This window comes from Scatophagus argus, chromosome 8 (genome assembly GCF_020382885.2).
Source record: "Scatophagus argus isolate fScaArg1 chromosome 8, fScaArg1.pri, whole genome shotgun sequence".
NCBI classification, from domain to species: Eukaryota; Metazoa; Chordata; class Actinopteri; family Scatophagidae; genus Scatophagus; species Scatophagus argus.
This window is the reverse complement of record NC_058500.1, coordinates 18,843,408-18,915,496: the sequence shown is the minus strand read 5'-3', so window position 1 is coordinate 18,915,496 and position 72,089 is coordinate 18,843,408. Positions and strand designations below refer to the sequence as shown.

The following is a 72,089-nucleotide window of genomic DNA, read 5'->3' as shown; positions in this document are numbered from 1 at the left end:
GTTGGAGCACATTTGCAAGTCGGATTTTCATCAGCCACAAGGACTTACAATTGTGTTATATATTTACTTCTTAAATATTTACTTCTTTCATAACAAAAAAAAAAAAAGGAAAAAGAAAGAAAAATTGCATTGCATTTTGGGAAGGAAGCTAACTAGCAGCTCTGAAGGTGCATTTCTGCAAGAAACATTCAGTTACTCAGCTTGGAATTCTGGTCTGGGATTTAAGTTTATGGTGCTGAAAAAAACGATTTCACAGTCTAGACAGACTGAACGCGTTACTCTTTACGCTTTACTGATTTATAGGTCAGTTTTTGAATGAATTCACTGACTATGGCACCATGCTTTTTTTTTTTTACAACTATTACAATGAAGTGTTTGATGCAACTCTGATTTGTACCTCTGACTGACCTCTCCTCCGTGGCAACAGAGGTTCACTGGTATTGTAGTATTTTGAGCCTCCAACCATACATAAATGACATATTTCTCAAAAACCAAGTTAATATAGTTTAACTGGTGATCATTATGAGATTACCTGTGTGTCTCTGGTAGCATTGAGGACATCATTTCAAGAAAAATTTGAAATGGGAATACAGAATGAAGAAATAAATGTCAATGATCCATTTCACTTCAAAACACCATACCTTTCAAAAAACCCAAAGGATTAAAGAAGCAATATTTACTTTTATTATTTAGAATAATACTACTAAAGATGTTCTTCAGATTTGTTCATTAGTACATCAGTTAAGTAAATTTACTTAATGATCCACAGACAATTGCAGTTAAACTAACTAAAGACTACAAGTGAAATCCCCACAGAATGAAGCAAAAGCACCAAGACAAACTTTTAACTTTCTTTTCCCTAAAAGAGAGAGTTTTTATAAAACAAACAGTTTATTCTACTTTTGCATACTGATAAAAAACATAGAATAAAATCTAGCAAAATCCCTGTCTGAAGTCTTTGCCTCTCTGTATTACTGTGTCAACTGATCTCGGTAGTTTAGATTATTTGAACAGAGAAGACAATCTCCCTAATTAACAAGGCAGGAATGTGGACTTCACAGTGCTGGTACTGTCTCTGTTGGATCACTCTCCCTTCCCTTAGAGGCAGGTAGCACTACGACAGTGAATACACTTGCTGTGGATTTTTATTGGCTAATTAAATGTTAGTCCTTTCCCAAACCACAAGGATATTAGTTAGTACACGTACACAGTGTCCTCTCACTCCTGTGTAAATTCTCCCAGCATATTATTGCTGATTCAAATTTTTGATATAACAGAAACAGAAATCATATAAACAACAGTAAACAAACAGTAAAAACAAAAGAAAAACAAGTAGTAAACTTGACAAAGGTCATTTTCAGGGCCTGTCAATATGGCGACTTGCTTGAGATGTTGCTGCAAACTACAGTGGGTGTCAAGTCAGCAGTAAACGAGGGATAAGACTTAGGGGTATATTATCACAACCTTCTGTTTGTTCTGTCTTTAGCACTAAACTGGCGGAGGAAGCAAAGTGTACACAGATATTTGTCGTCTGAGTGTTTATGGGGACTATTGACAAAGCTGCGGATGAAGAAGGTGTCCGTTAAAACACCCCAGGCCCTGCTTGTGCCATTATCGAAATAGTCAAATAATTTATTTCTCTGATGTGAAAAGAGGACAAAATCAATGGGGACAGAATAGCCAACACCTATAAGCCTGGGAAATGTGATATGCAGTGAGGGCAGAATAAAAATGTGTTTTCAACAAGGACTGAAGAAAGTCTTGCATGAACAAAACTTCTGACCAGCAGGCAGAAAGCGGGAGCACTACTTCAGGGACTCACTCAAAAAAAATGTATATGTATGTTCGCATTGCACATTGGAAGGACTTCAGTGTAAGTTGCTTAGGTGCATTTGGGTGGAGTACAGAATTGTATATCTCTTCTGCAGGAAAGTGAAGCCACCTCCTCAGTGATATAGTGGCTACTTGAGAGGCTGGCTAGCTTCATTCCAAAGATATATTTGATGATGATGATGATCCATGTCATATCTCCATTTATGCAGTTTTTCATCCAGCAGCATTGCAGAAATTTGGATGGAGCCAGTAAGCTGAATTGATTCTGTTGTTAAATGCTAGTCTAAGCCTTAACAGTTTTAAAACTGAGCTTAAATGTAGAGAAAAGAATTTTTAAAATTTCTGCAAAAAAAGAAAAAGTTTTAAAATGCTAGGTAGATTCACTGAAAGAATCTTATTTCACCAATACCCTCTGTGCCAAAACGCCAGTGTTACCATGCTGTTTTTTTCTTTTCACATTTGGCCTAAGTGTTAGTTGGGCAAATATGGCTGGTAGAGAAGCCAAAACCATTTTTATTTACTTTTAAAAGTGAACTTCATGACTTTGCAGCTGCTGGTTCACTTAAAGGCATCTTGTGGAGTTTCAACCATAGTAGGTATGATGCCATGTTTTTATAAACAGATCCCTGTTTTGTGTGTAACTTGTACATGTACCCATCTACATGTGCAAAGAAATGCAGTAATTCACCATCAAAAACAAGATGTAAACAATGCTGAATTTAAAAATGAAATTAAAACATTAAAATTGTGATTTTGAGAGGAAAGCAAACATAACTTTGTTGATGTGAAATCTCCACAGGGTGTCAGGGACTGATAGCACTGAAGAAATAAGTCTCGCTTACAGCAGTCCCAAAAGGCTGAGATGGAACCAACAACATGCTGATTATTTTGCAGTTTTTAGAGCTTTTACACATGGTGGAGCTTAAAATATCACCAAAAGTGTTTGGAATCTTTGTCTGGGGACAATGAACATCCACTGCCAAAGCTAATAATCTGAGAAATCGTAATCTCTGACAGATGGATGGACAGACACACAATTCTTCATCCTCACTGTTTGCAGGCCTGACATTCACTAAGAGGGAAAATACACAAGCTGCTCTACAGAGATGTCATAATCAATTCACCCTCATAGACATTTGTAAGTTTTCATTGCGCCCATGTTGGCTATTAAGAGGTATTTGATGCTGCTGCTATCATTATTTTTATTTTAACAGCTGATCAAAATACTACATGCAGGTCAAAGGGCCCAACTGGTGGGTTAGGGTCAGCAACTTGTCATCTTGATCATTAAGGTGACACTACTCTCTAGAGTATATAAAGCACAATATAGTATCGTGCCGAGTATTGATTTATTTACATTGTGTAGTTTTGAGAACATTACAGATCCAAGATGAAACTGACAGAAGAGTGGGAGTGAAAGGAAAAGAATTACACACATGATGTCAATTCAAAAGATAATTTGGCAAGTAAAGAAAGACACAGTTTGTCGTAAAAATAGTAACGTAACATTTAGTTTTGTGAGCCACATCTTGTGTCTCTCACAATATGTATGCCACCAACATCAACATGGCCGTTGGCCTGGCACAGAAAAAAAATTCAAAGAGGTAAAAATCACTACAAGTCTGGCTATGCTGACAGCTGGTTGTGTGAATAGAAAGTTAGTCCATCAGACAGATTAGACCAGGATATTCAACTACACTAACCACTGACAACACCGTGATAGAGCACAAGGTTTTAGCTAATTGCTATTTTTTCCAGTGTTCAAATTTACCATCTGGTTAATTCTCACCACTCTCAAGCATCGATTCAACTACAATTACTATCATGACTTACAGATACACAGAAGGTACGCTGCTTTTGTCTCTTTATGGCCTAACAGATAAGCACAATAAGATATTGCTTGTTCAATCCCTGCCAGTTGAGCCTGACATTACCACCCCTGAGTGAGTGAAGAAATTTTGTAAGTAATTTTAGCGAGGAGTTAAGGCTGTATTTTCCCCTCCAGCCCACAAAGCTGAGAGGCCTGGATGATAAAAATCTGATCATTATTGATGCTTAGCTCATGTAGATTTGGGCAATTTTGGGAGTTCTTGTTTAATGATCCTGTGGAAAGTGCTGTTGGTTGAACACTCAACAGTTTCTCAATATCCAACTACTCTGACCTGAGACCTTTCTTCTAAGTTGCCGAGCTCTATACCTGCACCAGTTGCTCTTACCAGAGACAAACAGAGTGCAATTCTTTCTCTGATAACATGGGAGATTTGCTATTGAATCAAGCTCATGTCACATACTTTGCTCTACTTGTGTTAAACATTTCCAGCTGATGGCTTTAACCTTAGAGTCAATGGAGAGTCGAGTGAGAAAACCAGATAGAGTTAAGTAGTAGGGACTGAAGGGTGGAGGAGGCAGGTAATTATTCTACGTTATATGGATGAGACTTGAGTTAAGCGTGCAATAGCAGTGGCAGTGAAAGTAAGGTTTCCCTTTTATAGTTAGACGAGGTTTGAATCATACTCTCAGAGATAAATCTAATGACCTTTTGTCATCATGAAATATCTGGTGTCACCCCCACAACCTCCACCCACATGATTTGCGGCACCACAAGGTCATAGTAGTGATATATCTGTCAGCCAGCTTGACTGCCAACAGCTTTTACTGCCAACAGGTTCTTGTCCACAGCATCATTCAGAGGTTGAACCACAAAGCAGCTGCAAGACAGATATGGTCATAAACCTGATCTTCCCCGTCTTTGTGGTAAAAATGAGAGTGATGTCCACTTTGATAAAGCTGACATCTGAAGATGGACAGAAATGTATGGATAAGAGACAAACTATGGCAGCTTCCCTCTGGAGAGGAAAATCTGATATACACATTACATGTTGATATTTCATGGTTTTGATTTGATTTAAAAGGTCAGGGGAACACCAAAATCATTTGTAATCATCCCCTAGACACCATAACTGCATTTCATGTCCAACTTGGCAGCGGTCGTTGAGATTGTTCTCTTTGGCTGAACGCTGGAAAAAAGTTGATTGCCATCTTAAAAAAAAAACAAAACAAAACATTTTATGACAACTTGGGTGTCATTTTGTCATTTTTTTTAACCTTCATCTAATTGGTGTTCAGATAATGTGGCTAAAGAGGGTTCCAGGTTCGAATCCCAGTCTGGGCCCTTCTGTGTGGAGTTTGCATGTTCTCCCTGTGCCTGTGTGGGTTTTCTCCGGGTACTCCGGCTTTCTCCCACAATACCAAAAACATGCACATTAGGTTAATTGGCTACTCTAAATTGCCCCTAGGTGTGAGTGTGAGAGTGTGTGGTTGTCTGTCTTTGTGTGTCGGTCCTGCGATTGACTGGCGACCAGTCCAGGGTGAACCCCGCCTCTCGCCCGTAGTCAGCTGGGATAGGCTCCAGCTCCCCCACAACCCTGATGGATAAGCGGTATAGAAAATGGATGGATAATGTGGCTACCTGGTTTCCTGTGTTTATAATGACATTGCATCTCCTCCCTCTTTGTGACGGCTGGCTTTTCACTGCGTGTGGCTGTTTAGATCAGGTTTTATACACTTTCTGATAAATTCAGACAACCTGCAAAATGATCAAGTTCTCTTCAAACATAACCCAATCTTTACTGCTTTGGTTTACATGATGTATAAGATTAATGTCCTCATATATTTTAGTTCAGGTAATTGAGACTCCAAAGACAGTTTTATCTCAGTTTTATAATTAAAGCAGGTTGAAGCTATAGATGATGGTCGCTTTCCTCTTTCATTTAGAATTTTATCCACACCCAAAGCTGACATAGTGGAAAATTCACTTCTGCATTCTACGTTCATCTCATAATGAAGTGAAGATAGCATATCCAATTAAAGCCAAACATAGATGACAAGTATCAGTGTGCCCCAGTGAAACTAAATCAACTAACATCCATGAAAAGCAGCTGGTACACCTAACTGCAGTCCAGTAACATTCTTGTTGAGTTTGGCAGGTGGCTGCCTTAAAAATCCACCATTACTTAAAAGGTTGGCACTGGCAGTGTGTTCTTTTTAATAAGCTTTTGATCCGGCGCCCCTCAAGAAAGTCTTTACAATTCTAAAAGTGGGCAAATGGTGATGTCTGTCCTCCTCTTAATGAGTGCGCCCAGACATTATTCTCTTATGAATATTGCTCTCAGGCTGCCTGACCTGTGCAAAATAAAGCTATGGTACTCAGTCACAGAGTGATGGTAATGAGCGAATTTAATCACAGCTTTCGGCCTTTCACAAAACACGTGATGTAAATTTTAAAATGAGCTGTTGCCATTGCCTTGGAGGAGGCATGAGGACTATAAGTGCAGTGCCACAGCAGCAAAATAAGCAGAAATGATATTCTATTGGCCTCTGGATATCAAATTATTATTTGTAAGTATGACTCCAATAACGCTCCCAAAATCTGGAAATATGGAAACAAATCTCTGAGATGTCATGTTAATGTACCGTCTGCCCAGCTAATTGAAATTATAAAAATAGGTGTTGGTAACCTTTTTTCTTCTTGCTATCTAAACATATTTGAAAGAGAAAACAAAGGCAGAGTATAAAACTATTATCTGGACTACTGGTTTTAAGCATCCATCACAGTTTACAGACAGACCAGATTCAAATTTGACCTATAGTAATTTCCATAGTTGTGCATACACACATTTTCTTCTATACAATTAATAACCTACTGCGGGCATCTGGCCAGTCTCCTGTCCACATAAAGTGGTTTAACTAATTTTATGAAGCTTTTGGTTTGTTTAACATGATCATCATGTTTCTTCCTGACTGCATTGTGAAGATAATGCTGTCTTCATAGTCAGTGATCACCCAGTGAGGCAGTGTTATTACAATGATGTCCAAGTTTACTGTACTCATTTATGTTGACTAATTATGTAATCACAATGACCAAAAAACTGTGGACCTTAGAATTACAAGATTGTCATTGTGGATAGGCTACAGATAATAATTACGAAACCTGTAGCCTATCTATTTAATTGCAAGATTAGGATCTTGTATTTTTTTTTTTTCATAATTGTGAAATCTTTTCTAATTCATTTCATATTGCTACATTTATTTATGAGATTACAAGATACAGAAACCATAATTATGATATAAGGGCTCTATTTTGATCTCTGTCAAGTTTTCTGTGCTATTTACATTATGAATTAACAGTAAAAATCCTATGCAGCCTAAAGTCAACGCACTGACGCACAGTGCAGTTAAAAACAAGCAAATGTGTTGCCCTCCTGGTAATTGGGCCTTAAATCAAAGGCCTTACAGTGAATAAAGCTACATATCTAGAGGGTAAAAAAGTAGAACGATTCAACAGCCAACAATAAATAGACACCATAAAAATGACAGAAAACCACAAGGCTTTAGCCAGTTTGAATGATGTGAATAACATGAGAACAGGGACTCTTGGAGTGAGCTGTGACAGTTCGCACTTATTTTTCTTCACAGTGTTGTATTTTCAAGATCATTTTCACCTCACTCCCTTCAGCTCATCAGTAGATTTGCATATCTTATTGCAAAAGTTTGGCAGCTACTGACAGCCTTCTAATTCTGTTGTGAAACATCTCTGTCTGAATCAAATGTGTGTTTTCTGCATGCTGAGTTCTGGCATAACACACAGTAAGTGGGAGACTAACTCTTATATCACCAAACAACACTGCCATTGACTCATATGCAGAATGATCAATATCAGTCAGGCTTTCTGAAGATTAAAACAGAATGACAGTACATCATAATGCAAGGAGTGTGCAAGTGCAAATGATCGAAAGATGAGTTTGTCCTAATTCAGGCAGCAGATTAAAATAAAGAGGCTGGATTTTCAGTTCAGGCACTCAAATGGCCGACTTAATAAATTTAGCACAATTATTAAAGGTACAATTAGGGGACTAATATTTTACTGGTTCTTTGCACAAAATGGACATAATTTATCAGTGGCTGACTCTGCGAGAGCTGCTAATAAATTGTTTATGATTATCTCAATTGCTGTTAAGATTTAGAACTTTTTAAACAGGCAGCGTCAGCCTGGTCTGCCTTGGCTCTGCATTTTTTCTGGAAATAGCCCACACGCTTTAGACTCCCTTAACTAGCTGGTGTGTTCCATGCACCTGTTTTAGTATCTCCAAAGACAAGAGTGAACAAACTCAAAAACAGGGAAACAGGGAGCTTCAGACTCTTGTGATGTGGAGCAGATATTATAGTATATCTGCTGTACAGGTAACCATCCAGTGTAGCAATGTAACGTCTGTAACACGATTGTGTCACACATTTGTATAGCTCTTACAGATATCCAGTTTACTCTCAGTATTTTGTCTTGCTAGTTCTGTCCTGTAAGACATTAAATGCAACGATTAACATTTCTATACTGGTATGCTAATTTTCACTGTGTGAGAACTTACAGCTAAGGTGTCAAAGAAAAACTAAAATGAGTATCGAGACATTAAAAAAAAACACACTAAAACTTCTGATTTGAATGTATGTTGTGATTTAAAGCGGGCCATTTTATTGTCCCTGAGAGTTGTTGAAGTTTATAGAATTCAACTGAACTAATTGATGGTTGGCAATGCTTTAAAATTAAATGTCAATGCTTCATCCAAATTATCAGAGTCTACTGTAAATGTAGCGCATTTGAATATGAATAAACAATGAAAAATGTTTTTGTGGTGTGTATTAAAATATTTTTGCACCTGATTTGAACTGTGTGGACTTGCACAGGATGTGCCTATCTGCTGTGCTGAGTAATTATGTTAATTTAATTTTAAGTTCATCAGAAGTTCAGGGAGAAGCTAGCAGGGGAGGATGAGATAATTTGAGAGATCATTCATTTTATTTGCATTTCCTGTCATTGGGATAAAAGGTGATTGATTCCAAGATAAATCCCCCTGTGGTCAGGTTTTTTGTATTACACACATTTTGAGATAAAAAGCCCTACCTCTGTCAAAGATAATATGTATCTATTTTTATTTAAATTTGTGTAAAATGTGTGTACTTTGTATAAAATTCTTCATTTTCACACTTATAAAAAACTCTATACATGTAGAGAAAATAAGCAGATTTAACATACAAACATTTCCCACCTGTGATTGTTACATACGATATATTATCATCAAGGGAGCTGCTGCTCTTTGACCGTAATTGTGATTGATTGTCCCACAGAGCAACAGTATCATTCACGGCAGGCGACAAGTTTAATATTGCTTTGTTTCAAGGTCCACACTTTCACAATTCATTCATAAAATACATGTCAGTGCCATGTCACTTGACTCTAAATTTAGGTTCATCGTAGCTGTGTAATTTAAACAAATGGTACAAGGCACCATCAACTGAGCATCATGGGGGCTTGAAAAGTCACGTATTTACTGTAATATTTCACTTTTCTTCTGTACTCAGCCAACCCTCTCACTGCACTGTGGGAGAAACTGAGTGAAGAAACTGAAGGCAAAGGCTCTTATATGTAAGAATCCCCACACCACACTTCCTGATTTATTTTGTTTGCTCTCCCTCGACTCTTTTCCCTCGCTTACCTCTTCTTTCTCACTCACTCATTCTCCCTCTCTCAATGTCTTCCTTGCTCTCCCTTCACAATTATCTCTTATAGCCTGTGAGGTGATTAATGGGTTTCATTTGACATCCTCTCCTACCCTTTGCCGAGCACCAACAAATAAAACCAGGGCCCAACACACAAATTGTACCTCAGAAGAGCCGTAAAACTGGGGGAAATACGGGGGCTGCAAAGACAATGAAGCAGAGAGATCTGGCCTTTGGAAAGAAAAACATTTGCAGAGGAGCGGCCTGGAACAATTTCCTCTGTAGCCTCTCTCCCCAGAGAAATCCCCCTACTGCTAATCTACAGTTATTGCTACTGCCTACGGCTGTCTCCAAATTAAAGAGGAGAGGGGGATAAAAACACTTAGACCTTATCGTCTTTCCACTACTCGTTGTTATAAACACTTTCCTTTTTCTGTGTTTCAGAGAGACTGTGCAGGTGGTGTTACTTGGCTCATCATTGGCTTAAAAGTTCTGAATGAGAAACGGTTGAGTCGGAAAAGATCTTCGTATGATTTTTTTTTTCTTATGATTTTCGTCAATGAAGTTTCTTGCACAGTTTATTCATACATACTGTAATGTTTCTGAAGTCTGCAAAGGAACACTGGGCCTTGAGGGGATGAATGTGTTAGAAGGACTGCAGACCTGAACTGTTGCCAAGGGTATAACTGAGATTTTGACCTGTAATAGATATCAGAGTATTTTCTTGAACCGGTCAGAATGGAAACTGGCACAGTGGAATGTACCCCATTAAGTGTGACACATAAAAAAAAAAATAGTGTCAATGAATACAGTCACAGGTTATCACATGAGCAATATTCCATATTTGCAGGACATCCATCGGCTGATTAAGATCAAGTCATTTTTCAAAGACTCTCCAAAAGCTAATCAATAGATAATGGAATAGATTTTTGGCTATACTAACAGACAGCATAGATGGCAGTATCAGGTTGTTGGTTTATTGGTTGGTCCACCGCTTTTATGCAGACTTTAATATCTATATATACTAGATAAATCTTAGTATAAACATTCATGTTGCCAAGAGGATGAATCCCCTTGAAACTTTGACTAATCATGTCAGTATCTACCAGAGGCACAGGCATAAAACTTGGACATTCATAGTTCCCAGAGGATGAAGCTTAATGGCTTGAATATTTTGAAAATTAATCCAAACATTCATGTCGCACTGAGGATGAATAGTATTGAATTTTTATTTTGCACCATAATAGCTACATTTTTAGCTTGCCCAATTACTTGACAAATAATGAATTTCCCAACAGCCTCAGCTGTGTTTAGTGCTTAACTAACTAAAGCATCATTCTCACAGAGCCTGCTGCAGAAGACAACAGGTTGAGTGAACACTGGCGTGATTTGCTGCCTCTGATCTCAGGTTTTTCAACTGCTTTTTTGACTGTTTTTTAACTGTTGCTGTAACCGATTTTCAACATAAATGATTTTGATACATTCCTCCCTCATTTTCCTGTTTCTTCATCCTTCAAGTCAGCTGTAATAACTCCTATACTTAAGAAATCTGGTGCAGACACCAATAACTTCATTAACTTTTATCCTATTTCTACTAGTCATAAAATACATATATTTTTTCGTCCAACACTTCCCAAAACTTTATTCAGTTCACTTAGTTCAGTGGAAATGTATGGTCAGCGTCCAATGTAATTGATATAACTTTCAAGCATCTGATCACAATCGCATTTCTTTCCCTGTACATTGTTAGACAGAGTGGGCCTTTCCTTCTTGCTCTAGGCCATTTTCAGCAGTCTTATCCATGAGGCATGGTGGGAAATGCCAGCCAATGACATTCAGCTCGTAAAGGGTACATCAGTCCATCTGCTTTGCAGTTCTCAGCTGTCTGACCACTTACCAAACCCTGTCTGGGCATCATTACCGTATGTTCGCCATCCTTCCGACAAGTGGACCCTATGTGAGACAAATACAAAGGAAGCCCTGAGGTCATTCAGTACTAGAGAGAAAAAGGACAAAACAAATGTTACTGTGTGTGCTCCACTCACTGCTACTCTAGGGTCGCCTAATTGTCAGAGCATGCCATAACATTATCAGTACATATGAGTACATATGACATTTAAGTCATAACCAAAGCCTTTTCATGATTCCATGTCTTTTTTTTTCTCTATATGGATGCTCAAATGCCATAATCATACAAACAGGAATCCAGCAGAGTCCTACAGCCTCCTTAAACTTTGCAGATATTCAATTGCCAATTATCAAATGGTAAAATATAACCCACTCCCTCAGCCACAGCAAAGATATTCAGTAGAAGTGGATCTCCAATCAACAAAGTGCCAGGGTACACCACACTGCTTTACATTAACAAGGAAACTAAAGTAATGTACAGGGACATATAAATCATTCAAATCACCTGTCTTGAAACCTTGAAGAAATTTATAGCCAAGTGTGGAATTGGAAGGTGGAGGTGGGGTGTGGCTGTGACAGCAGCAGTGTCTGCGTGAGGTTTACAAGCCTCTCAATAAACATATGAATAATTTTGAGAGAGTCGTTAGGCATGTCCTGCACTCTTGATCTTAAATCGATGCATTGAGGGTAAATTAAATGTCACAGAGAGGTAAAGGAGAGGGTGGAGAAAGAAAGAACTGAACTGAGGCAATATTACAAGGTGATTAAAACAGTGTTTCTGTGAATTGCTATACTGGCAGGCGTACAATGAGGAACAGTGGTGTAAAAGAAAAAGGCAGGAGGATATCTTTTACCCCTGATTTGTTGAGGAGGTTCTTCTTTTTCAGGATTTGCAGATTTCAGTTTAGCATTTTGTAAAGCATCTGCTAAAAAGTGTTTGGCATGCTTGTGGACTCATGCGTCAGCACAATCGTGACTGGAACTGGTTCCTTTGAGCATAATACTCTAATACTTTTTAAGCATTTATCCACATTTTCCCATCCCTTTGACACATAGCTTAGTGATTAGTGAAGTGAGTATTAATGCTAAACGGTGCCTCAGAACAGAGCGTATATTGCTTCTACTCATGCATACCATATGTACTGGGGCCAAGGTTAAACAGACTGAAGTGCTGTCATTATTCTGTCAGGATTCTGATGCTCCATATTGGGGGAGAAGTACATTCGACTCCTGCTTTACACTGGATTAAACTAATCTGATTTGAGCCTATGATGAATCTTATTGGATTTGTGACCCTCATTGCACTGCCACAGAGGCAGGGGAGTACTAAAGAGGAAAAAAGGTGTGGAGATGAGGGGCCAGATGAAATCAAACAAATAATTCAACCTTTAATGCTGCCACCTCAAAATCCAGAATGACTGAATGTGAGCTAAATCTGCATTTACCCACGAGACAGAACAGGGGCATTAGGACAGAAAAAGCAAATTATTATGTTCATACAGGAAAATCCTTTGAATTGCAGATGAAAGCAAGTAAAACCTATTAACTGCCTCATAATACACTGGTGGCACACAAGCGCTTATCAAGACATATTATTATTCAGCCCCTGGCAGACAATGGTAGTGGTATGGTATGGCCAGATATGTTACAAGGATGATTGCTGCTTTTGCTTCAAGGGTCCTGTTCTTTCCAAAATGTCATATTTGCGTAGCATGAGAAGAGAAAAGTTCATAACCAGAGTGTCTTTAATCCATTGACTGACATCTTTATATTGCTCAGCAGCAAAGTGATTTACACCATCCCAGCAGTGCAGCTTGAGGAGTAATACCATCAATTTGCCCTAATTCAGTTTCAGTGACAAGGCACTCGCACTGGGTAAACCCATTTCCTCTGATCACTTCGCTGGTTAACCAGTTAAAGTGTGTGTTTGTAGCACAAAGCCAAGTGTCCCAAAGTGACTTCATGACAACAGATTTTTAAGTCAGATTACAGTATAAACCTGGACAATCCCAACAACAAACAAGTCAAACGACTGTGTTCCTGTGCCAAGTTCTTGCCAACTTGTCAGGAGCAATAGAAAACGTCCTGACTGGAAACACCCCAAACTGGCATGGTTCATACATGGAACAGGACAGGAAATCTCTGCAGCTGATGATTACAATCACCCAGAACATCAGTGGTACCCATCTACCAAGCATCAGTGAGGAACAGAAGTTACAGAATACTAAAGACAGCACCCACACAAACCACAGTCTGTTCAATGTGCTGCCATAGCACCAAACTAGAAAGCAGCTACTTCCCTGAGGCAGTGAGACTCCTGGATTCATTCTCTCATTGTTCTGCAACACTGTGTTTTAGAATAACAAACAAATGAGCCTTGAACCCAAGGTGGCTCCAGTAAGCAGCCAGAACTACAAAATTTTGTAATTTGATTCCAGTAAAAATTAATTTTACCCACACTGACTTAAAAACTGAGGTGACACTTTAAAAGAAATTAGAACACCTCAATTCCCCACTGGCCATCTGATGCTGAAGCTCTGGAACAGATATTAATGGATCTGGATGAGGTTGTTCTTTCAACTTAATGCTGTTTGAGAGGTCAGGAATGAACTTTGAACCTTAATTTATAAAACTATATTAAAAAAATTCTTTTATAAAAAGAATTTAAACTACATGACTTTGTAGTTCCAGCTATCTATTGAAGTCACAGTGTTACCCAGTACTGACTTGTCTGCTCGTTTTTTTGGGACTGTTCAGGTTTGACGGTAATTTAATTTCATGGTTTGCCCTCCAGCAATTATTGTTCAAATTTAACCTCATTTTAAATGTGTATTGACCGATCAAAAGGTCAATGCTGGGTTAGTCAGTGGACATGACAGTAACAGAATATGAGCAAAAGTGAAACTGCAACATGTAAGTTGTTAGTATAGTGACAACACTGCTAGAAATAGCACAATTACATACAATTACAATGTGACTGCTTGTCTTATTGTCTAAGAGGATGCCCAAATAACTTTTTACATTCATATTGTTCCCAGTGCAGTTTTAAGATCCATTTATAAGATATGCAACGACTTCCTTCAGTAACTTCTTAAAGCCTCAGTAGCTGCAAATGTAATTTTTGATGTTGGTAATATCTCTCTACAATCTGGACGGTTTTCTGTAAGTTAAAGTCAGCCCTTTTTCGGCTTCCTCCTAGACTGCCAACAACTGTACTCTGAGGTCTGTCCACTTTTGTTACCTTCCTCTCTCGCCATAGATATTTCATCCTACTTAATACCAAAGCCAGCCATGTGTGATATTGGCTGTGCTGGCTTTCCAATGGCCACGATCCACCCACCGCACTCCAGTAATATTTTGTTTAACCAATAGTCATGAAAACGTAGTTATACTGGCTCAAATTTCTTACAAGAAGACAGCATTTTTCTAGGTGACAGGGGCACAGAAGTGACTTGAAATAAATCAAATTACACTTGGTACACATGGCCGCACCAGTCATCATGCTCTTTTTCTCAACATGGAGAAAGAGCTTGTCTTCTGAACCCATGCTTTGCCTCACCAAATTCTTTAGAAAAAAATCATGTCTGTACCTGCTATACTTTATTAAGGAAGAAATACTTCCGATTATTTTGTTTAGTCTGCAAAGAGCAATCAGGAATTCAAGCTCCAGTTCCCAATAGAGCCTGACATCATATGCTTAGAAGTGTTTATTCCTTGAGGAAATGTAACAGGATCAATCAAATAAGAGAACTTTCTAGTTGGGCAGAATTTTCTCTGAGCAAGAAGACTCTAGTTTGAAGCTACTGTGCAGACAATGCTCCTCTGCCCAGGCTTTTATCCACTGTCTCTGTGCAGCAATGCTGCCATTTGTTAGAATAACTTTTTTCCACTTAGACATGAGGAAAATGTGCTGCACATGTGTGACCTGGGAAAATGGAACAAGGTATTTTTCTGCACCTCCGTCAGTGCTATCGACCAGTCAATTAGAGCATTCTTTCCTCCGCGGCATAGTTTCTGCTTTAAGTTATGCCCCACATATGCCTCTTTTCTGTCAGTGTTGTACTTGTTTCCATAGCAATGACTCCTATGCTCCCACACTCTCTACTTCCAGGTAGGCACTGGCGGGGTGACAGTGTTTTACTGAAGAACTTCTCATCATTACAGCTCCTCTGCTAGACTAAAGAGAGATATTCTAGCAGTACGTCAATTGTCCTTGAGAGTGTTCCAATAAATTTTCATTGATATCACGTTGTAAGGCTCAGGCATTAATATTCGACATACTAGAGCAGCTTTATACTTATGTCTCTCTGTGTTGAGCTGAATAAAAGGGGTCAAAGTGGAGGAAGCAGAGAGATATGGCTTTTTTACTCTCCTCATAAACGACAGGGGAGAAACAAGAAATTGAACACAGAATTATATTTCCATATATAGTAATGGATGTTGCATGATTATGTCACAAATTTAAACGTTAACCACTGGATATGTTGGCATCCTCTGGGCTTGGAGACTACACTGTTTAGCCTGAATTTGGGACCCACTGGTGACACAAATTGAACATTTCTTCAAGGTCAGCTCCCACATTTCACATCATTGCATTCCCTTCCAGTGGCTATGCTGATGTTGCTGAAATTTGAACTGATTTATCTAGCTGCCTTTGTATGATTCAACAAAATGACAAAATATGAGAGGCAGCACGGGGCTGAAGAAGGAGAGATGTGCAGTCTCTAGAGCCATGCATTACAACAATAAGCTCCCGATAGAGTTTATATGATGAAGGGTGTTTTATTTTTTGGTTTTTTTTTTTTGGCAATGTGCCTCATTTTTTTAGACAATCATTTTCGTTTATGCAAGGCAAATGCATGCAGCCAGAATGCACAGGGATGAGGGTCTCGCAGCTAGTCAATTAGCAAATCGCGCTTGATTTAATGTTCCCTCCATCATCTAATCATGCAAAACACTTGAGTGCTGTGGTGATTTATCACATGCCAATCTTCCCCACTTCCAGCAACGACTGCAGTGTGTGAAATGGATCGAGTCACTTTGTTGTTTCATTCTTTCGCTTATTGAAGGCATATATATGTCTGTGGCCACCCGTAGATGCCAAATGAAAGAAGACTAGTCTGTTTCCTTTAGAAAACATGTGCTAGTGGCTCAAAGACAAAAATTTCTTTTCACTGTATATTCACTTTCACTGTCTTCTCAACCTTTCCCTGATTTGTCTTTTATTTTGGACTCATTAAAATTAGAGCAATTTATTCTGAGGCACTAGCTCGCTAAAAATCTTGCTTGCAGCATTAATTTTGCAACTTCAGGGTGTCAATCAGAACCTCTCAGACTGACCTGTGAAAGAAATGTGTGACTTCACTACCGCTGTGTGAAAGCAGACAAATGAGTTGAAAGTAGTGAATCAAGATAATAGTTGTTACAGATAGATGGAGTAGGTGAATAGGTGGATTCTGTATGCGTGCAATTCCTTACCTCCTAGTTCAACATTCGTCTTCAAGCTATCTGTTAAGACATAAACTGCCAGCTCTCTTTCAGACATATTCTTCTGTACTTTTGTGCAGCACAATAAAAATACATTTTGTTTTCCTTTCCACACCAGATACTACATGTTAAGTAAGGTGAATGTGAGTTAAAACTGTATTGAAGAAAGTATGTTACTTTGAATCGTTGAATTGAGAGGATATGACATTTCCCTGAAAATAGTTGAGCAGCCTTGGCCAATGGCCCAGTCTGCTGACAGAGTGCCTTAGTCTGTTTCTGTGTGTGTGTATGTGTGTGTGTGTGTGTGTTTGTGTGTGAGTGTGTGTGGACACATAATCTTGTAGTTGTGGGGACAAAAATCTGTTTACACAGTCACAGTGTGAGGACCTGCGTTACTTATGGGGAGAAAAGTCCCTATACTTTAAATCATTAAATATTAGGGTGAACACTTGCTTTAAGGTCAGATTGAGGTAAAGGTTAGGATAAGGCAAGTAATGTTTATTGTTATGGTGAGGTGGTGGTTAAGCCTCCAGGAAATCAATGTAAGTCTATGTTTTGTCCCCAGAAGTGATGCAAACATAACTGTGTGTGTGTGTGTGTGTGTGTGTACACCTGTACTTGATGAGAGACAGAATAAGTGCATGTCCAGCTTGATGCCAGAATCTTGCTGGGGGATTGTCAAATATCACAGCCCTGCATGGCAAGAGATCAACACAGGTGCCTCATCCTCACGCTCCAACAGCCATACTGTTCGCACTTGTTCATGCTTTTATCTCATCATTCACAGAGCCTGGCAAAGATATCAGGTAAATCACAATCAGCCTAAACGAAAACATTTAAATTTTGAGGTAGAAGCATTTAGCAACATTTTACATGTCAAAAATAAGTGGTAGATGCTTGCTGCTTGAAATTCAGCCGGGTGTCACTGGGAATTGCCTGTCATCTTTTCTTCTTTATAATGGTGCAAAAAGGTCTGTGTGCGTAGGTTTTGTACACAAAGAATGTATTATGATATGATATGATGCTTGAAAACCTTGCTTTCACTTCTGAGTATGGGTTCAGATCCAAGAACACGCAATCATATGCTTCCCATAATGCAGTTTTTATTAAAACATGGACTGTGAGATGATGTGAGGTGCACACAGTTGGTATTGAGGGATGTATGGTGCACGTTTGAGTGTCACAAACACCTTGAAATTATTCTTTGTCAGAATTTGATCCATTAGTACAATAAAATCTTAAAAATTGATCAGGAAATAATTTTCATTTAGTTCATGTGTCCCAGGAGCACTCTCTGAGCCCAAAAAAAGCTGTTTTGGTGTATGAGGTAAGCATTTTTCATATATTGGAATTAATATGGCACTACCTCAAAGCACAGCAACCAGTTCTCTTTTTGTCAGCTAATTTGTGCTTTCTATTAAGAGCTACAGAGCTACTGGATATGTTTTACAACAGTTTTGAAAGACTGAGGGGTTCTCCTCATGACTAGTGAATGTATCCTAACTTAAGATCAAATTCTCAGTCCACATTGCCTCCGTTTGCCCACTCAAAGCTTCTCCTTCTGTCTCTTTCCCTCATCACCGAGTTATCATGTATGTTTTTCACACCCTGCTTTACCAGATCCGTCCACTACAGATTCACCTGACTGCTCTTACCATTAGCCAAGTCCCCACACAGCTGTTCCTCATTTGCTCATTAGCTCCTCAGTGGATCGAGTGATAGCATTCTGCACGCTGGCCTGATTGTGTATGTATGTAACAAATGTAGAGCTATTTCTGTTTATCATGTCAAACTCACTGCCTACCAAACATCCTGCACCTTGTTTGCCATGTTGACGGCCCGTTACAAGTCATGTAAGAACAGCAAGTAAATTGACTTTTATATAAGTTGAAAGAATACAATTTAAACTAATTGTCCATCATTTAAATGCAACAGGTTAGAATTGCTGAATTTAGGTCTGATTTTCTCTTCGACAGCTACACTATAGAGTAGAGTACTATAGAGTTCATTCATTTAAATACTTCATTGTATATCATACTTATGAAACATACAGGGGTGCATTTAATTTTAACCCACAGTCAAGTAAATAGCAGTGCAGCACATGTCCTTTTGTGTCGGACTGGTATTTATTCAACTTAATTTAAGAGTGCATAATTTAGAGGTGTAAGTGATTGTACTAGTAGCAAAATATTTACTAAATATTTATTTATTTAAAAATGAATAAATGAGTAACAATAGAAAATAATTAAATTAAAACAGGAAACTGTTTTAATGTGAAAGGTTATCTGTCGTGGCTGACATGCTGACATTAGCTCATGTCAGCAAGTATAAACCCACCTCCAGCTGTGACCATTTTGTATTTTTGTATTTTTTTTTTTTTGTTTGTTTGCTTCTGGCATCAGGGGTGCACCTCCAGCTCCCTTGTTTGTGGCTGTTTCTGCTAGACACCACTATAATGCAACATACTCTCTCTTTTTCTTTATTTTTTTTATTTGATTTTGATTTGCATGGCAAATTTATATCACAGTTTTAAAAAGCCAGTTATTAGGTTACCATTTGGAATGTTTTTACCACTGTGTCTCCTGTGCAGAGGACACAGGAACAGTTAAAGCTTTCGATGGATTTTGATTTGATGGTGTGAAACAAGAGGGAGCCACCTCTTGAACTGTATTTTGACGGAACTTAAATGAAAATATATGAATGAGTAGAAACCAAGAGACAATTTTTTGAGAGAATATTACATGAAAACTTATTCAGCATGGAGCAGTATCCCTGACTAGAATGAAGCTCCATTTAGCCTCGCTTACAGAACAGTGAGTGGGCAGATGATGCAGGTAATGCCCGCTGTCATTTGACGCAAGGGGAGAGGTCCTGTCTTTATGTTTATACAGCTGAAAGCTGCTTTCATATTAAATATCCGTATATGTCAATTAGCTGTTTCATGAAATTTAGACTGTTCATCCCAGGTGCCACTGAAAAGTTCATCCAAATGATGTTGCCATAGTAACACATCAGCTTTCTCAAACTCATGCTCGGTATTTTTTTACTGCATGAGATACAGTTATTATATTAGACTTCCATGACATGCTGTAGGGTTGCCATGGCAAGTGGATATATCAAGAGGCTGGACATGGGTATATATGAAAAGTTTGTCAGTCAGTAAATTAAAGGCATAGTATTTTGGTTGCTGTTTGTAAACAGACAGTTCAAAGTTTGCTGTCCAACAACTGAGACAGAGAAAGAGAGATAGTAGCTGCAGAGTATATCCTTACACAGAATACATTTACTTACAAAATCTGTTCATTGCATGATGGATGGGTTATTATGGGTGTGGTTGCGGCTGACAGATGAACAAACTCTCAGGGGATATGCTATATAAACAGAAGTATTGGGACAGCTAGCCATTACTCCAACAGGGACTTTAGTGACATCACATTATAACACATTATCCGAACCTTGCAGTTATAACTCTGGGAAGGTTTTTCAAAAGATTTTAAAGTTTTTGCCCATTCATGCAGCAGAGCATTTGTGAGATCAGGCACTGATGTTGGACTAAAAGGCCTGACTCTCAATCTCTGTTCCAATTCATCCCAAAGGTGTTTGATGGGGTTGAGGTCAGGGCTCACGCCAAACTCATCCAGCCATGTCTTTATGGCCTTTGCTTTGTGCACTGAGACACAGTCATGCTGGAATAGAAAAAGACCTTCCCCAAACTGTTGCCACAAAGTTGGAAGCATAGCATTGTCCAGAATGTCTTGCTATGCTGAAACATTAACTTACTTTGACTTGATGCAGACTCCCATCATAACAAATATTTTCCTCGCATTATTTTGAGCTTCAGGGAGACATGTCTGGGAGCTGATACTGATTTGCACTACTTTCTCCAGCAGTGGTATGAATCGGAAAATGACAAATGTCCATACTGCTGCCTTTGCAATATATTTTATCCATACTTGTGATTTCAGTCGGAAATTCCCACTAGCAATGACTTTGAAAGCTGGAAACTTGAGAATAAATTCTATGAGTCAGTGCTTCATAACTGTTGGCAAGGGATCCTTCACGGGCATGAGGAATAATTTTAGTGTGTTGCATGAAGATTTGTGGGATATGCTGTGTGTATTTATTTTATGCATATTTTCCTCCTGAATTTTCTCTCCTGGAAACTACCAAATAGTTTTCAGTCTGCTGATAATCACAGAATGTGAGGCATGAAAGCCATTTTTTGGATGAACCACTTTGCTTACAGTATATGACAGGGACCTGAGTAGGGATGGCTTTGCTTTATGAGTCAGAAGTCAAAAATGAGTTCCAGTTCCTTAATCTGTGACTGAAACCCAGACTGTTTCAGTTAAGATTTTAGTGCAGCTTCTTTAGATTTAATATTCAATGGTATTTTTTTTTTTGCAATGGTACATATTTATCCACCACTGCACTTCCAAATACAATATTGATTCTTAAAAATATAGTTTAAATAAAATGGGCTGCCTTTCCTTGAGAAAAATTTCAGTGTTTAGAAATACAGACTAACCTCTAGTCTACCCATAAAGAAAAAGTGACTTACCCTTTAAAGCATGAGCACTGTACAAAGAGCACTGCACTGGACCATGTATTAATGGCTAGTTAAATGGTTCTTTGCATATACAAACAGTGTAGATAGCTCCTGTGTAACGAAGCACAAGCAAAACTGAAAAGATGCCAAAACACTGAATTAAGTGATTTTTTTAATGGAAGCATATGGACAGAGCTATTATAGTGCTATCACTTGACAAGAATGAACTCAGTTGCAATAAAATGTTACATACTGCGAATGCTCAATTAACCCAGTGATGTAATAGTAGACTGCACAGATGAAACTCCTAGTCTTAATCTCCACTATAAATTAAAACATCCACTCATTTTAGTGACATCAGTGCAATATTGGCACTCTAACCTAAACCATACATATTTCAATTAAAATAATATTACACAGTATAATTATGCAACAGCAGCTCTATTGCTGGAGGTTGGAAAAATGAACAACTCTTCTACTGGATTCTGCTGTCTGAGGAAACAATGACAGGAGAAGAGAAACTGCCATGTATAATAATATATGTGGCACAACTCATATGATAATAGTAATACTGATACTAGTACAAAGTTTTCTGAGTTTTGTTTTAACATTTTCAGAGCAAACAGCCACACCATACATCTCCAGGGTTTCCAAAGGTAAAAAATAATTAATTCATTAATTGATTTAATTTAAACAAAAGATGGGGGAGGGATAGTTTCATGACAACCTCTGCACTGGTGATAAGAGACTGAACTGTTGCTCAGCGACAACCAAGTAAAGCCACTATATTATCTGTCTGTAACCCCAGCAAGACCACACCATAAACCCCCCTTTGCAACATCCAATTCACCCTGCACACTTAAAATGTACCCACAACTGCTGTTCAGAATGACTCAATCCAGCTTAGCAGATACACAGCAATACTCAAATCCCTCTTCCTTTTAATTCGCACTCTCGTGGCAGGGTGTTAATGGCTTACACAACAGATGTTTAGTATGCCGCGTTTAGGTCCATGTGAGCTGAAGCCACCCGCAGTCTTAGACATGCATGACAACCTATGACTCTGTCTCTGAGGCAAGATAAGCCTGTTCACACTGCATCACACTTATGTTACTTTCATGAACCAATAAAAACGTGCATGTGTGAGTACATACACAAACATGAAACAGTGGAGGACAACATGCAAAACAGTGAGCGTGGGCGAGAAAGTGCAATTATGAAGGGAAAAGACGGAGGAAGTGACAGAGAGGAAAAAAGCGATGACAGCTTCCATCTGCTGGGGAGCTACTGATGGGCCGCTCAGACAGAGGAATCCACTTGGATCAGATTGTATGTCTACACATGAATGCAGTAATGAGGAAATTTGATAAAAGTGCACTTTATGGCAACATTTAGGGGAGGGACAACACTGTGCATGTGAGTGTTCATTACTACAGTACAGTAGTACGCTGGTCAAAACAATCCTGACAAGTGTGAGCTGAAGTCCAACAGAGCGACAGAACCACACCTAAGGCAAAGGGAGGCTGATTTTTGCAGGTTCCCTTCAGTATACATTGAGTATGTGTGCACTGAATAAGCACAGTCCAAATATAGAGAGCAAAAACAATTCAGTCCTTTATTCCAGGAAAGGCTAGAACAGTTGCAAAGGCTAAAACAGGTGTGATGAGTTCACTGGTTTGACACGTTGACCTGGAGGTGTACAAGAGAGGCCATCACATTCTCTACTTTTCTCATGCAAGAGCTGCTCTTGTCATAGGTAATATCTTCCCCCATCTCGCTGTGCGGTCACATCAGCACATTGATTCTAATGTAATGGGATTTTGCCTACCACTGACATCTTGTAGTACAGGTGTGCAAAAAGCCTCCAGGATGGCAGTTTAATGCTGCATTCGTGTCATATGGGAAACATTTGGCACTCATCTGGGAAATATTATGAGAAAAACTCCACTTAGGGAGTTATCACTACTCTGAAGTTCAAGTTAATGTGACAGATCCTCACGTGTAAGGCTTTCTGAATTCTGACATCATTACACATACATCTAGTATATTCTAAATCTAGTACAGACACTGTATAGACAGACTTTTTTCTTTGGTTGGTTGAAGGGTGTAGCAATATACCAGTACATCACAATAACCGGTATTTAAAACACAAAATAATCATATTATGTAAATAATACACATATAATAATATTGTGTAAATAATCCAGTGTGCCTTAAATACTTCCCGTTTCTTTCCATTTTTGTGTGTTTATAGTAGGTGGTAATGGACCTTAATGCTGATAGCCACCTGTCCTCAAATGTTAAAAAAGGAAGTAAAAGAAGGTGAAGACGCCATAACTACCTATCAACCTAATGGCTACTGTCGCACACAGTTATGTCATAGGAAAGGACAAACTAGAGCAAGATATTCAATCTGCCCCCCCAAAAAAGAGGAGCAGTCAAGATTTGTACAATGTTAAGATCCTTCAGGCATCTTCAAGGCTTCAAGCAAAATCAAAACCTGCCAACATTTTAAACTACATCTTTTCAGCCACCCTATAGTGGTAATGGCACTCGGGATGACAGGACTGGCCCACTGGTCTGGCCACTATTTTGGTACAGTTTGGAATATCAAAACATCTGATGGATTGTCATGGCCCCAAAGAAGGTCAATTCCAATGACTTTGACTTTGGCCATGATTCATTTAACACCACCATCGGGTCAAAATTTTAATTTTTTTTAGTAAAATCATATATCTGCAAAGCTAGTGATATTCTTATCAGCCTCTCTGCTAAGTAACAAATGTTTGCATGCTAACACTTTAAGATAATTACACAGTGAGCGTTACATCTGCTAAAAATCAGCATGTTAGCACTGTTACTGCAAGCGGGAAGCAAAGTACTTTTAGCATTTAGCTCAAAACACATCTATGTGTAATTACAGTCTCAGGGAACTGCTAGCATTGCTGTAATCTCTTAGACTTGTTTCTACTTGTTCTGTAGAAGAGACATATTTACTATTATTATTATTATTAGTTATTATGAAAATTAATGAAAACTTAATTAAGCCCTTGTAAAAAATTTCAGTTATCTTCAAACATATTTAGTGTCGATGTAGTGAGATTCTTCACTCTTAACTTAATCTATTGATTTTGGTGCAATGCACAAAATATATGAAACTAACACTACTAAACCTAACATTCTACATTGTCATTTCATGACACTTTCACTTTGGAATCTCATCTTGGAATCTCAGAACAATTAAAATCAGGATCAACTGCATTTGTCTGATCTCACATACACAAAATAGACAAAAGTATTTAAACAAATCTCTTTATTATGGAATTCAGGTGTGGTATGGGGCTGTTTGTCAGGGCTTGGGCTAGGGAACTTACTTCCAGTGAAAGGAAATATTAATGCTTCAGCAAGACATTTTGGTATGCTGCTATGCATCCAACCCTACAGTAACAGCCTGTGGAAGGCCTTTCTCCACCCCAGCATGACTGTACCTCAGCACACAAAACAAGGTCCAGACATGGCTGGATGAATCTGGTACAGAAGAACCTGACTGACCCACCCAGATCCCCGACTTCAACCCCACTGTACACCCCTGGGATGAACTGGAACGTAGACTGGGTGCCAGGCACCTGTCCAACACCAGTGCTCAACCCAACTCCAACACTCCACTGCATTAATGGTCAAAACTCCCCACAAACACTCTAAAATCCCACAGACAGCCTTCCCAAAAGAACAGAAGCTGCCACAGCTGCAAAGGGGGAACCAACTCCATAGCTGTTGTCCAAGCACTTAGAATGCGATGGCACCAAAGTCCCAATTGGTGAAACTTTCAGGTGTCCCAAAACTTTTTGTTTATATAGTGTATTTTGGCTGCTACTTTGACATATACCAGGCAATAATCAATTAACTGACTTGTTAAAAGCACTATATATAAAGTTCCATATGGACTGAATTACATAATAGCTGTGTGTGCAAGCTGATACTTAAGCTAGCCAATGTGCAACGTTCCCAATACCTCCTAATATAGCCAGACCTCTTCTCTGGATAAGCCCATGAAATTAGCTATTTCCATGACTTGGCCACCATGAGGCAAATGGGCAAACTAACAGTATTTGCCAAATTACATCTCCTGAGTGTAGAGTTTAATTTATCTACAGTTATTTGACTTTAATGCCCCCTAGTGGTTGTATCAAAAGGACACTCTTCAGCAAAGTGCGTTACCACTGCCTCTGCGTATTCTCCTGAAAGACATTGAATAAATGGGCTGAAAGCGACGCATAAACTGCACTAATTTTCACAGGAATTAGATTTTTTTTTTTCCTTTTTTTGGCAAGACAGTATGCCATCAAAAGAATTTGAAACATCATTTAATTACTTTAAAAAAAGCTCACTGTGGCTTTAATTTACTTCATTTCTTTCAGTAATTTTAATTGATTCTTGTTGTGCAAATTTCCCGTTATTTCCTTGAGTGGCAACCAATTCTAAATACCTTTTAAGCTGGTTTATTTTATAACCAGTTGCTGGCACTGCTATTTACCAGTACCAATTATAATAATAATTACAATAATAATTTGTTTGTTTTCACATACATTTTTAGGAGTGGGAGAGATCATATTCTACTTATTACAGGTTGCCATAAATTAAGTGAATCCTAATTTGACTGTAGGTGCAAGAGAGAGTTCAGGTCATGACCAAATTGTCAGGAGGTTTGGATGCCTTCAAACAAAAGGTTACATCATACACTGCCATTTTGGCAGACTCTGTCCACTCACATGCACCAGTCCCACACTACAGTTCTTAACTGTACTGTCCCCTGTCATACCGAATCTGACACTCATGAGTGTGCACTCGTGTGACGTGAGACGCTCCAGCACATGACATATTTGGCTTTAAAATGACGTCACGGCAGCGTGGGGCTCAGCAGGCAGGTCGTCCGTCAGTCTGAGAGAAGAGGAGCAGCAGGAGACGAACCAGCCTTCTCTCCTCTCTGATGACAAGCTCTAATTTCTCTTCTGTCCAACTCCCCTGAAACAACTCTCAACGTCCAGGATTTTTTCCTTCGCCGCTTACCCTCTTCCTTTTTCAGCTGCACCTATTTTTTTTTTATTTTATTATTTATTTTTTTTACTTTGTCTAACCCCTGCGCACCCCTCAACACCTCCAGAGATGTGAGTAGATAATGAGGACCCCCTGCCAGCGGTGACTTGTCTCCTGCGTGCTTCAAAGAGCCGAACATCCTCATCTTCCACCCTCAATTTTATTGGACGTTCATCTGCCTTTCAACAATGTAGGAGAAGGTGCGCTGTCATTTCAGCAACGAGGATGCCAACTACATGCCTTGTTTTTGCTCTCCGCAGCTTACATCTTTGTCTTTCCAGCCGGGGGGGCGAATGAAAGATTTGCGTGAAGGCAAAGTTTGAGGGTACCTCGTAAGGTTTCCCGCTCACCTGTCCCCCCTGCATGCGTGTACCCCTCTCCTTTAAACTGATACGGAGGACGATCATCCCCAAAAGAACAATTGACGAGCAACTTAAAAGAGACCTGACTAGTGTTGTGGTAGTCTGTTTTTTAGTGGGATTTGGCAGCGCTGTTGGAGGAATTTGATGTGCGCAACGTTGAAGGATATGGCTTAAATAATGGTTGCGTTCCTGACAGCTGGAGTAAGGTCCGTCACTTGAGTGTTTTTATTAGCTATTGTCGACTTTGGTGGAAACCCATCTAAATGGGAGGATACCTGGAGGACTGAGTCGGTTTCGGCAGTCGAGAAAAATGTGGATAAAACGGAGTGTTGCGCGCAGGTAAGACACAAACAGTCTAATTTCATCATGTTAGGAGACACACGTATGTAGTCAAGAAATGCCTGTGAGAACCGAGAAATGTAGATATTGTTAGATGGTGTTTCACAATTTGACAACGCTGTTCGACAACATTTTGTCTCAGCTTTTTAATGTACGCCACTGCAAGTTATGAGAGTCTGCTGGAATTGATAATTGGATTATATATAGCCTGTGAATATGTCTGTAGAAAAACGAAGCGTAGGTTTTCTTGTACAGAAGTTCTTCGCCTGCACCGACTATTTTCCGTTGTAGCGTTGACACTGAGGGATGTTAAGGCGGAGGCTTTATGTGGATATGTTTTGTGATGTTTAAAGGAAGAATATGATCGAAAATTTCACATCCTGTACGCTGGGGGTCGCCAACAGTACGGCACAAGCAACACACACTCGCAGACACACACACGCGCGTGCTCAAAATACACGTGTACAGACGCACGCGCATATACGGCTTCAAGGTTAGGTTTGTCAGCTCCTCCACACAGCTCCTGTGAGAACAAACACACGCACGCGCTCCTATCCGAGCACGCAGTTAAACACGGCGATTGTTCGGTGATATTATAGGTGAATTATACATTAATACATACATTTTTGTTGGCTTATTGTTGAATTCATTTTGGAGTTTGTGGGGTTGTGTAAAAGTCCAGATTTTTTTTCCCCCAAATAACTGTGGAAGTAGTGTGTATGTAGTGAAAAGCCTAGAGGAGAGGATTGCATCCATGGAGAGGTAAGCTTTGCTTCCCAACAACATGCACTCACCCTTTGCTCCTCATCTCCTTCAGTCCTTATGGTACAATTGACCATTTTCAACCAAAACCATAAATGCATACCTTGTTTACTTTAATGATAAAATGATACGTCCAACTTTAAACATTATGGAAACCACACTACTGACTTTGTTAGGAAGTCTCCAAACAAAAGCTAAGATTGAGCTCATTCATTTGCCATGAAATAGGGTTAGAGGTAATGAAATTCTGTGAAACGAGAACAAACCTGCCAGCGGTGAGATTCTCTTGCCACCTGCTGGATCTCATTCCCACTGGTAGCTCTAATTCCTGCACATTTGCAGTCATTCATTTATTATGCTTGACACACGCACTGTTCATCTTAGGGCTGACCTCACAGGGCAATGGCAATACACGCTGTTAGACAGAATAGATGTAAGACGGCAAAATGAAACGCATTAAGGTCTCATATCTCTATTTGGATCAGGCAGAGACACAAAGAAACCAGTTTCCATCTTTAGGACTTTCTCTGTCTTTTGCTAACAGTGCGATGAAGGATAGCTGCTCTTATGGACTGAAGGTGCATCTCATTTATAGTAGTTCACCATGTTCCAGGTGGTGTTTGCCATCACAGGCTAATAGCTTGTATTGTTGGTTACCATCATTTATTATCAGACAGTGTATCAGACAAAATTTAGCAGTTTATTTATTTGGAATAACAACAAGAAGAAATAGGCAGTGAACATGTGTGGATAAAACTCCTGTACCTGTTGGAACAGACAAAGAACAGACCTCCTACAGACACTGGATATGTAGGCGTAAATGCAATGGCAAAGAATGGATGGATAGATAAATAAATGAAAACCAGGGATTTTGAAGATGATTACTGTAGTTACTCTTCTCATGAAGACACTTTGCCGACTAAAGCTGAGTTTATTGAGTATCATCCCTTATGGACTTTAGTGTAATTGTATAATGATGATGATATGATGAAATCACCATCATATCACGAGTTCTCCTCTGATGGAACAAACTTAATTCAAGACCAATTAGTGAAATTTTGATACATTTGCCACTACATGATATATTGATATTAAAATATATTTCATAGCATTCATAGTACATAGTAACTGTGTTAAGCATATTGCTCTACCCAGTTGTAGAGTAAGAGAAAGAGTCACTTCTGCTGTGAAAAGATCTTTTTAGGGCTGCAATTAAGTTTGAATAATCAATTAATTCTCTAGTCTTCAAATGTCAAGAGAAGAGATAGTAAAAAAATTAAAAAATGCCCACCTTAACTTCATATCTTTGTTAATGTCTTCAGATCATTTCTTTAGTCCAACCAATAATCCAAACCCCAATGATATTCAGTTTGCAATAATTAAAAAAAAACAGGAAATGTGCAAATCTTCACATTTGTGAAGCTGGAATGAATGAATGTGTGTATTGATCTTTTGCTTGATAAGTTACTTGAATCAGTGGTAAAAGTTGATTCATTGCTGTCATTTGATTGACAGTCATGCATACACACATACATATATAGAATTCAGAATGATATTAGTCTTTAAATAAGTCAGGTTTGCTATGTGGTGTAATTATTTTAGCTATGGAACACAATTTTGGAGCATTTTGGGCAAGTAAATATCTTGTTCTTGAATCACTAGTAACACTGGAAAAGTGCTTCATCCTAAACCACCCAAAAGTGAAATTTTGTCAAAAGCAAGAGGTTTTGCTCTTTGGTTTGAATAGAGTGCTTAATTATATCCTCCCTATACTATTAACTTCCCAAGCACAAAACTATTACTCAGGATGCAAATGAAAAGAAAAGAAAAGTGTGCCAATGGGCAGATTACACTCACACTTTCTGTTTGCTCGAATCATAACACGTGCTGCATTGACACTATAACATGCCACTTTCCAGTCAAAGTAATGGGTTTCTCAGGTTTCATATAGGCACATGCACGTATCTCAGAGAAGATCGATTTAGTTTGGATTCAATATGGAACTGCCTGTAATGGTACAAGCTCGAGGCAGAGAGAGTCTCACTTGAGGTTTAACCAGAAGGGATTCATCTCCAGCTCAATCTTTCATGGACGTCACACAGTCTTAGGTTCCCCACGGTGAGCTCTCGTACCAGTGAGGCACTGGGGATGTTATCAAGCCTCGGTGCATCGCAGCTGAGAGACGTTACCGGCAGGGACACCAGTTGCGTTTGAGGAGGGCTTTGTTTGTCTGTCTCCGTTTGTAGAGTACAGGTGACTGCTCATACATGTGTTAGTAGCCTGGATAAAATGTGATATGTCAAGTGACTGGAGTGTTAGTTTGAAAGGACTCACAGAGAAAAAAGGGAGAAGGTGGCTATAATGAATTTTGAGCTGCAAGAGCTCTGGAATTATGTCCTGATATTGATATTCCTGGTGATTATGTGCTCATTATTCAGAGTCTTATCCCCGCTTCAAGAAGAAAACTGTTTTGTGTCTGAGCAAGTCTAATTCTGATAATATCGTTAGCTTAATGAACCAGGGTTCCTAATACGTTATGCTCTACTCAGAGGTGTTTTCTCTTAGGGTGTTTATGTGCAGTCAGCGTCCTCACAGCTAGCTCTGCCAAGAGCTCCAGGGCTAAACAGGGCATGACTCTGTGAGGGTCCATCTGATATTCAGACATTCCTGTGATTTAGGTGCCGTCTTAATATCCTCTATGAGGGCTATTAACTGGGCCTCTCTGGAGCGTGATTAACCTAATTTGCAGTGAAATAGGCTGTGTTGCTTCTCTGAGATCCTCTCCTCTGGAGGTTTGTGTGTGTGTGTGTGTGTGTGTGTGTGTGTGTGCGCATGTCGTAAACACCCTGTGCTCAGCAGTCTGATAAATTCAGAAGGGCCAGAACAGGTTGTCTCAGTGAAATTGTGTAAGAGACATAACTGACATGGAAGAGGGTTCATCTGACCAGTCTGGAAGGACAACCAAGAGAAGAAGAGAGAGACTTGCTCTTGAACCTATGACTCGTCACTGACTCACATAGCAAGTAGTAGAGATGAAATATAAAAGAATTTAGCTCATACTGTGCAAAGTTTGGAAAACTGAAAACACTTACATACTTGAATTTAAGCTCTGTTGGTCAAACTATATTTTATAAATATCAAATAACAAGGATTACATGTGCATATACTGCATTTTTGCACTCAAAAACCCTGTGAAACAAGATTTATACCATCATGGGACAGTAAAGCTCCCAGTAGAAACATTACAAAACTCACTGATCATTACTGAAGTTAGTCTAACTTCAATAATGATCATTTAAGAGTTGAAAGTAAAGGTTAAATTATGGCAACAAAACTATATTTTGCTCAGTTTATTTTGAACTCAGGTTTTGTATGAGCTGTCTGGGCTAACAATGACACTGCTCCCTAAACTAACATCACCACCAGTCAGACCTTATGAAATTCAAGTCCAAGTTTCCACCATGGCGCCAGCAGCCCTCAGTCTGATTGGGTTTAATGACCAGCTTGTCCAGTTTGGGCTACATGAGAAGGAGCGTTTCTATGGCACTGAAGCACATCCATCCCACAGAGTGAAGGAACTAACAGCACACAGCTCATACTTGATTCATGTAGTGAGCTTTTCCTGGATCAATACTGCCTCCACAAAGGATCAGATTTATCCGTCATGGCCCTTCCCACTAACTGGCTGTCTCCAGGCACAAGGGGTGTCTCAGCAGGCCACTTTCCACTATAATACTTCATAAGTGAAAGCCCTACACCCTATCTTCTTCATGTATTTCCCAGACACTCAGTAGTAATTGGTGTGGATTGGAGCTTAGACTAAAATAAAAACTTTAACAGTGAGTGGTTGAGTTGATTGGAGCATTGTCCTGTTTGTTCCATAGCTTTTCTTTTCACCCTATTCCCATGCTCTCTACAGCCCTGCTTATCTTTCTGAGCATGTGGGTCATGTACACCATAGTGGAGGACATTGTGCAGTGGGAGTAATTAACAGGATGATGCAACACCCTTGACTGTTGCATCTTAGACCCCCTTAAAACTACGCGCGCACACACACACACACACACACACACACACTAACTTTACCCTTTTTCTTTGTTGTTTGTTTCACCCTGTGAATTATGTAATTATGTTCCAACTCCAGTAATGCAGAATTGTTTCTTAAACTAGAACTGCAGGTGCTGGAGCTCAGCCTTACAGACGTGGATGGAGTCTGTGTGTGTTTGTGTGAGTGTGTGTGTGTGTGTGTGTGTGTTGCACACTACCAAAATGTGTGGAAGATTTCATAGAATATTTGCTTCCCAGAGGCCTGCTGCACAGAAGCAATACATAAATCTGTAGAACTCTCTGGAGAGCCAACTGTGGTATTTATCTCCCTAATACAGGGTATCTACTGAGGAGAGCTTAACTGCAACACCTCTGAGCCTGCATTTTTCAAAGCTACATAACCACATTCTAGCTGATATTCTAAAAAATACACAACAAATGCGTAGAGATAATTCCAACCAGTGCATTTTGATTAATGATAGGGGTCAGATTTGCTATAGAAGTCCAGTGGAACACAGGAACTGTAGCACACTTCTACAGAGGAAAAGGTCAAACAGAAGACTGTATATGAAAAACTGATTCTCACCATCCCTCCTTGAATATTTTGTGTGTTGTAAGTCATGTAGTTTGTTTACATGTTCAACATAGTGAGTAAGATGTTGAGTGTTGATTTGTCAGAGTAAAAATAAGAGTTTTTAAGGTTCATTTAAAAAGAAATATTGTTCATGTGAGCCAAGCTTAATACTTGAGTGACATGTCTGTTTTTCTTGTTTGTTTTTGATTGGTGGGAGATGAGAGCAGGGGTTGTGAACACCTGTCCAGCCTCAATGCTTATCACACTCGGTTGATGTCAGTGACATGCCGCTTCTTTGGAGCAGAATCTGGAAGGCTTTAGTCACCATAATCAACAAATTAGAAACACAACATAGTGAGAATAAGTGATTTGATTCCTGTGTATCTTGGCAATTGTGCTTGCCACCACAGAGCCATCAGCATGTGTGCATGTCAGTGTGTGTCTGTGCATTTGTGTGTATACATGCTGGTTTGTATTTACCCTGTCACTTAGTCTGAGAGCTTGAGCACACAACCCTCTTCAGTTCCAACAAAGGCATGATTGCATATTCAACAGGCTGCAAATAGAGACTCGGAGGTATCACAGCTTCTCCTTTTAGTGAGGAGTAGTGAGGAAGAAGCACACAATACTCCCACAACTGCAGTGCAAATACAACCAACAAACGGGTAAATTCTCGTTTTCTTGAGTATTTGGTGTGTGCATGATCAGAAAAAATATAGCACTTAAATGATGGGCATAAAGCCATAAATCACTGTAAGACATTATAATCACAGGATGATATCATAATTGATATCATAATTAATCATACAAATACCATGAGCTTTATTTTCTGTAGGAGTGACACCAGTATTTATTCTCAAAGACCCTGATCATAAAACATTTTTACCTAAATGAACTCACACTTACAAGCAATGTTTGAAAAATCAAGTGATGTAGAATAACCTGTTAAACTGTACTGTACCAGGTTTACAATAGATTAGGAAATATTACCTGTCGTCTACAATAAACACAGAATGACATAATAAATAGCTGAAAAATGTTCATTTTTCATACCATAATTATAAGGTGTTATTTTGTATTTATTATGCATTTATCCTAGTAGTACTGTAGTCCTGCCATTCTGCCATATCTGACTTTTTTTGTTTTTTAACAGAAACAGTTAAAATCTTATCAGTGAGTCACAAGCTTGCTCTGGATACACATTTTCCTTTATTACCATGAACATAGCCACTATAATTTAACATGAAGCATTCCTATATACACTATATACACTTTAAAACTGGAAAAAGTAATTATGGAATTATGAATACATTATATAATAGTCATATGAACCATTTTGAGCATGTATGAAGTCTTAACATCATATCACATGATCTGTTTCTGAAGAATATGCACACAAGACACAGGGATAAAAAATAATTTCTGGTTTTCAGCCATCAGGACTTTAACCCCCAGAATGTGCTGTCTCCCTGAAATTCCCTCGGAAATAAAAAGGCTGTTGGAGCCTCATCCCTGGAAAGTGCTCTGCACAATTGGAGAAGAGAGAGTGAAAAAAGTGCCAAGCAAAGGAAAAAATGAGCAGAACTGGATTAAAATAACAATAGAGCATTTTGCTAATGGTTCATTTTGAGCTGCTGCCACAATATGATACTGTCTGTGTGAGAACTGTGGTGGATAAGAAACGTGCTGATGTCTCTGGAGGAGTCCTAAGCTCTGCATGATGCACTGTGTGAGAATGTTATTTGAAAGCAGCAGAAGTGTGCTGACTTTCATTCTTTCTTTTATGTTACCTTATTAGCACACATTAGGGCCTGCAGACAATTTTGATGAATTATGCTTTGCTTTCCTTGAAGAATGACGAATTTACCCTCTGAATCTGACAGAATGTGAAGCAGTACTTCAGCAATGTGCTGAAGTTTGCCTTCAGTGTCATAACAGATCCTGTTGTTTCCAGGACTGTGGGCTGGGTGCCAGTTAAAATGAGTTTTAAATGGAATAATGGAACAAGCCATGTAGCCTCATAATTCATAAATATCCAATATACAGCACCATTCATCAAGGATGCCGCGAATTCCTTTCAGCATTTTGTATACCTTCTGACATTTTCAATTTGCTTTATCATTAACAGTTTATTGAGTTTATTGGACTGGAAAGGCAGCCCTGCCATATTTTTTCATATGAATAACTCATTTCTCTGAGAAGTTCAGTCTTTGTAATGGCCGTATATTTTCCTAAATGACAGTTGGGTCTTTCTTTCAAACTGCATGCATGATTACACTCTCTTGGGTGGATTTTATTTCCTTGTGCAAGTGGAGATGATTCCAGTCAATTTGGGCATTATCTCTCAAGAGACGCTTAGATTACACTGTACTTTGGCTCAGATCTTCCTGTCAGGTTTCAGTGATCAATGTGTTTGAGAGGAGAAGGGTAATGAGGTGAGATCAAGGCGACTTCATGCGCATCAGCACGCGGCATGCTGTAACATTAGTAAATACTGTGGTCACCCGTGAATAACAGTTGTAACATAGATATTTATGTGCTGCAATGACCTGTGCTCTTTCTTTACTGTGAAGCAATGATTAGGGATGTAGTGAAGTTTGAGTTAACAAATAACACCATACAAGCACGTTATCTCTCCATTGCATTTGTTTTATTTGATAAAGATGCAATTAAAATGATGGATCCTAATGTGCTCTTCACCTTATTGAAGAGAAACACCTTCTGCACAAATTCCACAACAAGACATCCAGTAGCTGTCCAGATGCTTCACTCTGGCTTCCATTGGTGGATGGACCAACCACAATACACTAGCATGGCTAAGCTCAAGATACAAATTCAGCAGGGATCAGTTTTCTTACAAAAAATCTGTTTCAGTGTCTGAGTGATTTGAGAACATTTGCAAAGCAACCTTAGCTTTGTATATTATACTGCTGGTCTTGGCAGAAAACAGTTCAGTTGATAAACGGACAAGAGGATGACAGATTATTACACATCCAAATAGCAGGTAAAAAAGGAAAACAAAAACAAAAAACATCTCAGTATTGTTCTTAAGCTATAAATAATATGTCAAAGCCATCAGCTTTTATTCTTTGAATAATGCAGAGCTTTCTTGTCTCCAGCCAGGATTTCATTAGTTTGTTGTCCCCAGTGTGTGTAGAAAACACTGTAAAAGGAGGAAAAGACCTGAGAGACAGGTGTATTAAGGGTAGCAGAATGGTCAGGGAGTGTGTGGGTTTCTGGAGCTCATTGAAATGAGGCTCCCACATACTCCCTCACTCCCCTTGCGGGTTTCACACTGTGCAAGCACTGCACAACATAAGAGTCTTACTTTTACTCTATGATCTAAACGTCCCAAAAGTCTCCAGCCCAAGTGTCTGCTTTACCCCATGCATACACACAGAAGATAAAGCAACAGTGCGAAATTTAAACAGTAATATATGAATAAATTCAGTCTGTGACAAAGAACGACACCATTTGTTGTCACATGCATCAAAAGGCCTCCAGTGTACTTCCAAACATTAAAAAAACATGTCACTGTCACTGTGTTACATTCACACAACCAAATGCAGTCCAAAACTAGTGCACATGACAACGATTATATATATTACTATGACTTTATAGTGCAGAATTTTGTCCCTCTGGTATAGCTCAGATTTCTTCTATTTAAGGCTGTTCTTCTATTTCTTCTATTTCCTTTCTATTTATGATCATTTTAAAGCTTGCCACTGATGGCTAATCTGCTGCAGTGTTCTTACTCTCGGTTTTTATGTTCTAAAGTTCATAGTTGTCCTTGATGTTCTATTAAGTTAAAGAACGTGGTGATCTTTGATAAATTTGGAATGGAATAGAAAAGGATAGAATAGTCTCTGCTGTCACTGTACGTGTACAATGAAATTCAATGCAATAATCACTAGTGCCAAGAGTAAATACAAGAAAAAATATTAAAACTATTAAAAAATACTCTCTAAAAAAAAAAACATGAAATAAATAACTGAGACTAATAAGAATAAGTGAAACACATAAAAACCATACACACATGCATTTTACATTTTGCTGTCATTGACTGCACAATTCTTGATATTGCACATAATGCATATTGCACAAAAAAAAGGTATTATTGCATCTGAACAGAATTGTTTCTTAGAAGTATTTGGTGCAGTCATGGCTTTGGCATAGAAACATTTTCTCTGTGTTTTTATAGTCCTGAATCGTCTGCTCGAGGGCAGCAGTTCAAACAGGGTGGGATTGGTCCTTGAGGATGCTATGGGCTTTTTAGAGGCAGCAGGAGCTATATAGATCTTCCAGGGAGGGTAGAGGGCAGCTGAAGATCTTCTGGGCAGTGGTGATGAACCTCTGGAGACCTTTTCTCTCTGCTACTGTGCAGCTGGCGAACTACACACACATGCAGTATGTCGGTTTGCTCTGTATGGAGCAGCGGTAGAAGGACACAAGCAATTTCTGAGCAAGGTGGTTGTTCCTTAGGATCCTCAGGAGTCTCTGCTGTGCCTTCTTAACCAATGCTGGTGTTAGCTCTCCAGGTCAGGTCCGCCTCTGTCCGAAATATCTGGGTTTTTTTTTTGTTTTTTTTTTTTTGTTTTTTTCCCTTCTGTGGTTGATAATCAGCTTATTGGTCTTGGTGGTGTTCAGGACCAGGTTGTTGTCCATGCACCATACCGACAGCCTCGACCCCACCTCATCCTGGCATGTGGACTCATCCCCCACAGAGATGAGCCCCACCACGGCTGTGTCATCAGTAAACTTGATGATGATGTTGCTGGAGTGGGCGGGGGTGTAGTCGTGGGTGTAAAGGGTGTAGACTAGGGGTCTCAGATGTCTAAGTGTTACAAGAAATTTGCTCTCTGTTGCAGCTTGTTTTCTTTAGTAGCTGTGATGTTAGTAAATGTAACATTGTTAGACATTTAAAGGTTAAAACTCTTCATCAATCTCAGCTAGTGGCACCACTGGCTTATTACACTCGAAGTCAGTCATCACATCCTGAGACAATTTGTTATTCACTGACAGCTGATAATCTAACATCATGGCAACATTAAAATACTTAGCAAAAATGTAAAGATAACAGCATCCTGTGTCAACCATGTGGAAACTAAACTATCTGTCACACTGCATTGCTGTTTGTCCATGACAGCAGCTGCGTCCACTAACAGTACTGTCCCAACTTTGATGCAACAGTTTGATTCTCAGAATGGTGTGGGCAATGGAGACTTTGCGGCTAGTTTTCCCTCTAGTAGCAGAGGATCAACTAATCCCACAAAGTACTCACCTCACAGATGGGATTTGAAGGTTGTGCTTAACATTTGTGTCATGGGCAAGGATTGGAGCAGGCAGTCCAGCTAAGCACCCTCATGCCTCCGGAGCTCCAGGTTTCATCACCGTACCTTTCTCTGTTGAGCTGGACACACCAGAAGTCTAACATGCCACCAGTGTGACAACCCTCAGTTGAACTGTTGTGATTCCTCTCGGAAACCTGTTTCAGAAAGAACATACATGCTTTTTTTGTTCTTCAGTGAGGGATCATAACCTTGCTCATTCTGTAGCTGGAATCTTCAGAAATAGCACTTGGAAGTAAGATGAAAAAAGCAAACCAGGCAAGTGAATTAGGAAAGAAATAATTAACATAGAAACAGGAACAAACAAGAATAAGCAATTAACTAAATGTGTTCTGATGATATTACAGAATACTTTCTTGACCGAATGTTTTGTTTCATTTCTGTTCTTCTGTAAATCACTGTGTAAATTTAACCCTGTTTATTACATCAATGAAATATGGGCCAGATTGGGTATTGTAGTGTGTAATATCTTTGCTTGTACTGCTTCTCTTTAACAAAGAGCAGTAGTTGAATCCAGTTGTTTAGAGCTTCCTACTTGAGGCTGTCTGACCTTTACAGTACATCTATTCTGACCTCCTCTTGAAAACAGTGATTATTCTGGGTCAGACTCTCTTAAAGCCACATACTGGAATTAATGGAACTGGGAAGGGCAGAGAAGGACTGTTATCATGGCCTCATTTTCTCAATATGCTGCAGTTGAGGCAAAAAAAAAAAAAAAAAAAAAATGTTTTCCCTCACTAATCCCAGAGGGGTCAGAGTCATTTCCATAAAATTTGAATGTATGTTTTCTATAAGAAAGCAATGCAGTTATCATTATGTTAAAGACATTTCCAATAAGTGAGAGTTATGACATTATTTACTGTGTGTCAGTGTTGTGGTTCAGCTTCCTTTCTGGAGGTCAGTTTAGTCTTTGGGGAGATTAGACAGCATTTTCAGCTCCCTGAGGCTTCATGCACTTGTGATTTTACTGTGATGCTAATGTGACTTGAACACTCCTCTATTATTGAAAGCTTAGGTCTGTTATCATAGTGTGACAGTGTGTGATGTCATTTATGTACTATACAATCATTAGTCTCAGCTGACCAAGCGGTGATTTGTGGAGCAGAAGATGAATGAGTTTCCTGGACGGTGAAGAAGTGCATTTACATTAAACATGATGAGTTCACTTAGAAGTACATTTTATTTTCTGAGCTGAGCAACAATATCATGTCAGGTTTCAAAGCCTTTCTGAGCTTCTCATGCACCAGAACAACACCATCCCAGTAGCATGTAAACAAAACAAAACAAAACAAAAAAAACAACTTCAGGGTTGGGTTCCAGAAGTAAGACAACCTTATTCAAAATCAGACTGACATTTGTAATAACTCATCCATTCGTCCATTTTCTATACCGCTTATCCATCAGGGTTGGACTCTCAGACTCTATCCCAGCTGACTATGGGTGATAGGCGGCGTACACTCTGGTACACTGGTCGCCAGTCAATGGCAGGGCTGACACACAAAGACAGACAACCACACACTCTCACACTCACACCTAGGGGCAATGTAGAGCAGCGAGTTAACCTAATGTGCATGTTTTTGGTATTGTGGGAGGAAGCCGGAGTACCCGGAGAAAACCCACGCAAGCACAGGGAGAACAACAATATCTTGCTGTGAGGCGACAGTGCTAACCACTGCACCATCCTGCCTTGATCCTTAATATGTCTCAGTGGTGGGTCATGCAGTTCATTCAGCAGTCTTTACCGCAGTTGTTCATGACTTACCTTAGAATATGGATAGTAAAGGCCAGTTTTCAGAAAAGCCAGTAAATGAACTTTGCGTCATGTCCTAGTATTTAGCGTTTTAAGCAGTATCATATTACCTTTATTTATTTTTATATCTATTTCTTTTTCTGATATAAGCCAAGAGCTGCTGAACAAAATTTTATTGTGTCTTGCATAATGACAATAAAAATTCTTGATTCTTGATACAAACATTTGATAAATGGTTTAAAACACATTGAATGACTTGATAAAAGATGGCAGTTACTGAAGCTAGTGGAACTGTGCCTACCCCTGAGCTCAGAACTCCAACCCTCTCACAAATGTGATTCTTGATATTGATTTCAGTAAATCTACAGTACATGTATAATATAATAATATATATATACATACATGTATGTATTGCACTCAATGAGTCATTGTTGTAATTTGATGAAGCAGTCAATTGCAGCTTGCTCTGCCAGTGGGGTCCAATCTGCACTCCTGAGTGTGCTGCCCTCACTGTGAGTCATCTGAAAGAAGAAGTGTCCTTGTTCTATGGCCTGGATGTTATCAGAGAGTTTTTACCCCCCAGAGGCAGAGGGGTAAGACTGCCATGCAGCTCCTTCCCTGTTCTCTCTTTTCTTTCACCATCTCTGTCGCTCTCTTAGGGTAATGCAAATGCATACTCCATATCCCCCCATCTCTATTTTAAGAGTCCTCTCCCCAGTGTGAACGAGTTGTGCTCCGGGCTGGCAGAATCAGGGAAGGTGGAATGAATGGAAATTCATTGTATGAGCTCTCACCAACATCCCACTGTCTTTAGTGTATTCTTAATCCATAATCCATAATGCAGGACAGCTACTGAAGCAGCTTAATAGTATGCCTCATGATTTTAAAGAAAGGCATAATTGACGCACACCCCTGGAGGCTTTTGAGGAAAACCATGTCAGTGTCATGTTTTTTGGCTATAAATAACACTAATGCAATGATCCTCACAGGCACTGAATGCCCGAATGAATTTCTCCAACTGGAAACATATCTGATTGTGCAGACACTTCCAAAGAAAAGACGGACATTATGTTCTCACAGATCTTCCTCCATAGTGTTTGTGCAGGACATGGTGTTACTGCTAAAAGCTGCTTGAAAAACATAAAATATTTATTCATAAAATGGTAGTAACCAGAAATAAGTTGTAACATTAGGATGATTATGAATAAAAAAAATCATCATTCGAAAAAATTAGAAAAACCCATGTAAGATCAAGACAATCAATCGATCAAGAAACTGCGTACATAAAACAGCTTTCCATGGCACAGAAACATGTTACTGTTTACTGACTTTTTGATCTATTAATATGCACTGTAAGAATTCAGCAAGAGAGCAGGGATCTTCTTTTAATTGGTATATTTATTAGGAAAAGGAAACTCACATCTAACCCTGACTAAGACCTGAAACAAGACGCTCACCAGTGTAAACATTACTAGTGTCTACAGGCCGGAGAAGCTGACTAGGTAATCATCATTGTGCTCAAACCAGCAGCGGAATCTGTTTTGCTCAGTTCAAGTGTTTGGTTAAGCCTAGAGGCTTCAGTACTTGAAAGTGGTTACAATACAACAGATCAACACAAATGCATGAATCACAGGTGGAGTTCTTTTTCTTTTATGGTTTGTTCTTAAAAGGGTTTTTCTTGAAATAACATAAACCTCCCCCTTTCCTCAAAGAAAAATATTAACATGACTGCTGGCAACTTGCCAACATCCTAGTATTTGATAAAGTATATATGGACTGACAGCTGCAACTAAATACTAAAGCACAACTGCAGTATCACAGCAACACATATACAAGTACAGAATTCCCGTTTCTATCACTGATTGCACTGGTGGCAGTAAATGCGTGTTTTTGTTTTTTTTTAACTTGTCAGCTCTTTCCAGTATTTTTAATGGCTGGACTTGAGGAATTATTATACAAGTGGGATAGCTGAATAACATTTATACCAGTCCTCTGTTGCAAAATTATCCCTTTACAAAAACATATCAGTGCTCTTAACAGTTGCATGCTGTAATTACACAGAGATGTTAGCATCTTCTGTTTCATATAATATTTCTCCTGAATGATGTAAAGTAAGTGCTGGGCAGGGGCTTCATCCTTTACATATTTTACTGAGCTTACAGATATCCCTGTTGCAGTCACCTTAAGTAACAGGTTAATGTTCAGTGTCTGTTAAAAAAATGAATAGAATTGAATTCACAGGCAGCCTACAAGTATAACAACAAAAACTGTGTTCAGTGTCTGTAAAAGCATAAAAATAGCTGTGTAAAGAAACAGGTCAGCTGTACTGAGGCATAAGTTACTAGTCTGAGAGATTTAGAGATTAGACAGTATATTTTTATAACAAATTAATTTAATATTTACTCTCTGCCCTTTTTTTTTAATTTTTTTTTACGAGAATTCCAGAAACCTGATGCATTTACAAATCTTCCTGGAATCCACACCAGCCAAATTAAATGTCAAAAAAAAAAAAAAAAAAAAGCCTGTGAAAACAAGTTTGTTGTCAAGATACAGTCCTACTGTACATGCTCACAAGGTCTCATTTTAACCTCTTGCTGTGTGTGTTTGGATCCACCAGAGAAAACCACCCACTGCAGCTTGAAACTTCATGAACTGTAGGTGGTGAACCTTTTCCCTGTGGATCTTTTTTTTCCCCAAATGCTGTTTTTAGAAGTGTGTGGGACAGACTTGGATACCATAGTTCACTGCGTAGTTGCTCTATCAATTGCTAGTGTTAGCTTGGATAAAAACACTGGTTATTTTTTTGTACTGTGAAACTGTTAACACAGGAATAACCCCACTGATTCGGTCTAAATTCCTGCCTGGCAGATAGCGTCTGCCATCAATCCACCTTTTCATTAGAGGTGAAGTCACCTTCAACAAGGCACCTTTCAATGGCTACGTTGGCTAGAAAATGATGTGTACTCTGTGGTAGGGCTGTTGAGATCATGCTGATAAAATTTCTATTGATGGCAGCCTGGGGACTCAAGGCGAGGGGATTGAAGAAGACTTGCCCTTTTCACCTCCCTCAGGTGGGAAGCCCATCTGCTGAGGCCTCACTTCTGCAAACTCCCAAGAAGTTCTAATTAAGACCTACTTCGCACAAGTGATCACAGCATGATGATGACACAAGAAGTGGGCCAGAGGTACAGTGCAGGAGACAATAATTAGGTGCAATATCTGATTAGCTGCAGCGATAATAGTTTTGTTTTAGTGGGTCTGACATGACACAAAGGATGAGTTCAAAAAGTCAGGTAATCCTTCATTAGCCCCTTGTACTCTCATGACAATAATTTATATACACTATAAGGAAGGAGTCTGGCTCTAAATATAGATAGTTTTAATAGTCCCTATGTGTAGAGCTACTTTAAAGTGTTCTTAACTGTTTTGCCACTTTTTGTTAAGCTTGACTTCCTATGATTACTAAAACATCGAGGCTCTGTGAAGCACTTTAAAAAGGCTTCAGAAGAGCCTTTAAAGTTGGCCCCATTCACAGAGGCTATATCCTGCCCTTTGTTTCTTTGCTTATCTGTGCCCCACTGGCACATGGTTTGCAGAATTGCTGTGCATAATAGCCTACACAGCACTTAACTACTTTGATCTTTTGTGGGGGAAGAGCAGATTCATCATGGCACCGAGCATCACTCGCCTTTTTCAAGATGCTTGACATGTTTCAAGCCTCGACTACGTGATGAGTTTCCTTTTCTTGGAGATAAAATGGTGGTTGAAACTGGCTAAATTCTACATTTAGACAATGCTGATATCAGTATTGTACTGCGGTTTTAACCAAAATACAATATTCCATGCTCTGTGAACAGCAGCCAAAATCTGGTCACAGCATTAATTTTTTTCATTTTTAAAGCAAAATTATCAAATGCTCCGGTTCATTTCCAGCTTTCTAGTGGTGAGGATTTCTTTTTCTTTGCCCCATGTGTTATAACTATATTTGGGAATTGGATGGTTGGCTGGACAAAACAAGCAACGAGAAGATGTAATTTTGGGCTCTGGGATGTTTTATAGACCCCAAGATTAAACAAAATAGCCATCATATTAATCTTTGCAAATAATTTCTAGTTGCATCCCTAAATCATATTCAGTATCATATCATATATCATATCACATAAATCATATTCAGTAAACCATGATGCCTCTACATGTGTGACTCTGCTTAAGTTAGCATTTATCCAGCACAGACCAGTGTTAGATGTGTTTGCATCATATCACTGCTGACTTCATACATGTACACCGTATGAGTCACACGGTGGAGTTTTACACAGAGTACAACTGTATGAGCACAAAGTGATATACAGAGAAAAGTGCTTACTGTGTACTCATCATGAGTAAGAGGATGAATAAGGCTTCAGTCATCATGGGATTTTCATAGCAGCTTGGTCTTAACTGTTGACCCTGCTTGATTTTATAACTATTCATCCTCTGACTGGAAACTATAGATGAGCCTGTTGCTTTCACTGAAGTACATTCAGATCTGCATCAACTTCTCCGCATGACACCCTTATGGTGATGCTGCACATGAAGCAGATGGAGGACAAATACAATTACTTCATTTAGACAGCTGCAGAGAACTAGAACCCTCAACCGCTGCTATGCCTGAATTCACAGACCATTGAAAAATAAAATCAATAGGCCAATACAAACCCCAGTAGAACACTTCACATGTGAACAATCAGATTTGTGGGATGCACATTCTCTCCTGCAAAGTAACCTGTATCTTTAAGGCATAACAGTCTGTATGAATGGCCTTTTTTTATTATCCAGTCTCACCCTTGCTCAAACATTTAATTCAGGATTATGCTGTGAATCTCCTGCGCAGACTTCAAAGGCTACTCTTCATTCATTCTGGTCTTTTGATGGCATTATGTTGGTTATGTGAAGTTTCCAGTTTCAAGGCGAGGTAAATGGTATTAAGTACTGTGTGAAATGGATTACTCAGTCTAATGTTTTCCCTGTTTGCGCAGCAGTGCAGCGTGGGTTTTGAAGAGGAAAGTGACAGGAACTCATAAAAATGTCCACTTTGGCTCCAGCATTAGTGAGACAGACAGTATGTGCTGTAACTCAGCTGGCAAAGTCTTCAGTTCTAATCTTATTTTCAAAGTTTCTTCATATGCAGGGCTGCAGTTTTTGAACAGCCCTTTTGGCCATAGGCACACTGTAAACATAGTTACAGAGTGCTATTTATTTATGACTAACTCTAAAACATAATTTAGCTGTATAAATCAGACCTTGAGTCATATGTCAGTGATATTTTAATCAAAAGGGAAGCCCTAATTATCTGTTGCTGACTGTGGTGCTTGAGCATGAAGATCATGTGTTTAGTATGGAGTGCCTGTTAAGGCCTAATCCTAACCCCTGTGACAGTGATATTTGTAGGAGGCTGCAGAATATGTTGGAAGTACATTTAGTGAATATAGTACAGCTTAAACTGGCAATGAGGAGAGAGAAGTCAAGCTCGGTGCACCCTCCTCCAGCGCATTTTCATTTTTGGGCTGAGAAGCATAATCCAAATATATTGCTCTGAAATATCACATCTTACATATACTGTTACATCACTGACATTCTGTTGAAATTCCACATTGCTAGAATTTGATAAAGAACAGCAGAGGTTGGTATCACACACAAACACACACACCCCAAACACACACGCTCTGTGTTCTCCACAGCTTTAGCTATCTGTTGTAATTGGACATGTGGCAGACATCATGGTTGCAGGATCAATAGTGATGAGAAACAATGAGGGATGACAGCAAACATGATATTTACAGAAAATGCTGTGTTTGTGTCTGTATATATATTTTGATGGTAGAGTGTGTGTGTGTGCAGTGCCCTGAGATTTTGCTTTGCCTGGCATGTCTGTGAGCAGAGGCCCAGGCTGCCTGCTTTCATCTGCTGTCAGTCAAGTCCTGGTTAAAATCGTCATTCCAGCAAGTCTTAAGCTGACCTTCAAACCCGAGGCCTCCAGGCCAACAGACAAGCTAATTAATGGTCTGCTCCCTAACTTCACAAAGTAATTTCATTCCCTGTATGTCTGCCTGTAGAATGGACTTGGCATACTGAGATTGAGGACTTGAAACTGCACTTGATAATGCATATAAAGTAGTTTGCAATCAACTTTAACCTCCCCCAGTCCTTCAACAAACATGAGCATGGGAATGTGCCCTTGTCCACCAGCGTACCAGTGTTTCGATTTTTCTGCCCATTGTGTTCTGCATGTATGCCCATACAGCAATTGCATGTACAATCACAATGCTTTGTGATGATAAAAATGTGAGGCAGGGACAGCACAAGCTCAGAATCAGGAGACGTCACAATCTCCACTAAAGGGATTTCCTGCCATATTGTTGAGGCTTAACTATATTCTGAAGTTAGCAATGATGGTACAATGGAGCATGTGCTCATAAAATAGGACACCAGACACACATTCCCACCAGAAAGCAATCTGGTATGTTGATGCTGTGAATGCTGAACTTTATCTGCCATCTGTGCAGTACACTTCCAAATGATATTTTCATTATGTGGGAAGTCAAAGAATATTAGAGAGTTGTTCTTGAAACAAGTCTTAGAAAAAATTATTTCCACTCCATTATATCTGTAGCATGTGCTGTTCTTTCTGGAATTACAGCAATTGTATTGCTGCTTATAATTATACTCCATGTATCAGGACCAAGACAGTAGTTTACTATGTAGACAGGAGACTGCAAGTGAAAATATGTGGTACCATATTACCCTAGGTAGTGCTGCACTGTACTGGCATATTTTAAATATATTTTAGTAATAATAGAAATAATTTTGTAATTTCTAATCAGTGACTTAATGCTATATATAATAAATTTAAACAAAAGAGAAAAGTTTTTTCATGTCAATTATAATTAATCATATCTTATATTGTTTATTTTTTATATTTATAACGCCTCTCCTAGAAAGCAGAAAAGAAAGGAGCAATGGGGTTAATCTGCTGGACACCAGAATTTTATGGGGCAAACCTTGGAAACCCAACTAGTCTCTGTGCACCAGTCAAGTTGCAGTTTATAACCAGGTCTGTTGAGACTTGAATCATAGATGTAGTGGCTTGAGAGCTTTGTCATATGGTGCAACAACAATCACCTGAAGCTCAGTATCAGGAAAAGTGATGTGCTTGTGGTGGACGCTTCAATTATGGATGTGCCTGCATAGGAGCTACAATTTCAAGAAAGTGAATGCTTCAAACATTTCTGTATTAACATGGGTTTTCTCACTGGTTAGATAACTAATATAATGTATTTTACCATCTTCCCACTGCTCTGACCTCTTGATCAGTGCTGTGGCCATGTTTGGACAGAGCTGGGTTGAAAGCAAAGTGCTTAATTAACACGGTCATTAAACATTTTTCAGCCCCCTATTTCCCTCTTCCTGCTCCAGATCATATTACTCATGATAAGTAACACTGTTTTCCATCGAGTCTTACAAAGTATTGCCTCGAGTATGTTGACCAGGTTACATGCCAGGATCTCAGTCTGAGGTCAGATCCAAAATACTCACAATACAAATTATTATCCATATTTTTAACTGTCAGTAACACAATGACCTTGCCAGTGCTGTTTCATGGCCACATCGGCCATCATTTATGGCTCAATTAAAATGCCATTCTAGATTATTTATCAGTTAGTGATTTGCTGGTCCCTCACAACTCAAATCAAAGGTGATGTGAATAAGAAAAACATGGTTCTGACTCCTTCATAGTCAGAGTAAGCACCTGCAAAAATGCTCACTGAGCAAAGTCCAAAGTCCTGAGTCCAAAGTCCTGTGGTTCTCATACCAGTATGATAAATTGTTCCCAAATGTAAATTTAGCCACATTTCAGTGATGTGTGAGAGCACAATTCAGCATTTTTTAGTTTAATTTCCAATATGTGAAATGACACTTTGAAATGACCCACTACACCATCAAAGTGCAGGGACAGTGACATATAAATATAAAATGATATTAAAAATGGCAGAAAAAAAGCCATATAAAATAGTAATTGATGTAAGTAGTAATTCAGATGTCACTCACAAACTCTAATCCTGTGTTTCAGAAGTAGAATCACCCTCTTTTTTTTGAAGTGACTAGCAAATGTCACTGTGAGGCAACTACTCTTTCTAAACTCTACGTTTTTGATTTTGTTTTATTTTGCTTTAGCAAAAATAACAATAATGACAAGAATAGTCTGGAAACAGGGTATGTAAGGGATAAGAGAGATTTCTGATTAAAATTGGCATACCATTAAGAAGAGTTGACAGAAAAATGCTAAATCTATAGCATAGCAGTTATAATGCATCAAATTGTACTGTGTGAGCTTTCACTGGCTTTAGTACGATCTCTACTGTCTTTGTCCGATTTGCTGAACGTTCAAATTTGAAAAAAAAAAAAAATTGTAGATCTGAATATGAAAATAAGATATGAAAATAATCATGACTCAAGCAATTGTAACATACCCACATTTCAATAAAAGTCCAGTTTATCCTGTCAAATGTCATTTCAGTACTGCTTGACCGTAGAGATTTGTAAAAACATATCTTTGTGATTAAGGAATAGAAAGGCATATCTGTTTTTCCTCTGACAGTGGAGGAACCCATTCACACTTTTCCATCCATCATCACCTCTGTGATGCCTCCAAAATGAGTCCTCTTTGTGGGCTTAAATTGGCCAAGGACAGCAGAGATGAAAGATAGCCCATAATGAGGTTTCTCCCTAAGGAATCAATGTGTAGCTTTGTCCCAGAGGCCACTGAAGGTTGTCTGTAAAATCACTCTACTGCGGGGTCCCAACACCTTGTCATCATGTTGATGAGTAGAAGTGAGGTCTATACAGTAACAAAGGACACTTTCAGACACCCTTTGGTATGAAGGAATTAATGCAGAAGCTGTATGGGTGAAGATTTCTGTGATATACTTGTCATGCTGTGTCTTCTACTGGCAATGCGTGTTACCTCCCTGATCATTGCACTGCATAATCAAATTGCCCTTTGGGAATCAGATGACTTTGTGTCTGGGGAAGATAATGCAGAATATGATGATCAGCTAAACCAGGCCTGACCTTGTGTGTCGGTGTAATCATCCCTGAATTGATATGAATCTGTAACATCAAGGATAAGTCCTCACTGCTTCTGACAGCTGAGAGCGAAGAGTACAAACCATAATCTCTTCACATGTTTTACAACATTTACTTTGTGTTTGACCTTTATACTGTAATACAAAAAGGTGCTCTATGAAGCTAATTAGTACTGAAGCTTAATTGAGTAGGAGTCTAAGAAGCTGTGGAGTTGAACTTTGCCAAGAGTGCAAATGGGGGTTGAATACAGATTTGAATCTTTACAGTAGGCCAGTAACTTGAAGATGGGATACCAAGGGAACCTGATTTGTATAGTTTGAGCATATAGTGAACTGTGCCTGAATATAAAACATTTTCTCTCATTTCCTTTCTCCCTTCTCTGCAGTACGTCTGCTTTGAGGCCAGGCAGCTGTGTGGGGCACCGGGTGTGGATCCTGCTGGCCATGACCCACCTCACACTGGACTTCTCCATGTGCAGCCCCCTCAGTCAGGGTCTGGGGATCAAACTCACGCCTAAATCGGTGCCTCGCTCAAGACCTCGCTGGCAGCCACTCTGGGATACACCCAGCAAGCTTCACTGGAGAACAGTGAGTCCATTGGCCCGCCGGCTCCTAAACCCTATCCCTCTAGCCCAAGACATCCGGGCAGGGATAGGGCCAAAGGTAAAGGGTCAAAAGCATCGAAAGCCAGTGCATAAAGGACAAGCAGCATGTAAGGAGTGTCGGTTGAAATACTCTCAAATGGAGACAGGTGATCCTTTGGCTGTAATAGCTGAAGCTCCAGCAGGTTTATCCAGTGGGAGCAGAGGAGACTCAGTGGGGTTGTTACTTCGAGCCAGGAGGCAGCTCAAATGGGACAGCTATGATAAGTCTCAGGAGGGCCGGACTACCACAGTGGCCGGATTTATCGACTGGGGACCCACAGGAACAGATAGCATAGATGAAGATGGCAAACCAGAGCCCAACATAACGCTGTCCACCAGGGTGTCAACTACCACGGTGGCCACAACCACTAGCACGACAACCAGGTTCCCCCAAAGGACGTTTACTACGGTGACCACACCAGAGCCCAAGAGGCTAAGCACCACCAAGGCCACTGTCAGCTTTGGCGAGACTGCCAAACCACCAAAGCCATATGGGGAAACCCCAGGTAAGACAAATAGGATAGTTCACGATTTCAATTTCATGGCTAAATTTGAGTTAGTAAACGAAAGAAATCATCAGTTTGGTTGCCTAAAGTTTTAAAACTATCAGGAACCAACCCAGTGCCTGGGTTTAAGAAAACAAGAACTTAATTCAACCTTACCCAGAGACAATTAATGGATTAACAACATCAATACTGAAAACAAGTACAAAACCGCCATGGCTCAAATATGACCACCATGGATTTAGAGTGGTATGCACTTGGCTAGGCAAATTTCATATGCCTTCATTCTGTCAGAAATCAGAAGTTGATGCTTGAAAAATCCTTAACTAAAATTTACAATGAATTCAGTAATGGGACTTATGGATGGACTACTTTTCATTAATATAATATTACAGATGGGGAAAAAGGCACCTGCTTCACAGTGAATGACCTTGACCATACTGTGGACCTAATGCCTGCAACGCTGCACATGGGCATAAGTGATTTTTATGGATGGTCCCTCTGTGCTGCAGACACACAAACCCTCCAGCCAGCTGTATTAGATTTACCTTTTCATTAAGTCCATGAGGAACACAGCATTTTAAATGGACCATACAGGAAGTCATAAAACATAAGTCATGTTTAACAACTTATAAGCACTATGCTAATTAAAGCTTTCCCATTTGGTGCATTAATATAAATGTCATAAAATTAGGTAGTAAGGGACATCAGAAGTCCTTGGCTACCTCCTATGCAATTACAATGAAAATGTCTTAAGAAGCAGAGGAATGTTGAAATGTATGGACAGTAGAAGTCCTGCTGACAGAAAGGAAGAATGAAAAACACTTGAGTTATGCTGTCTGGAGAAACTGAGTGAGCTCAGATGCTACATCCGTAACACAAGCTGTGTTTGGTGATCCTACATGCTTGGAACAGTAGTAATTTACTTTAATTGTGTTAAACCATAATTCCAGGTTTCAGATAATAAAGAGAAACAACATTAGATCCTGAACTGGGACCACAAGCAGATCTTGACATCATAGCTGATATTACCACAGCCTCTCAGTGCTGTTCATATTAAGACAAACAGTCAGCTCTTATGCTGGAGCAAAAATGACTATAAAATGGGATTTAAATGTTTGTGGTATAAATATATGTTGTACTATGGTGGCCGACATGAGTAGTGAAAGTATAGTGAGTGTAATGGAAGTATGTAATTATCTTGTCAGCGTTGTTGTGATGTCTTTATTTTCTCTTGATTGGGAAGTAGCTGAGAGACCACCTGCAATTCAAAATGAAGGCTTGATATTGTATCCTGGAGGAAATCAGTCACCACTGTTAAATGAAAGCTGGTGAGAAAACAAAAGCAGGTCTAATTTTTTTTCAACTGGGTGCACATTAATGTATCAATAAGCAGACTGTGTCTCCTCAGAGAAGGTGAATAGAATCACATTTCAAAGCAAAGCCCAGGTGTTTAACTGCTGCAGAAAACTTTCCTTTTGCTTTCACAACACATTAACCTGTGCCTGCCTTGTTCTGGCCCCAAGGCAAGATGTAATTACCACACCAACAGCACAGCATTGGACTGAAGATGAAATTAAACTATTAACAATGGAGAGGAGCCTCACTTTGTCTCTGTCGCTTACTCTTATCATTTCTGCTTTGCTGCTTTGTCTTTCAGGATGTTTATAGTTATGTTCAATTCAATCTTACTCTGATAATCAATGCAAACTTCAGTGGTTATCTTTTCTCCTAACAATTTAAGCAACCTAGAATTCTGGTTTTGTCTTGTGATATATTATGGCATGTAGTCAGGTTCGTTAAAAAATTGAAAAAAGTGCTTTTGAGAACAACTGAGCAACGAGTACACATACAGATTGTACATAACTCATATGTACTCATATGTATAATATAGAAACAGATTTATGACATTACGCATACAGATCTGAATGTTTTTTTAATACAGAGAAAGAGAGTTACTCTGGTTTATTACAATTTGGGTCTTATTCTGACAGTTTTGGCCATCACATCCATTGTGTACTCACCAAACATTATACTCGCCAGATTGAGTAACGGGATCTGTCTAAAACGCTTCTTAACAAAGTTTACGCATACTAGAACTTCATGGATATCAAATAGCTGTGGGAGTCAAATTTTAACCACAGTACTCTTGTGATATCATAGTAGCATGTTTGTTGCATTTTAAAATGTAGCTATGCATATCCTTTTAACAAACATTTGGATTTTAGTTGGATAAAAGAGTTAACATAATCATCCAAATTCTAAAGTAAATTTGTAACATAAAATAGCTGCCTCTGACATCAATCAGTAAGGCGTTGCATTACAGCATGGCATGTCAGTGCTTAAAACAAAGCGCTGCTTTGGCACTGCTGAAAGAAGTTTTCTGGTTCATGCTCAAACAGATTTACACAGAGGCGTGTCAAGTTCCATTTAAGTCTAATTTTGAGAGTAGGAGTTTGGCTGGTACACATGCACTCAGTGGCAAGATAATTGAGATGTATTACAGTGAAAAATGCATAACCGGTTCAAAGACTGTGTTTGCATTATGTATGTTTGCTTCCATGCATGCACAGCCATTTAGACCTGAGCTGTTGGTTGGCCAGCTATTGTACGTGCCTTTCTTTCTCTTGCTGTGTTTTGTCTTCCTCCAGGCTTACACTCACTGTGCCAAGTTAACCATTACAACTACCGCAGGTGAATGATGTAAGATTTACTTATTTTCGTGACAATGCTGACACATTTGAGTGTTCAAGTACATGCAGGGCAGGGTGCAAATCACGCAACTCCACGTGCCCCAGATTGTATGTGCCCAGTGTCTGGGGAATCCATGATTTTAAATATTGCTGTAAATCTATGGCTATTTGAATACTTACAGTAATCAGAGTATCATGTAAGCTACTCTGTCTTTTGCTCCCATTTTCTCTGGATGAAAGGTACTTTTCTTTCAAACGCTGGATGAAAGCTTAGCTCAGAGTAAACCTCTGGGAGAAATGAACCAAGCCACCCTGACATCACAGCGAATTGTAATCTAAAAGCGCTGATGTAGAAATGGCAGGTGGCTCATAACATTAGAATTAGAGCTGTGACCAACAATTACTAATATTTTAGACAGTATAGATTTATTTTTTGTGGACCTGAGCAACCTGTATGCATTTTGCACAGGAAAAACAATGTAATTAAACCTTGAGTTACAAATGTCTACACTTGAATTAACGATTCATTTGAATAGGATACATTTTTTATGTAGACTATGTGATGTGCGCCTATATAAGCTGGTTGAATTATTTATTAATTGCTTTCTTCAAAACTGATGAATATGTTGAATAACCTAATGATAGGACAGTGACTGGGGAAATGATAGTCTACAAAGCAAAGTGGTATGAAAGCATGTCAACTAAATATTACACAATGTGGTACTATAGTTTTCCCAAGGTTGGCAGGTCTGCATTTGATCAATAAAAGTATTTTTATGTATTAAATGTCAAAAACAATAGATCAGCAGAAAACAAGCTGCAAAATGTTTGGTATTAAGGTATTTTTGTGCTTAATAGATTACTAAATCACATTTCATTCAGGACAGACTAGTGAATAAAGTCAAGATAATTGTTTATCACAGCAGATGATGTGTGATGAGTGTCTTGTAAGAAAGTCTTTGCTGCTTAGACTCCACAGGGAGAATTCGTGATCAAGGTCCTTCTGCCCTGAGTGGCAGCAGTGAGATAAATCCCCCCATGGAGTCCACACATTGGTGATGGTGGCGGTTGATGATTCTTTTGAGACTGATAAGACTGATGAGGCTGATGAAATGATGAAGCTGGTGAATCTGCAAAGACTGGGCAGTGATGGAGGAAGCAGAGACCTCATTCATGACAGCAGCAGCATGAGCATACTAAAGACAGAGAAAAGGAGTCATATTTGAAAAGAACAGCAGGAACAGCAGAAAGATGATAAGCTAATGATGTAGATGTGCTGCTGTGCTATTAGACAGGTGTGACCAGCAGATGAGAACTGTTGATATCCTAAATGACAGCCATATTCAATGACAGCGGGAAATTGTGAACATGTATAAGAGGAGTGAATGACAGAATGGTATGAGAAATAGACTACAGACGGAAGCAAAAAAATAGACTTCTTGACTGAGCTTTTGTCTAATTTTTGTTCATTTGCTTTCTGTACCTACGTACCCTGCTCAGGATAGTGAGAATGGAGCTTTTCTAATGTGCAGAATCGCTTATTGACAGTTACATGAACTGAATGTGATACAAGTAAATTAGATTATACATTTTTAGAAAAAAATACCTCCTATATTAACATCCAAATGCTTTTCATACTGCAGCTCAGTAAAGTCAGGCTCTCAGTGTCTATGAGATTACAGTATGAGCATTCATCCTGCAGTAAATGGGCTGCATGGACTAAGTCACTATGACTCACGAATACTGTAGGCAACCAGCACAAATGAAAGCCATTAGTGTACTTTGTCTCAGCCACGTAAGGCATGTGTGTACCATGACCGTAATCATCTCATGCTGTGTGCGTGGGGGTGTGAGCACATCACTGTCAAACATGGATGCAAGGGCTTGTTTGCGGAAGGAGGTAGAGAGAAAGGGGATGGAACAATTCCAAGATGTATCTCTGACACACAGAAGTACATGGTGAACAGTAGTCTGAATCTTCCAGTTTTTAGCTGGTCTTTGGTTCAAAGCAGTCATTAATAGATCAAGTGATGATGCATCTTTCACAGTCTGTTGCACCTGTTTCACTGTGAAGATGGAAAAGAAACTCACAGTGACAGGCTAGACAGAGCACAGTGGAAGTTTCTACTTTAGTGTGTTTTTAAATGAAATGTCACCTCACGTTAAGTCACATGTTCTCGCTGCACAGTAAACACACTTTGGGTCATTAAATTACCTCTGTAGACATTGCAGACACTCATTCCATTCACAATATCACCGGTTAGGGCCAGTGTATCAGTCTGTATGTGTGTATGTGTGTTAGAGTTTGATACCCGTGGTCATACATTTTTAACAATATATTAACATTGTTTTACACCCTTAGATAATTTATTTGTGCTTCCAGTTTTCTGGAAAAATCGTCTAATTCTGAACTTAATTAGGAAAAAAAAGAAAATGCGACTTGACATTAATCCAGGCCGCATGCATGGATGACTTCTGTACTTGTTTCATTAGTTTTTCTTGCATGACATTTGGCCAGCCAGTTTGGTTTGGTTGGAAACCAGCAATGTTAATGACACAGACAAAGTACACAACAGCTCACCACAACTCGTCTGTGTTGCACTTTTTGACTGCAGACTATGTGTCTTTACTCCCACTGAATGTTGGCATCAGTGGTGCAGGACAACAAAAGGGACAACACTTTCTGTCACTGTGGGAAATCCAACAAGTTCACACCCTTTCCCAGGGTGAAGAAATTATTGTTGCCTACAATAACTTTTGCTTGGCTAAAGGCCTTACAAAAGACCTTTAGCAAATACTCTTTGCCTGCTTCTGACCTCATTTGCCCAGATTGAATTCCTTCTTTAGCACTATCTTTATGTGCAGATTTCCAATCACTAGTGCCCGTTATCTGCACATGGGTCTCATTTGAGTGTTAATGACTTGCAGCCTTACTGTAGGTGGCTGTTGGTGTTTGCACAGACAGTGGCTAATGTCTGATTTCCTGTGTTGAGACCACCTGTGTGCATACTCGCCGTCAGAATTTATTTTTGTCCATTATCTCAGTCAGTTTGGATAGGAGTTTGTAGGGACGCTGCAGCTCTCGATGGATGCCTCCTGTTGATCCTGCTCTCACAGCACTCTGGCCATCATATGGGAGGTGGGAGGAGAAGGAGGAGGTGAAGGGTGAGGGTTGGGAGGGGCGTTAGCTGTAGTGCCTCCAGATGCTCACTGATTGTTCCCGGTGATTGTGCTGCTAGTAATGGCGACCCCCCCCTCCACTCCACGCAGATGGAGCTGTCAGCTCCATTATGGGTTCGAGATGATTAAAACTGCAGTTGGTAAAGCCATTACTGATAACTTGGGTCTTGTTAGATGATCTGAATATGTCAAGGTTAAATGTTAACAGGTTTGTGTGAAGTAAGCGAAAGGTACCCTGTGTTATGCAGTAGAGCCTTGCCGACCTGTCCCGTTTAGTGGCTGTTTGAAACAAAAGATGACATCTGGTCTAGGAACCAAAAGCTGTTTAAAGTAAACAATTCCATCTGGCCATAGTTCACATCACGTTATCAAATTTGTGAAGGTAGAGGGTTAAATGAATGGAGTAAATAAGTAAGTCTGTAGAGCAAAGTGAGCACATGTAAAATGTATGTTAAGTGTCTCAAGAATCTATTTTTAAAGGAGTGAACACAGTGAACGTTGTAATGCAGCATTTTGACCTGTGTCAGACCTGAAGAGGCGTACAATACAGCCTCTTCAACAGTGAGAGACACACGTAGAGACAGAGAGAAACCACTTTTCCCAACAGTTACCATGGCAATCCAATAAATTTGCCATTACTCTCTGTATTGACTCTCAATAAAGTGGGTAAAAATGAATCTCCTTTTCTCGAGCGTTAAATCTGGGCTTAAACGTTGATGCTTGGTGACAGGCGTGCAGAGTCAAACCCCCTTTCCCTGATTTACAGAAAGCTCAGCCAAGAGGAGATGAAGGGGCCAGACTTAGCAGATGCTGTTTCACTTTCTGTTACTCGGCTGCTCAGCTCTTTCACCGTGGCTCGGCACATCTGCCTAAAGGAAGAGAAGGGCAGATGTTGATTGAGACACTATTTTGGATACAAGAGAGTATTCTGTCAGGCAAAAAGACAGGACGTTGATATGATCCTCCTTCTTCAAACTCACTTATGATGATTTTATTTAGCTTTGAGAGATTTCCAGTTTTGTCCAAAAATGTCCAAAGAATGACAGAGAGAGGAAGAAGAATCGGACTCAAATCATAAAACCATTGCAGGTGCATAGTATGTTTCCCAGACCATTCGCCTGCTCAACAATTCAGCCAGGCTTTGCTTGGTAAAAACAAAATACCTCCTGTCAACATCATGACAGTACACAGATTTCACAAGGGTTGAAGCTGCCTTAGGAGCAATGCAGTTTTACATCCACCTGAAAATTGCAGTCATCTCAATTTGTCTGTTGTTAACAGGATGAGCCACTTTGTGTTTCTCCTCACTGCTCCTATTACAGGTTGGCACACAAGACAAGTGTAACCCCCTGTAAGGGATGCCATCATGGAAGCAATATGCTTTGACGACCCTCTTTTTCTGGTCCACTCTAGCATTTGCCATCCAGCCTGACTGAATTATGCAGTGATGCCTTTGACATTGAGAGAAAAGGCATGTAGAGTAATTGTTTCTGATCTCTCCCTCTTCAACTTTCCCCTCCCCTCTCTCTGTCCTGCTCTTCTCTCTCCCTCTCTCTCAGCACCCTCTTTTTCAGTAAGTGTTTTAGATTGCTTGGTGACTCAGTGGAAATCAGCCCAGATTGACACTTTGACACTGACGCTAATTGGCAATTCCTAACTATCAGCAGGCCGCCTTTGACGGAAGTCTTCCCCCAACCTGTCCTGCTCAGGTGCCTGGTGGTATGGAGAGACCATCTTAGAGAGGTCACACAGTGAATTACTGTGTATTCAATATGCCTGTACAAATGTGCTTTGTAGTGTGCAGGAGTGAGGTGGCTCAACCTCTGTAAGCTACAGCTCTGTTTTACAAATGAGGGGCCTTTCCCACATTTTTCAGGAGCTTTTAAGCCATCACTGCGTGGGTGTAGGCACCATTAGCACTAAATGGCTCTTTGGATGCCTGATAGGGCTTACAGCTACATATAGACAGACTAATACACACACACACACACACAATGAAAGCTGACAATAACTCACAGATGCATGCATAGTAATTAACTAGTCATTCTATTTTCTTCATCATTTGTCCAGCGTTGCCTTGTTAGAGCATTGTTACTCCGAGGAAAAACTGGCTGCAGTTTAGCTGTTGTTACACAGTTCACCATGGAAATTACAGATTGACAATGCAGGAATTCATCAAGGTCAAAAACTCATTCATTTTAGCATGGAACACATCTCCACCAGCTGGAATAATGACAAATACTGTTTTTATGAAGAAGAAGTTTGTTCATGGAGCCTGTATGTGTTCAGGCTGAATAAGGAGACACATTACTGTACTGCGTGACATGTTGCAGTAGGAAAAGTACAGGAGTAAAGAAGAAAATGAATAAGCCAATGGAATGATTCCTGCCTTTTACTCTGCAGCTTCAGTTTCAGGGTCATGTTATTGTATATATTCAATAACACAAGTCAGAATGTCTGTTGTCAAAAGAGGTCTGCACCTCATTCAAAATGATAAAATGCTCTTGATCTGCAATTATTTAATAAAAATGAAAGTCACGTATTGTGGCTATATGGAAAGTATTTTGTGTGGAAATAAGAGCTATTGTGCTATTGCTGATGCTTCAGGTTATTAACCACAACTAGCAAGAGCCACTAACTGGACTCAGGTCTGTGTTCACATTGAAATGACATTTTATGTATTTTGTTAATGCAAATGTTGATGTTTCCATATGTCCAACATGTCTTTGTTTCAGACACTGTTTGCACATGGCTGCACACCCGAGTGAACAATGAGGTTTAGAGTTACACACAGCAACACGGCACTAATTACTACTTCACAACCCAAGAAATATATGTTGAGTTGTTAATATAACCCACATTGTTAGAGATGTGACACTCACAGCTTTGAGATTAAAGCCCCAGAACAGATTTTTCTTATCAACCGATGAAGTTGTTATTGCAAATGCTAACTTTGTGTATCTGCTGCGTGGTGCTCACCAGGTAGTGTGTGGTGGGTTTATCAACACCTTTTCACTAGAAACAGCTGTGGTTGAGGATCTTAAAACTAAAGCAATTAGCTGAAAAGCTCTGTGTAGCTAAAGAGAAGTACAGAGTCCAGTTTCTTTAGGTTTGTCACTATGAGTGACAGCTTTCAACTGAAACAATGTTAATTGATCCATTGTTACATTCTACTGTGTTGGTAGGCCTTATTTTTATCATTTGCACCTGTCATTGAGTGTTGGCAATTTTGATTTCGAAATTTTGGCAATTTAAAATGAAGCAAACATAATATTACTTAAGATTAATAACATATCTTTAATGCATTCAGCCTCAAAATATCAAGATAATGACTATGGTAGAAAGCATACTGAAGTTTTCAGTGGCACCACAAACCTGCTACACACATTTGTTGACCGCACACAGTGTTTTTGCTTCTAAACCCGGCGTCTTTTATTAAAAGTAGGTAGGAAGGAGAGATTTTATTTAACCACAATGATTTTCTTTGACATCTTCATCAAACTGTCATGGCCAAGAAGACCCAAAATCTAATTTATTTCTTGCTGGGAGCATTGATGGGGGCTCAAATCCTGGTGCCACAGAGGTCACAAGCTGTCCCCTCCTCTCTTTATCTGTATCTGTTTCTGTCTCTTCCTTTTTTCTCTCTCATTCTCTCAATATCTATCTCTCTCATAGCCTCTCTTTGTTTGGTAGTGATTTGACCAAACAATCCGTACTGAGTATCACTAAAGCAAGGTGACTGCCAAAGGTGATTTTTCATCATGACTGCCAGAACACAATGAGTTTTAGATAGCCAGGCCAAATTTTCCTCCCTCTAACCTGGCAGCTCTGGCTGAAAATAGAACTGGCCTCTGCACTCACATTTGTCACCCATGTCATTATCTGCCTTATTATCCTTGCACCCTTAAATGTACTACCCTGAAAATGAGGTTATAATGGACTTAATGTTGGTGTTTGTGTTGCTGGGCCTCACCTTCTTGGGTTCATTTGTTTCATTAAAGAGTTGTACGAGGAAAGTATGCTTATTTTGGCTCTAAATGGCATCCTGGGGTAACTCTGGAGTAATGAGCTATTTGGACTTAAATACCTTGAAAACATGTGGCATAGCACCAGTACGGTACACACAACATGCTCATGTTTACCAGCTGTGCCAAATAGATTCCACTGATGTAAAGCTACAGATTGGGAGAGTTGTGTTCACTGACATCACATTCACCAGTCAATGTTTATATAATGACAGTATATATATTTTTACATACACACACTGAATTCGTCTTCTGCATTTATCCCATCCTTAGTTGAACACACACATGCAAGATCCGGCAAATAACATGCAGTGAAACACACACAGGAGCAGTGGGCTGCATCAAGCGCCCGGGGGAGCGTATTGGGGGGGTTACGTGCCTTGCTCAAGGGCACATCAGCTGACTAATGGAGGGGGGGAGCATTTTTTTTTGCATTAATCACTCCACCACACCCAAATTTTTCCTGCGTGTCCGGTGGGGGAATCAAACCTCCGATCACAAGCCGCTTCTCCAACCTCTAGGCCACGGCTGCCCATGCACTTTATGATAGTTCCTATGTTATTTATATTTTGCAAATTATAAAATACATCATAACTCAGTTTCCCTGGTAACACCTGGGGGTTTTTAACTTTAGATACAAGTTGTTAGTGGGAAATATTTACAGTGGTTCAGCTGTGAGCCACAAAGCTAATTATGCTAGCAAGATCGTTGGCAAGTCGGCTATAGCTCCTCTGACGTGATTCTCAAAGCATCTCAACAGTTCTGCTCAACTGGGCCTACACTTTGAAAGCTGCTAATTCACAGCACATATAATAATAACAAAATTGACCATTTCAAGAGGGAATGACAGAGCTATTTGCTGACCCTCCGATCACAAGCTGCTTCTCAAACCTCTAGGCCACAGCTGCGCCTAGAGGTGAGGATGAGAGACTACAGATTTACTACTAGATACCAGATACTCAAATTTTTATTAATGTAATTTTCTAATGTCAAGGTGTTCAGAACAGTGAGAGAACAGTGAACAAATAATTTCACTGAAACTACATAGTAGGTGTCCATGATCAGGAATTACTGGGCACTGTGTGGCCAATGAGAATCAAGTATTTACTTCGCCCATGGTATAATCTGAGTCAGTTGTGGTTTTACAGGACAATTTTGCTGTAAAACCACAGCAACAACAATTTTTGCAAGTTCATCTTCTTGAGACCTCCTGACTGGAAAAGTGTCTCCTTTCACATTGGCATCAATGGAAAATAAAGCGATTCTCAGTAGAGGCCTCAGCTATTGATCAAGGTCGGGGGAAGCTCTATTATGCCTGACCTTTGACAGATGTTAATTTATAACTGACTCCTTTCAACTTAACAACCTTGACGTCAGCTGGAGACAGGGAGAGCAGGAGGGGAGGGAGAATCGAGATGGGATATGAGGGAAATGCAAATGACTTGCCAGATAAGTTAATATGCCATTGCTGGCGCAAGAGACTCTGATTGCACTGGGAAGGTAAGGCTTCCCTGAGCCATCCTGAAATATCATTAATCCGAGGTTGACCTGGTCTGCCTTTTACATGGCCCTGCCCACAGAAGTTTATTATCTAAGAGGAGGCTATCCAGGCGGTCAGAGGAGAGGCTGTGCGCTTTTCCAAAATGATCGAGCAGCACTTCCTTTAGAGCCTTCTGAAGACAAATTGGCTTGAATCAGCAGCTAGGCAGCTGGCTGATGGAGAGGTGACATGTATAAGGCCCACGCAGGATTTTCATCATAACGGCTTTTCTTTTTGTTTTGTTTTTTTTTTCCTTCCTGCAGCATGTCACCTGCTGCAATGTGTCATTGTGTCCTAATCACTCTCATGCTCTATCACTCACCCATACGCATACACAGCACACAAACCATACAGTACAGCTGAACAAGCTCGCACTAATCCTCACTTTAGACATGTATTTTATTTGTGGATTACTGTTCTCTGTCTTAAAAGTGTAAATAAGAACAATGCCTTTGTACTTTAGGTACACAGAACAAAGCTGAGGACCTTCAGTTCACATTCATGTCAGCAAACTGGTTAAGGTGCATCGCGAAAGCAAAAGGCAGTCATTTCAGGAACAGTCCTAATTATAAGGCTTGGCATTGTACAGACAGCTTAGCAAAACAAGGTTTAGGTGATACCTGGAAGATGTCACAAAGGTGTGTGGGATTTTAATGGTTTCGTTTTTCTAGTTTGTCTTGTAATCATACCAACGTTAGTGGGTGTAAAATCCTCCTTGAATCAAATATGAAAGAAATTCAGCAATCCAGAATTCACCCGAATTTATTCTCTGTTGACAGAGAAGTTATCATTTTCTCAGTAAGTGTCCTTGCTGTCCTTTCAATAGCACTATAATTGGGTTTTAATTTTGTCCAATAATAATTTTCTATAATGGGGGCAGACTAGTGCAAGTAGATCTTAAACAGCCCAGTTAATCACAAAAAGTTATAGCTGGTTTGTATGCAGTTGAAGAAAAGAGAACTTGTGACCTCTGGAGAAGCCCTGCCTGGAGTTACTGTTTCTTGTTGTCACATGGGGTTCAGATACTTAATACAGAGCAACTCATTCGCACAAAAATACTGAGACCCTTTGTAACATCTATAGATCTTTTAATCAGCACTATTCAATATCTTTAGCATTCTAACTCATTGTTTTGGTTATATGGTTGACAAACTGCAAGATTATCAACCTTGAGTCAAAACACACCAGCTTTTTTCTAATGAAGCCAATGTTTCCTACCTGCTGAACACCAAACAGAAGACAAACCAGATATTTTTTCTCAGGAGGTGGAAACCGAAACAGGACCAAGGACAGAGTAAATATTGGACTTACATTCAGTCCAGTAGGTTCACCATGATATTTTACTGTTGTTAAGGTGATAAAAACATACTACCACATGCTCTTTTCATCTTGTTCTGCTGCTGGACTGTTAAAATGTCAGTTTGACTGACAAGCTGATGAAGTTGACTCATTGTAAAATTAATTATATAAACACTAACACTAAACATTATAAAACAGGGTTTAAAGCAAATGCAATGAATGGCTTACTTTGACAAAATGGGAGTTGTGCAAGCAGTGCTGTTGCATCAATTTTCTTGTCTACTATTTTGCATGTGACATTAAGTTCAATTCAAATGAAAATATTCAGTTTGATGTTCCAAGTGTCTTATTGCTCGTGTCCAGTTCAACATATAGTGTTCATAAACACAAACAGTTTATATGCCACAGTGAAGCACACATATCATCGACACCTAATTTACGGCTCTATCAAACCAACTTAATGCCTGTGTGTGTGTATCCTCATTCCTCTACCCTGCATTAACATGCCACCCTCTTCAAAGTGTATCGGACTACACAGCCAGATTACCTTTGATCAAATATTTTATTTGATGTACCATATCAAGTCATTTGCTCTCCTTTAATGTTTAAACAAAAGCCGTAGGGCAAAATCTACAGAGATACTTTGGTTTGAAAAGTAAAACTAAGAAGCCAGTGGGGAAGGTCTGACAAAAGCATAATACAGTCAAACAGTGACTAAACATATATGAGATTGGGTTTAATTTCTTTTTTTTTTAATGACATAAGAACAATAAGTTATATAACTACTTTGAGAAAACTTGGACTTGGTTATCCATTACACACCTCTGTACTGTAATTGAATAATTCATGTTACTCTTAAATTATGACTAGCAGTGGATGAGCGTCATCAATACTTACTGAAGAGCAAAAATTGTTCAGGGTTGTCATCCTCTTTTTTTGAGTGAGCTGCCCTCAATACTTCGAGAGTAGAGTGATGTCGGTTTGTCAGGCCTAGAAAACAAAGAGAAGTTGAGGCTGTCTGCTGTAAACAACAGGAGCAAAACAATTTCCTCCACAAATTGATTGATTGTAATGCTTGACTCTTTTGTTTATTTCTGTCTTTTTGCAGGTTTGGCAGTTCACCAGATAATCACAATCACTGTGTCTCTCATCATGGTTATCGCAGCCTTGATCACAACACTCGTCCTTAAAAACTGGTAGGAAAGTTTCCTTTATTTATTTGTATTTTTTTTATTGATAAAGACATTAACTGTAGGAGCACCCGGTCAGAAATCACTGTAGATGGCCAAAGGTACAAGGTATGATTTTATTTTTGTTTCTTGTCTTTGGTGCGTGTTTTTGTAGCTGTGCGCAGTCTGGAAATGGCCGCCACAATAGCCATCAGCGCAAGATTCACCAGCAGGAAGAAAGTTGCCAAAACCTGACAGACTTCACCCCAGCCCGGGTGCCCAGCAAGGTGGACATATTCACTGCCTACAATGACAGCCTGCAGTGCTCACATGAGTGCGTTCGGACTGCCGTGCCCATCTACACTGATGAGATGATCCAGCAGACGCCTGTCTACAAGACTGCTTACAATGGAAACAGGTACACTAGCACAGGACTGTTTCCAGCACAAAAGGTGGATGCACATGAGAACCTTTCTTCAGTCAGCCAGCGGTTGAAATCCACAGTCTCTTTATGCTTTCCAAAGTGACGCCTCTGTCCACTGCAGCTATTATCGCTAATGTTCTATTGGTCCGAATACTATGAAACCATGCTGAATGGCAGAGCTGAATCAATTGAAATTGTGTTAAGGAATCAATGTCTCTTTCCTAATAATTATCTTTTTATGAGGGGATAAATGTTCTAATAACTTCCACATGAAATTAGAAATCATTAGAAAAGATTAAATAACAATCACCGAATACTTTCTCCTCATGAAATACTCCCACTGTTTTCTTGTGTGCGCAACTACTCTGAACCTCCTGTCAGAGCAAATCAGCACATAAATGAGTTGCCTTTAATACTGTTGTCCGTTGCCTCATTTCTCGTCCATCTGCCTGACACCTGGCTGAGCAGTGTGCTTCAGCGCACTCAAGCTGCACACAAATATCTAAATCTACCAGTGAGTTTTACTCTTATGTAATAATGACTCAATTTATAGATGTAGGGCAATGGGATGTGAAGTTTTTACGGTATTAGTTTCTATCTAACTGATCTGTCTTACAGCATTTCAAATGGTATATGTAAATATACCATATAGATGGATAGATAGATAGATAGATAGTAATGGAACTTCAATACCCAGAAGTCATGCAATGTGATATAAGTAAACTACACACAACACATCCATGTTTACCAACTCAGCTAATCTGTGCTGCTTTATACCAAAAGACAGGAAACAGGCAATAGATGCAGCGTTGGTGAGTCACTGGTGTGTCTGCATTTCACTCTGAGTTGAAATTGTTCCTCTCCATGGGCTGCAGTGTGTCTCTATTTGTGATGTTAACTGCCAAGGCAGGTGTCTTTGACATAGAAACCTGTCCTGTTGTGGTATTATACCTTGAACATATCACTTACATGTGTAGTGTCACAATATGCTTGGTGGAGCTTTGACAGTGTTTACTGTCTGAGTGGATAACAGTAACAGTCATTGAAGCTGCAGGGCCAGCACGAGGTGGTCACACTTACCCTGTGTGTCCAAAACCTGTAAGAGATTCATTATGCTGGCAGTGAGGATAGGATCATTTGTCTGGTGTAAACAGTCCAAAGTGTTTGGATTTATTTGTTTAAAGTTGAGGAAGGACAGATGCATTTTTACTTGTGGAATCTCATTTGAATAAAAAACATTGCTGGTTAATACATCATCAGTATGTGATTTTCTGCTTGTGTTCAGTCAATAGTACAATGTTGACAACAGCACCAAAGGTTAAATAGGATGGAGGATGTATGAAGCCTATCAAAAAATGTTCTGAGGCGACCTGTAACTCACCTGCAGGGCACTAATATCACCTCAGAATCAGTTCATGTATAAGGCTTAGTGTTGACAACTGACAGGTGCAGACTGGATGTGATGCAACACATCCACCAGTATGAGTCCACTAAGTGTCCTTACCTGTTGCACTTTATCCTACAGGCCCTCCCCAACTGAAAGACAACTGATTCCTGTGGCCTTTGTGTCAGAGAAATGGTTCGAGATCTCATGTTGACGAGCTGAAGGCCTTGTTCACTTCCTGTGGGTGGAAGAGACTTCCTGAATTCACGCTCTGGTGGGTACTGAGCCAGTTTGTCCCTTTGTAAATTATCGACTGAGCCTTAGCCACCTCGATCCCCGTGGTGATGCTGCCCCACTTTGGGAATAGAAGGGAACTTGGCATATGTTTGTTATTTGTGTCATGATTATGCTCCTTTCCGAAATGTGCGCAGTGATTAAAAAGGGTTGAGAAATCCAGTTCACTGCCGTATCAGAGGTATTAGTAGCTGAGATAAGACACTAATTATGTATATATCAGTATGAATGAGCTATACTGTGTGCTCAAAATTAATGATTTCACTCCTCACATCTGAAACATTTTCATTAATATGTATGTTGCCACTCTCATTCTTACACTAATAGCATACTGTTTTGAACATATCTAGAAGTAAAGAGGCACTTTCACTCAACTTGTGACATATTCTCATGCAAGGCTAATATATGCCAGAATGGCCTGCATTTGAAATTCAAAGCGTGAAAGTTAAACACATGCTCTGGCCCCACAGTGTTGCTGGAAGCCCGGGGGGAGGTGTAACGTCTGCTATTGACCCAGATTTTAAAAGGAATAGATTGCCTGCAGGTAGCGTAGTGGGAGGACAGCGCCTCGCCGTTGTCTGGACACACATTAGTCTCAGTCAGCTCAGCTCTACACGGTGTATCCTCATCCCTGCAGTCTTAAAAGACACAAGATCTTTTTATTGTACTGCAAATTTAATGTATTTGCCAGACCTGTTTCCCCTAACACAAGTATAAAGTTGGCTGGTTTTGAGAATCCTATCTGTGTCATAGTGATTGTTTTATTCTTTGCTGGGCACATAATGAAGGGTAATTGTTATTTTGTTCTCCACATCTCCACAGGATCCAGTTGGAAACAAGAAACACACAAAACAGCTTCTTTTGTAAAATAGTGTGATCACTCTTTGGACACTGGTGAAGATATTTATTTTTCTAGAGATGACAAGCAGAGCAGCCACAATGCTGCCACTCCATATTTCCAGGAAAGTACAGTCATTTAGATATAGATTATATATAGGTATATTATAAAGGATGTGTGGGACAAGACTGTGGACGTCAAGGATGTCTCAAGAAAAACACTTGAGATTTGAAAAAGGAACCCATGGAGCTGCTGTGGGTGGAAGATGAACTGTATTTCTGAACAATGTGCCAATAATGCCACTATGTGCCACAACCTGGATAGAAGGAAGTTTCAACAACAACTGATGGACTAAACAAAGAGCGCTATATTAACCCTATATCAACTCCAACTACATTTTTTTTAAAGAAATGTCAAACATAAAAAATGGTACAAATGTATTTGTATGTTTTGAAATAGTTTTAAGAAATGTGTTGCAAACGAGTCTAAAACATATTTATACGAAGCACTATTCTATTAGTTGGGGAAGAGAGAAGATGGAAAAAAAGAAACGGTATATGCTTTATTGAACAGTTGATTTTAAAACATTGTTTCTATAGGTCCCATTTTAAAAACAGAATAGTTATGTCTATTTTTTTACACAACAGTCTGCCCCAGCCCTAACATTGGAGCCCCAAAGCACTTGGGATTCATCACCATTAATTAAATACTCCCACCTGAGCTGAGATTATAACAAAGAAAACAAGTGTAAGCCAATCCTGTGCCCGCTCCGACTGTTTATCGTGTAAGATTTGCACCTGATCTGGCTTAATGATAAAACAAACAAAAGGTTTTTTTTTGGTGCGGGATCAGTGCTGCAGCAGATCCAGTGTTTCATTAAACCATGGTGGCCTGCTGCACTGATTTTGCTGCTATACCGTAGCAGCAAATTCAAGTATAGATTGAATAAGGAAAGCCACAGCAGACTGCATGGAGCTGGACAGGACATTCATACTTCCTCAGGTCTGTCTAGCTCTCTTGCACACTTCATGTTGGTCTTACTTTCAGCAGCTGCGTGGGATAAATTCTAATGATTGGATATGATTTCGATCTGAGCTGAAGCGCTAAAAGGGAGGACTTGATTCAATTAGAGCTTCAAATTCAGATAATTTGTGTGATAAATAGGAAAGAGATTGAATAAATCCCTCCACAGATACTTAATTAGTAACTCCACGCAACTCCCAGATTGGTTCACTTTTGCTAAATAATTTTGAAACCCAAAAGTGTGAATTATAGTCAGATAGTCTAGAAAAACATGAACTAAATTGGTGAAGATAGAATATAAAACTATTATTAACAAGCTGTGAAAGAGGTGCTGCAAAGTGGTGTCCCTCAGGATCAAAGGCATGTGCATCATGTGTTTTAAATACAAGATGTGAACAGGGAGGAAGCCCCTCAACAAATGTGTGGGGAGGAATAGTTGGCCCTCTCCGGAGCCAGATCCACTAAATACTTGAGGACGATATTTCTAGCATATCAGAATTTCAGCTATCACAGCCAGGAATTTATTTGTGCACAAATAAATTATTTTAATTTGTGCAGAAGAAAGTAGAGCAAAAATATGATACAGATTTATGGGAGAGAAGAATTTAAAACACTCACATCACTGTATTGTGAAATAAGAGGATTATGACAAGCCAATCAGCCGCTGCCAAATTGGTTTAAAATATCTCTTAAGTCAAGGTGAGAAAACTCCATGGTCAGGGAGGACAGCAAAGCTCTCCTCAGAGCTTTCTAGCACCAATAATTTTATTATCAACCTGAAGCTCTGAAAAACAGATCACCATTCGTGCTACAAAGCTTTAGAGGAAACCGCCTTTGAATCTACCTTCTGTTGTGCTGTGGGTTTGTACAAAGCACAAATACAATTCTGTAATTGTAAAAGTTTTTCGGTTGCAGACAGCAATATGTACAGATTTAAAAAGTGGGTTTTATTGCGTGTCGACAGTGGATCTCCAGTAATGTTCTTAGGTGGTTTTTAGGCTTGTTCTCACTTCCTTAAAAGAAAACAGGTTGTCCTAGTGAGATCAGTATCTGTAAATGTGTGCCATTCAGAAGGTGCCAAGATGGCTTGGGATAAACACTGTGGTGCAAAGCGCCTGCTTTTGCCCATTCACAACATGAAAACTACTCTCATGAATGACCCATACCAGTTCAGCCTCACACGTGTGACAGGCTGCAGAGTTGCTTCTTTGACACAACATATATTTTTTTGAATGAAGAGTGATAATCTTAATAGTAAGAGGGTTATGAAACTTACTGTATATTATACACGTGTAAATGTATTTTCTATATATTTGCTTCTATTTGTGTACAGGTGTGTTCTATTTTTCAAAGCCTCTCCTGTTTTTGGGAAGGCTTCTGCTAGGTCGGGGATAGTGTCTTTGTTTACATGTGTAACTACGGTATTTCTTTTAAAACACAAAACTAACCTTGTGCCAAGCTTCCTACCTGCACTTTTAAGCAGTACTTGTATTATATCTTTAGCTAACCAGTATAATACTTCAGTAGACGCTGCAATAGTTCAGAGACTGGAGGTTGATTTCCAGGTGGAAAGTAACTGAATGCTGAGTGGTTTGAAGAAGTGTTTTGATCATATCTTAGGTTCTACTGTATTCATGGTTGGCTGGGAAACCAATAACTCTCTGTTTTTTGACATCATTTCTAAAATTCTAATTCAGTGTTTCATCACGTTACTAACAAAAACAGTGTAAATCCAACAGTAGCTGCCAAGAAACCAGCTAAACTTGATCTAGACTGGTTTGAATTCATTTGTCATAACTCATTTTGTATTTGTATATATATACTGATACAACTGCCCAGGAAATGTACAACGTGCCACATACTTTAGTATATTGACTGCGAAAAATAGCATTTATGACTGTATAAAATAATCAGAGAAAACATCTAGAAAAAGAATTGTGAAAGGAAAATGAACTTGACTCAACTGCTAATTTGACTCAATTAAAAATTGATCAGAGTTCTGTCACAATAATGTGGAAAGCCACTCACTTTTTTCATTCATCAAAATTTTTAAAGGATATTTCTGGTTTATCACAACTTAGGCTTTATTTTTAGCCATGCTAGCTGTTGACCAGTCAGTCCAACATTTGCAGATATCCTTGTTCCTACATGCTGAATCCTAATGACTTTGGTATAATGACTAAGACGGTGGACATTATAATATATTTGCTAAACATTAGCAGGTTAATATTGTTATTGCATGTTAGTGTGCTGATGTTTACAGAATACAGACTCACAATTTCAGCTGCTGACTCTCAATTTTTAAATTTGTTCAACGTGCCCATCGATCGTGGTGACATTGTATTCACCAGGTAAATTGCAAAGATCTGAAAGGTTGAGTACTTAAAATGTCATTATTACTGACAGCAATGATGGCCAAGACTTTGAAAATAAGACCCACGTTGTTATTAACCCAAATTATCTTTTAAGTGTACATATTGAAGATTATCCCCATAACTTTTGGAAATTTGGGCTGTGAATAATTTCTGTGTTGTCTGAATTTTTGTGAAGAGTTTCATCAAAAGAAGGTAGGCTTTACTTATGGTCACCAAGGTTCTGTACTACTAACACTGTCCCTCACAACTGTAAAATGTGACCCTTCTGAAAATCTTGAAATTTTGTAGCAAGCTAGTAATGATTGTGTGGGATTAATCTCACTCATTCTCTCTCTTTCTCTCTCTGTCCCTCTCCTTTTTTTAGACCTACAAAATCAGATCATTGAATAAGTGAAAATTTGAGATTTGAGAATTTGAATTTCTTTATGTTTCTTACTGTAAGGAAAAGGATTTATAGGGTTTTACTTCAGTTAACACTGAAAAGCTTGTTTGCATTGTTAGCATCCCTAAAAGCAGTTTGCTTTGTATTCCTGAAGAACATTGAAAGAAAGGAAAATGAAACTCGCAGCATACATACTTTGAACAGGCATGCTTGGCTAGAGGCATCGGCATTCCTCGCCCTTCTTCCTTTTGGCTCTGTCTGAAATCAAACTGATATGTAAGGAAATGCCTTACTGCTTTCTTGCCTTCTCAGTTTATATTTCAAGACAGCCGATGAGTGTGGCGTATTATAGCTAAGAGGGAGGAAAATAATTCCACTCCGCTGGTCAGATTTAATCCAGGAAACATTATCAGAGAGCAGCGCAGGCAAAGGCAGGGAGAACAGAAAAACGGGTTGGGGGCGTGGGGGTTCTTGTAGAAAAGTCTTAAACAGACACCAAAGGCTTGACATGACTTTTTCACAACAAATTAATATTTTGTGGCTTCAGTGTCTCTTCAGCAACCCACGAAACCTATATGCTCCCTTCAGCACAAACAAGCTATCAATCAACAAGGGTGTTCCTGTCAAGATGAAGGATGTCCCGCACACTCATTTGCAGGGACTGTGCATGTCAGATATACAGAGTGGAACTTATTGACATATCTGTTGTTTAAATTAGATGTTGACTGAACATCTCCAAAGCCAAGGTTTGTTTCATTCCCATATCACTGGAGGCACGAGACCAGAGGAATCAATGTATCGACTCTGTTAATCACGGCCTTTGGCTTATTAGTGTAGAAACTTGTTTCACAAGGGGCATTGATGGTGCGGCGGTGGTGATTTTAATTTTTAAAAAAGTCAATAGCAGGTTGCTCAAACAGCAAGGTAAGACAGCTGGGAGAATGAAAAAAAAGGAAAGTACAGAGGCTATCTTTACAGACCGACATGTAATCTTACTGAATCCATTTTTTAGCTGTCAGAAAACTGTAGCTCCTCACCCCGCTTCTCCTCATCGTTTCACAAATCACATACTGTGCGCTTACTGTAACTAAAGCGGAGGGCTCCGACTCTCCTCTCGGGTCGTGTTTTTACTTTTCTATGTACAAGAGCTAAGGCACTGTCAGTGTCGGTGCTTATCAATAAAAGTAAAAGACTTGAAAAAAGAAAAACAACACCAAGTTTGCAACATCTCCATTCTCCCATACCCCGACACGACAGAGACTAGCTGCATGACCCAAATCTGCCATAGCAGCATTTGATTTGCATAGAGGCCATCAAATGCTGCACAATGCCTTCTAAACAAAGTGCAGACCTTGAATGAGTGACATTTGGGATAAAAGTAAAAAAAGTATATCCATGGTTGTTTGTTCTCTGAGAGTTTATAAAATCAGAGTGGACAAAGGTATCAAAAATGCAAATAAAAGGTAAAAAAAAAAAAACATACAGTTTAAATTTTAGGGATAAGGAAGTTGTATAGGTACTTTTTTGGGTGGGGTGGGGTTGGCTGGGGTCACCTGTGGGCACGCAGTGGTTTGTTCATCAACGCTGACT

At 39.4% G+C, this 72,089-nt stretch overlaps 1 protein-coding gene across 1 annotated transcript; it reads left to right on the top strand.

Annotated features, from left to right (window-relative positions):
- Positions 1-26,189: 26,189 nt before the first annotated feature.
- ajap1 (adherens junctions associated protein 1) lies at positions 26,190-68,310 on the top strand. Its single transcript, XM_046397937.1, has 6 exons — positions 26,190-27,123; positions 49,113-49,876; positions 63,719-63,806; positions 63,955-64,197; positions 65,729-65,861; positions 66,704-68,310. The coding sequence occupies exons 1-5, from the start codon at positions 27,095-27,097 to the stop codon at positions 65,799-65,801; spliced, it is 1,197 nt and encodes a 398-aa protein (XP_046253893.1). The 5' UTR covers positions 26,190-27,094; the 3' UTR covers positions 65,802-65,861; positions 66,704-68,310.
- Positions 68,311-72,089: the final 3,779 nt, after the last annotated feature.

What these genes read in the sequence shown, in the direction of transcription:
- ajap1 (XM_046397937.1), top strand. Translation starts at nt 27,095, where the DNA reads ATGTGGATAAAACGGAGTGTTGCGCGCAG. An exon ending in ACACTCGTCCTTAAAAACTG is followed by an intron (nt 63,807 to 63,954) that starts GTAGGAAAGTTT and finishes GTGTTTTTGTAG; the next exon opens with CTGTGCGCAGTCTGGAAATG. An exon ending in ACTGCTTACAATGGAAACAG is followed by an intron (nt 64,198 to 65,728) that starts GTACACTAGCAC and finishes TTTATCCTACAG; the next exon opens with GCCCTCCCCAACTGAAAGAC.